Raw genomic sequence first — 72089 nt, 5'->3', positions numbered from 1 at the left:
CAAATCCACGGAATAGAGAATTCTAGAAAGAATTTCATGTTTTAAGGAATATGATCCTGAGTGTCAGGTTTAACCTCTTGCCATTTAGTAAAATAGTCTTTAAAAAGTTTTGGAAGAATTTCTGGACTAGTACCATAAAAATTCCACCATTTAATAAACCACATAAGAATATCATGGTTATCAACCATAAGTTTAATAAACCAAGTATGGCTTAAAGTTTCATTTCCATACAAAAATGCTTTATCAAAAGCTTGGATATAATCCCAATAATTGTATTTCATTTGAGTATTTTTCACTATAAGTGATTTTTCTGAAAAGGGAGATATACCCCAATCAGTCATGGACAATATCTTTCTAATAATAATTTTAGAGAACTTATAACTCTCTTTATTTGCATTATTTGTAAAATGTTGAACAATACATTCATTGGCTTTCAGGATTTCCTCATAGAAAAGTCGATGTTTATATGTTTCCTGGGTATAACTCATTCCTCCAAGATATCTTTTATGAAGGTACCAAGGATTATTTTCCCATTTTTCATCATATTTGCTTAACAAGAGTATTACTCTCTCTTCTTTATTGTTAAGAAGCATTTCTTCTTCTTTATTGGTAGTAGTTTGGACTACTGATGAATATGAAAATCCAGATTTATCCAGATTCTGTTGATTTTCTGCAAGTTCAGTATTACCAACTTCCATAGCGATAAGCTTTTTATTTCCATATTGAACAAGGATATTAGATCCTCACCCTCTTCCTCTGGAAGAGTTTCCTCTTCCTCTTCCTCTTCCTCTATAAGAGGAATCTCCTTTTTGTATTGGAAACATTGCATAGTAATCATTAGGCAATATGGATCATAAGTATTCTCTAGTTAGAAAATCAGGAAGATTATTATCTTCACCCTTTTTATAAATAATTTTAAAATCAAAAGGAGCTAAATGAGATTGCCATCTTGCAAACATTTGCTTTGACACGTCATGCTTGAAATCTTTTGTAAACATATATTTTGCTGTTTTGCAATCAGTTTTGATAATAAAAAGTTTATTGTATAAGTCATATTGAAATTTTAAAACACATTTAACAATAGCTAAAACTTCCTTAGCTATAGTAGCATAATTACACTGGGCTTTATTCCATTTTCCCGAGTAAAATCTGATAAATAATTCTTGCTTATTAGTAGGGTCATCTTGTTTTAATATTCCGCCATAGCCTTTTTCAGAGGCATCAGTTTCTACAATTTTCTCCCAATGGGAATTTGCTAAAGATAAACAAGGCAAAGATATAATCTTAGCTTTAATCTTTTGAACAGCTTTAGTATGATCATCTGTCCAAGGGGTTGCATTCTTTTTTAATCTATCATACAAAATAGCTGTATCTTCACCAATATTCTTATAGTAAGGAGAAATATAATTAAGACTTCCTAAAAATCTTTGTAAATGAGTTTTATTGGTTATCTCATCAGGAAATTTTGAACCAAATTCAATACTTCTATTAATAGGAATAATACTTCCTTTTTCTATATTGTGACCAAGAAATCTGACTTTAGTCTGAAAAGGCATCATTTTTAGTTTAGAAATTACTAACCCATTTCTGATAATAATTTTTTGGAAAATATCTAAATGCTTAAAATGCATTTCAATAGTTTTAGAAAATACAAAAATATCATCAATATAGACAATAATAAAGTCAGTATAGTCATTAAAAATTTCATTCATAATCTTTTGAAATTCAGAGGGGGCATTTTTTAACCCAAATGGCATAACATTCCATTCATATTGTCCAAAAGGAACATTAAAAGCTGTTTTATATCTGTCACTAGGATGAATTTGTATTTGCCAATATCCAGATTTTAAATCAAACTTGGAGAATATAACAGATTCATATAATCTATCTAATAAATCTTTTTTTATTAGGTATGGGATATCTAATCCATTTTAATACCTTATTTAAAGGTTTATAATTAATAACAAGTCTAGGGACTCCTCTTTCTTGCTCAGTATGTTTATTAACATAAAAAGCAGTACATGACCATGGTGATTTAGAAGCGGTAATTAATTTTTTCTCTAATAAAGAAGCTATTTCTTTTTGACATAAAGCTAAATATTCAGAGTTCATTTGACAGAGTCTTGCTTTGGTCGGAATATTCCTTTCATCAAAGCTTTCTTCATAAGGAAGAGTTACAACATGTTTTTTCCTATCCCAAAATGCAGAGAGATGATCACCACATATTGTAGTAGCAAAATTATTACTCAAAAGAGTAATTTTATTTTGTAATTTAGGATTCTGTAATTTTTCATTAAGGGTTAATATTGTAGCTTCTTGTTTTAAAAAATTCAATTGCTTTTCTTTATTTATCAGATGGTCATAAACATGTTGTAAAATCTTTGTAATAGGTTTTGTAACAATGCAAATTTGAAAGTAATTGGTTCTTTCTTATAAGTAGCAATAATTTTCTCTTTATCAACATGAGTTATGGGATAAAGATGATTAAGAAAAGGAGTTCCAAGTATAATTGGAGTAGTTAACTTATCTTTAACTAGTAAAAAAGATGAGGGAATACATTTATTAGCTACACAAATATAAGCCTTAGGAATTTTGAATTCAATATTAAGCTTTTCTCCTCCTGTATGCGAAAGAGTATGGGAAGTCTTTTGGAAATATGTAGTAGGTATTAACCCTTCTTGGATAACATTTAAATCAGCGCCACTGTCCACCAGAGCAATTAAATCATTCTTAAAATAAGTATTAATTTTTAAATTAACTTTTATATATCATTTTTGGCTTATGACCGATTCTATGGTCTGCAAAAATTCTTTCCTATTTTCTACATAAATTATTTGTTCTTCTGATGTATTCTTAGGATCAAAATTATTAAATTCCCCTTTGTTTTCTAACTGATTTTCTGGATTATTATTCAATTCTTTATTATGGTCCAAAACCTGTAACATTTCAAGATTAGATATTCTTATATCTTGTTGTTTTGCTTGTTCACTAAGATCTTTAATCTCTGTTTTTAGATCCATTTCTATAAGAACATCTTTGAGAGATGTAGGTTGGAGACTAGTTTTCCGTTGTTTTAATAATTTATAAACTTCATTCATAGTATAAGGTTCACTATTCTCTTGGTTTCTTGAAAAAGAAACTTGATTATTTGAACTACTAGGTTCTTCACTTAACGTATCTATAATCTTTGACCTTATCTCTGGATCTTTAATACGTTGAAACATTTTAACCCATTGATGGGATTCTAAAACATTAATTTGATTATCTTCAAATTGAGATATTAAAGTATAAAACTCATTTTCTTCTTTTATGCAGGGTTTATTCCTAGAACAAGGTTCACATTCTGAACTTGAAGATTTAGAAGAGTCGGATAAATATGAATCATTATCCATTATTTTTACTTCATTACTAGAGCTTGAGCGAGAACTTTCAAGTTCATTGTCTGTTACTAAAAACATTTTATACAACTTATCTTTAATACTATCGTCTATATCAAGACTGGAAATTTTTTTCTTAGTCCAGCAATTCTTTGCTATGTGACCAATTTTATTACATTTATAACATATAATTGGCTTCTCATATTTCTGAGTCTTCTTACTCGACTTTCTAAAAGCTTTCCTTTCAGCTTTTTTATTTAATTTTTCTTGTGAATATCTTTTCTTTTTTCTTTTATAAAAAGGATTCTCATTGGAATTTCTACTGGAATTTTGTTTATTTCTTTTCTTTTTAGATTAAATTGGTACATCCATACCAAATTGATTACAGAATTCACCTAATTGGTTCTTCTCAAGCAAATTTTGTCTCTTTAATTGTTGACTCAATTTAAGTTCATTACAAAGATTTAAACCTTCCTGAATACAAGTTCCTATTAAACTACCATAAGTATAATTATCATAAGGAATAGAAGTATAACCATTCCTAAGGTTATTTCTCCCTTTCAGCAAATAGATAAGGTAATCCATCAATTAATTTAGATTTCCAATGTTCACTAGATGCTTCAGGAAGTTCCATTACCCTACTGAGAAAAGTATCTTTATACCATCTAAAATCAGTAAGAGTTTTACATCTTAGATTCTGTAATAGAGTTCTAATATTTTCATTGTTATCAGAATATCTTCCTGTAAAATGTTCAACTATATTAACCACAAGTGTATAAACCGCATTCTCTTTTTGGGTATTATCAGGCATATCAATTTTAGTATTAAGAATCATTGTCTTAGCTTCATTGGAAAGACAATTATCCCACCAACCCTTTAGTTGGCCTGTAAATCCTGCTGTAGTCATTTTAGCAACAGTTACGTCACTATTACTAGCAATTTACACATGGTACTATACATCATAATTCTATGAATTTGATTATAAATCTGTTTGTCTGTAAATCCATCAATATTCCATTCATAAATATATTTTCCACTATAACTATTATTTAAATGATATTCTTGTTCCTCATGAAGAACATCCATAGGCGATGGCCTATTATAATAGTATAATCTTTGAGTAGGCTTATCTGCCCATCTTTTATCCATTTTATTTAGGTCATCTTGTATGATATCTCTATGATCATTCTCATTATCAGAAAGATTTTGAACAAAATTATCACTAAGAGTTTTCTTTAAGTTTTAATTCAACTTGTTTACTTAAATCTTCTTGCTCTTTAAAAGCTTTTTCCCAATTTAAAGGAGCCTTAGTTATAAAAATTTTTATTTCAAAAGGATTTTGTATATTCCCTTTTGAGGGGCCTGGGTTATTACAAGGTATAGTTTCTATTTTTTGTATCAATTTTATCTTTTAATGAAGTTAATGATCTATCTATATCAAAAACTTTTTTTTGTAAATAGTCTAAACTATCTATCTTCTCATGTAAAGAACCTAAATGTTCACTAACAATATGAAGAATAAGATTAGCAAAATTTTGTTGCTCAATTAATACATTTAAATGTGTAACCTTAAGAGCTGAAGTATTGTCTGAAGATTGCTACGTATTTGAAAGAGCTGTAAATTTATAAGAACCCATTTTAAATTCCTCTAATAGAATAATAATAATAATAATAATAAAAATAATAATAATAATAATAATAATAATAATAATAATAATGCCATACATATGGTAATTAGTAATTTCCTAATAAGTTCCTAAAGACGACCTTTTTACGAGTATAAAAACAAGGCATGACCTATATAATAGGTTTTATTCACGCATTTTACACATAAAGGGAGATCTAGGCATAAAGAAGAATAACTTAACTTTTATTATCGTCTCAAGCTAAGACCGTCTTATAATTTAATGTATTGATTTTATAACTATTATAACTCGTGTCTTAGACCATTGTATGACTAGCTAGCACCGTGACCTCAACCATAGACCACCAAGGAGTACTAGACCCAAGTTGGACCACCGTTGACTGACGAGAAGGAGGTGGTTTACTGGTGTTTTCGAGGGTGGTTTGAAGGGGATATGCAGTATGTGTTTATACAGATTTTAACCCTTTCCATGACTGGTTTGGACCCGGACCCGGGTTGGGACGATTTAAGGTGGTTAGTGAACACCGTGGGTGGCTGCAGGTGATCGAGGGGGTGGTTTATGCGGTGGTTTGACCGACTGTTGTGTTAGTTGTTGTTGTAGTTTGAAACCGTGTACATACAAGGGATTATAAACCCACACCTTGACTGAATTGACCGCGATCCTTGGCTGGTGGTTCGTGGTGGATGGGTTGGCTGATGTCGGTTGTTACTTGGTGGTTAAACCGAGTATATAAGTTGTAGTTGGTTTTGTTGTTGGCGTCGTGGAGTAGTAGCTAGGGCGTAGTTTGGGAAGTCATGTTTGGCCGTGGCTAGGCAGCTGGTGGTGGTGGCAGACGGCAGAGCTGGTGGTCAGTAGCGGTGGCTATCTGTGGTAGTAGTGGTGATCATAAGTGGTAGTAGTTTAAACGTTGGTATAAGTCGGGTTTTCGGTATTGGTGGTGTTTGTTGTTATTGTTGCTAGGCGTGAATAGGGCAGCCGTATAGGGTGTTGCTGCTGGTTGTTGGTGCGTGGCTGGGTGGTTGATGTAGTGGATGTTCACGGTGGCATCGGGCTGCTGGTGGTTGTCGTGTGTAATGGTGTAGAGGGGGACGTGTTTGGGGGTAGTAAAACACGGTTCAAATCGTGTTATGGGGGGATGTTTGACGAATGATGATCATGAGTGATAAGTAGGTTTGTAGTATGGACTTAGTTTAATAAAATTGTTAATGGTGGATTTAAGAGGACTAACTAATTAGTTTATTAATTATTAATAATACATATATTACTAGTTTACGTAATAATATAATTATTATAATTAATGAATAAGTAAGATACAAAATTAGTTCAATTGTTTATATTTCATGTAATTAGAATAATTAGTCATTATAATTATTACTTGTCTCAAGGTGACGGAGTTGTGAGAAGCTTTGTTAATCGGATTTCTATTTATTCGGATTGCGTTATTGGAATTTGCTGACGAGGTAGGATAACTACTCAACTTGTCTTACTAATTGATTGATAAGAATAATTGTGGAATTGTGTGGTTAATTGTCATTGGATGAATTATTATATGCGGTTTATATATCATTGGATTATGCGTTGGTTGTTGGTCTATTCATATCATATTCGTTGGATACCTCAGACTCGCTCTGGGATGATTATTATTAATATTATTGGCATGGCATTTGTATTGTATACCTCAGTTTTGTACTAGGATGATAGATACCTCAGTTTATACTGGGATGATTGATACCTCAACCTTGTGTTGGGATGATGGATACCCCGGGTCAGGGATTGGCGGGATGAACGGGTATTTCGGATGATGAGACCGGTTGTATTTGCATTATATATCATATCATGTCATCTTGTATTGTTGTTGGTTATTCCTACTCAACCTCGTGGTTGACAGTGTATTTGTGAACACTTGTGATGAACCGTAACTGGGGAGCATACTTGATAGGTACTTAAGATTAGCTGACTTGGGAACTTATGAGGATGCTCGAGGACTCAGCCAGTCTACCTAGAAGTCTAGATCGTATAGTTTATTAATCACTTTATTCATTTCCGCTGCGAGTTGTAATTAATTTTATATTGGTTTTAGTTTGGTTAATTTGTAATAAACATGTAATCGCCAAATTTTATCTAAAGTACTTTGGTTTGTTGTACTTTGTTATTCACTACCTCAGGAAATCGAGATGGTAACTGTCCTATTTATTTGAGAATGTCTTGCTAAAGGCTCCTAAATAAATGGGGGTGTTACAATGTGGTATCAGAGCAAAACAATCCTCAGGCCTAACCAATGAATTTAATAATGAATTTAGGAGGTGTCTAATAAAATGAACCCTGGTAGAAACTGGTAGGAGCCCTTTTGGCTTAGGGAAGGTACCCTTACTCCGAACCCCGACCCTTCCAGTTTTGAACCGGTTACCTTGAGAAATATTGAAGAGTGGAGTAATTTAAAATGAATATTGTTTGCTTTAAGATGAATTTTGTCTTTTATTGATGACCGTGGTTACGTGGACGTAACCTTAATTTTAAGGAGAGTGGAATGGATGAAATGAGGATTTGATGTTGAATTGCTTTTATCATAAGCATGAAAGTAATTGTGAATTGATATTGATTATGTGGTTGGATGTTATAGTAGTATCATGTCTAGCGATATACGGTTATGTGAATCCCGAAACCATGCTATTTACAATATTATGAAATGATTAAACTTGTGATAGGGATGCTTTAGAGTATATGCTAGTCGTGTGTGAAGTATGATGATCAACTTATGTTAATATAAGTAAAGGAGGGTGTTAATAAGGGTTTATGACCTAGTAAAAAGGAATGTAGAAGCTGAACCTTATTTGTCAGCTTTTACCCCTATTTGATTTAGTTGCCGTATGACCTATGTTTATCGTCTAAGGTCAAAAATGTTTGATGAGCTGAGTGATAACCCAGTGAGTTAGATTTTCAATGTTGTTGGTCTCATATTTAAAAGTTTTACAGTTTGGGAGAAATAAATATTTTAGTAGACAGTGGTTAGAATGTTCCTGTACAGTTTTGTTTTCGACAAACAATTTTGTAAAATTTCTCATTTAATATGTACTTCAGACTTTTGCCTTATTCTAACTCCAATGTTTAAAAGATTCATATATGTTTTCAAATTGATAAGTCACGTTGCAAGATAGTATTTTGACATTTAATAGTGATTTTTACAAGTTGACCCAAGTTTTTGACAAATTGTTGATCGGTTTCTGTTTGGACCAACTCGGTTGTAAAAAATCCTTATAAAATGGTTGTTTGAGATTTGAATTCGATTCTTTTTCTCATATTTCTAAAACTCCTTATATTTTTGATGTGTTCATTTGATATTTACTTTTACCCCTCATTTTAGCTCGGTTTTGATTGCATATCATACTTTAATTACTATATTTGTGAGCTAATCTTGTATTCTAGGTGTATTGTTTGTATTTGTTACACTTTGTAGGAATCTAAGCATTTGGAGGCTTTTTCCTATCACATTTGCAAGCACTAGAATATTTGGCTAAGTATGAAAGCTAAATGGAGCATGGAAGAAATTACAAGGCCAAGCATGAAGAAATGTGAAATGTAGAATGCTAATTAAATCACAAAATGAAGCCCACATTACAAGTCCACAAAATTATACATAAGATGCTCAACTTAGGATGCTCTTTGGAAGGTCTTAAGAAGCTAAATATCACATTTAACCGGAGGCTTAAAAATGGGATTAATGGCTCACATTGGATCCCCTTGGCAATTACTCAAGAATTGAAGGAAAATTAAGAGTGTGCTTAGGATGCCATTTTGGATTCCTTTGCAAATTTTACTCCTTTGTTCTTATATAAAGGGTGTTGATCAACACACATCTTCTACACACTTTTACACACCATTTTTCTTAGTATTTTCTACACTACTTTCTTGTTTTTAGTTTAGTTCTTAGTTTAGTTTAGATTAGATTTACTATAAACTATTTCCTTTAAGCATTTCAATTTATATTACAATTTCTATTTCAAGTTATATTCAAGTTATTTATAATTGCATTGTTCTTCAATTCCATTTCCATTTCCATTTCCATTTCAAGGTAATTCTATTCCTATTTTCATTATGTTTATCATTTCAATTGTCATTAGTTTAGTCTACATTTACATTATGTTAGAGTACTCTACCTTGTCTAGGGAATGAAGGGAGCCATGCATAAAAAGTATTTGTAACGTGATAACCTAGGATGTTATAATATTGTCTAATTATTTCTATCACATGTTTGCACCACCACGTTTAATATTTGTTTAAAGCCTTATTAATTGATTATGTTTGTTAATTCGTTCAATAAGTCGAGAGGCACGGAATCGGATTAGACTAAGCATGTGTAGTAGAACGACCTAGTCATAAACGAGAGTTTTTCTAAGACCCGGTCTATGGTTGACACTAATATCGAGAGGTGGGTGTCTCTAAGACTAAACCATTAACGATTCATCATCTCCTATGTTTATTTTAAGCATTTACATAATTTGCATGTGTGACCCGACCTCCCTAGACTATTTCTTTATCATTATTGTTTTCCTCCATTATCCAACCAACCAATCATACGATAACCGGCCTTGATAAAATTCACCCCATAACAACTAATTTACAACTCCCGTCTCTCTGTTGTCTCGACCCCTACGTACTACATTAATTTGTATCTAGGGTATTTATTTTTGCAAAGGTGTGCGATAGCCTATCAAATTTTGGCGCCGTTGTTGGGGAGACGGTTTTGTTTGTTATTAGTTGTTGAATTTTATCTTATTTTATTTTGTCTCGAGGAACAGTTGTTCCTTGGGATCTTCTCACGGTTTCTTTGTAGTTTTAGTGCCTATTTTGTAGGTAATAAAGTTTGGCCTTTCATAATGAATTACGAATTCGTCCCACAACTCCAAGATGAGACTTTTTCCTGACTATCTTGACCGATTCTACTACTTTTGCGATGGTCTCATCTCCCTTGCACATGTCCTTGATGGGGATTACTTGGGTCATTTCGTGCTTGGTGGCATGGATTCTGAGACCCGTGGATTGACTCTAAAGTTGAGTAATGGGAGTCTCTACTACATGATTGGGCCGGAACTTTAGAATTTCTTAAATTTCATGGCTTCCGAATGTTGGGAATTAGCACGCCAATTCCATTATTGGCGCATCGAAGAGGAGCTTAAAGTGTTACAGGCTCGTTTGGAAAAAAATTCTCAAGAGAAACCGAGACGACGTGAGCCTATCTTCTCTCATTTTGCTTTTCTACCTCCCTAATGTGAGTCTTTTCAATCTAATGATTTTGAATTATTGGATGATGATGATGATGGTCCGACTCTTTCTTTTAAAATTCCCCTTGATGTCACCCCAATGGAAAATTTAGAGACTGGTGTTGAAGAAAATGACCTTGTAGTAGATGAGACACTCATCATGGATGATGTTGGGACAGAATATAATGAAAAGGATGAGGTTTTACCCGAGACCTTAGACTCCTTTGAGAATCCTTTCGTGGTGGATGTAGTTGACTCTTTTGAGGTTGATGGAGGACTTAGCGATTTTCATTTAAAGGATAAGTGGGATAAACCCCCAATTTGTGATGAGTCCTACCACTTAGAGTTTTCATACCACCAATTTGAGACCGATTATGATTATAATTTATGCACTAACGGTTATTTTTATGGTCTTAAGCATGACGCTCCTTTTTTTTTGGTGGAATGTGAATATATTATAAATCTTAAATATGATAATTCGTTACAAATTGCCACACCAAACTAGATTTTACAAGTCATAGACTTCAAACTAATTCAGAAAAAAAACTAGTCATAAGTAGGTTCCCATGGTAGCTTGTGAGCCTTCAATGACCACGCTCTATCTTTACATCTTCTGCCAACATCCTGTTTAACATGCTTAAGGAAAACTGAGGGTGATATCAGTAACGCTTCTAGCCTGCACACATTTCTAGCATGCCATAGATGATACCAGGCCGCCACAATAACCGTGAACACAATCTGCTTCTTCATTAGAGATTTACATCTCCACTTAAGACACCAAGCAACGAGGCCAGGTGTAGGGAAGTCTATCTCAAGCCAACCACGAATGAGGTCCCAACAAAGTTGACTGAACTTACATTCATACATCAGATGCTGATGAGTCTCTAAATGGGACTGACAGAATAGGCAAGCACTATCAGTGATAACACCAAACCGTAACAGCCTATCCCTGGTCAGGAGCCTTTCTTGCACAGCCAGCCAACCAATGAAAGAATGTTTAGGAATGCTAGTTTGATTCCATATCAATGGATACCAATTAGCCTTGTTTTGCTGACCACACAACTATTGATACCCACTAGAGACAAAGTAAGTACCATTATTGTCTATCCATTTCCCACTGATGCATCCTGGTTTCATAACATCTGTTATCTGACAGATCTTGCGCCAAGTCCAGCTAGTGTTAGCAGATGGGGTGTACTCTTGCCAAGTCTTCCTCTTCATATAAACATGATCAACCCATTTAATCCACATAGGATCAGCTTTGGCTGCCAACCACCATGTATACTTACCTATCACAGCCTGATTCCAAATTCTTGCATTTATAATGTCCAGTCCACCATATTTGTTCTCATTACAAATCTGCTTCCAAGATACTGCATGAGTTTTCAAGTACTGGTCAGAGCCTGACCATAGGTAATTTCTGCAAACCCCTTCAATCCTATTGATAACAGTGAGAGGGATGATGAAAACTCTAGTCCAGAATGTATGCAGCTGAGTCAGAACAGCTCTAATGAGCACAAGCCTTCCTGCATAACTAAGCTTTTTTGCCCCCATCCTCTGATTCTGCTGACCACTCTCTCCACCAGCCTAGTGCAGTCACCTACTGCTATTCTCTTGTAAGAGATGGGAATACCCAGATAACGAAATGGGAACACTCCAACTCTAAAACAAGACAGCTGCAAAATGTAATCCACCTCCCCTTGAGCCATACCATTAAAATATATCTCATACTTGTCAGTATTCATAACAAGCCCAGATGCTGCAGAGAACGTGGCAAAGAATCTAAGAATAATAGAGATAGAGCCTCTGTCCCCTCTACAGAACATCAATAAATCATCAGCAAAACACAAATGGGTTAGTCTCAAAGCCCTACAAAGAGGATGATAATTAAACTCCAATTTACTGGTAACCTCATTAAGCACCCTACTAAGATACTCCGTTCCAATGGTAAAGAGAAGGGGAGACAAAGGATCTCCTTGTCTTAGCTCCCTCTTCCCCTGGAAATACCCAAAACTAGACCCATTGAGAGAAATGGTGAACCAAGGTGTAGTCACACACTCCATAATCCATTTTATCATCATATCAGGGAACTTCAAAGCATGAAGCATTTGCTCAATAAACCTCCACTCCACAGAATCATAAGCTTTCTTCAGATCTACCTTCATGATACACCTAGGAGAACAAGTTTTCCTCTTATAGAGCCTCACAAGATCATGGCAAATTAAGATATTACCCACAATATCCCTCCCCTTGATGAATGCACTTTGAGTTTAAGAAATAATAGTGGGTAGGACAAGAGCTAATCTATTACAAATCACCTTGGAGATAACCTTATAGACCACATTGCAGCAGGCAATGGGTCTAAAATCAGCAACAGACTCAGGCCTGACTTTCTTAGGTATCAGGGTAAGAGTGGTTGCATTAATCTGCTTCAACATTTTTCCAGATTTAAGAACTCCAAAACTGCATCAACCACATCAGTACCCACAATAGCCATGGCATCCTTATAAAATTGGGAAGTATACCCATCAGGCCCAGGCGCCTTGTTAGCAGGAATAACTTTTAAGGCAGCAAGGACCTCCTGACCAGAAATCTCCCTGGTCAGATCAATACTTTGTTCCTCAGAGATCACCCTCCCTGTCTGAACAGTAGGGAAGTGGACATCCTTAGTTCTCTTACTAGACCCCAGCAAATGCTTATAATAGTTGACAAAGGCAAGTTCAATATCCTCATTCTGGGTGTACTGATTTCCATTCAAATCATGAATAGAGAGAATTCTATTCTGCAATCTTCTTGCCTTGATGATACTGTGGAAATAAGAAGTGTTATCATCCCCTTCAGCCATCCACTGAGCCTTAGCTTTCTGATTAAGGAAGCTTCTCCTAGCCTCTTGCAATAAGTGGAAGCTAGCACAAGCTGCATGCTCCTCAGCCTGAACATCCAGATTCAAGGGATCCTCTTGAAGATTCTTTTGCATAGAGTACATATGCAGTTGGGCCACCTGGGTGGAAGTCTCAATGTTGTCAAATGCACTCCCATTTAGCCTTCTCAAAGGTATCTTAAGCATTTTTAACTTCTTTACCAGCTGAAATATCTTGTAACCCTCAACATTAGTATCCCAGACTTCCTGTACAGTTTGTAACAAATCTGGATCCTTCCCACACATGTTAAAATATTTGAAAGACCCATTCCTTCTAATACCACTAGCAGTCAAAGAGATAGTGCAAGGGCAATGATCAAACAGCCCTTCAGGATGAAACATAATAGTGACATCAGGGAATTGTTGAATCAACTCATCATTGCTCAACACCCTATCAATTCTACTAAACACCATATCACTTGGCTCATGCTTGTTATTCCAAGTAAAGAAGGCCCCTTGTGCAGGAACATCCACCAGTCCACATTCAGCCACACATTGTTGAAAATCTCTTATCTCATAATTTGTAACTTCAGACCCCAACCTTTCATTCATGGCCAAAACATTATTGAAGTCACCCATTACAATCCAAGGCCCACTAACAGCAGTGTGCATTGCAGCCAGGGACCCCCATAAAGGCACCCTATCAGGTACCCTATTGAACCCATAGACAACAGATAACCACCAGACATGCCCATTCTACAGAGATATAATTTTAGAGTGTATCACCTGAGCTTCACAACCTAAAATGTCTACACTGAAGATAGCAGAATCCCAAACAAGCCAGATTCTACCTCCCTCATGCACATTATTATTATGAACTACCTCCCACTGAGAACCAATACCTTGATGAACTTTATTTATAGAACCAGATCGAACCCTAGTTTCTAAAAGACCACATAACCCTAGATTATTTGTATGCATAAACCTCTTTATTTCAGCCTGCTTATTCATACTATTCATACCCCGTACATTCCAGAACCCTATGCTACCCATTTTCAATGTTAGTAGGGTCTCCTTCCATTCCCCCTCCAAGGACTTTAGTATAGTGAACTGACTGTTCCACCACCTCCATGAAAGTTCTCCCCCCCACTACCACTAATGCCCCCTTGCCTGGTCATTTTAGTAATAACCCTGGCAGGAGTAAAAGAATTAAAACATGATGCTCCTTCTCTTGTTGATGAGTGGAGTACGGTGGTTCTATTTGAAATCTCTCATGGGCAATTTGATAAGATTAATCATTTATTGCCTTTGATCTTTCATGCTTATATCTTATCACTTGCTTATATATGCTTTTGTATTGCCCATGCACAGGTATATGATCGGCTTCTAAGGGCTTTGACTTATTTTTTAAGGACGATGAAGGCCGCAACGTTCTAAAAATAGGAGTCTAGCAAGACTTAAAATTTGTGCTTCTTGGGAGGCAACCCAAGCTTTTATTTGCTTTTGTTTTTAAACTTCCACAATTTAATGTTTTTCGTAGAAATAGAAATAAAATTACTAGACTTTACGGTGTTTATTTTTGTGGTTTGTAGGTGAACAATGAAGAAAAGGAGTCTCGATGAGGTTATGCGCGCTTCCCCATGCACGAAACCCCGTTCGGGGTCGTACCTTTCAAAAACGGGACGGAATTAAGAATTACGGAGAAAAGTCAAAAGCGGAGTAAACTTGGTCAACCCCGATCGGGGTTGGCGGCCCTGATCGCGGACGCAACTTTTTCCGAAAAAAAATAAAATAAAATTTTTAAAGAAAGAGAAAAAATTGCCAAATCACTTGCAAACATTATTCTTTCATCAAACTTTCAATTTTTGGCCCTTTTCTTAAATTATTGATGAATGGAAGAGTCCCCCGTATACGTTTTAGCTTGGGGGAGGCTAGCTAGTCTAGTAAGTGTTCTTTACTTTGCATTTTAGTTTATTTTCTCGCAACCCATTAAATATGACCTTTTGTCCTTCTTTTTTATGTGCTTTGAGCCATTCTTATGGTTTAGTTGGGTGATTTACATGTTGGCACATTGAGGACAATGTTGTGTTTAGCTTGAGGGGAGATTGCATTTGCATTGTAGTGTAGTTTGCATGTAGAAATTTGAAAATTTTGAGAGAAATTTGTGTGTTTTTGCTTGCTTTTGGCCTACTTTCCCTCTTGCTTATCCTAATGATAACTTATAGCTAATGATTTACTCTTTTATGATGGGATAATTGCTACATGGAGATGTCTTGACATAGTAGGTGGGAGATGGAAAATGAACCGAATAGGCTTGATCTTGACTATTGGCGAGCTACAAAATTGGTAAGGTAGAACCTCCTTAGACCGACGCATCCATATCCGGTCTCTCTTAGGTGAGTGTAGGTGTCTCCTTATGATGTATGTTTCATCAAAACGCATAAGTATGGTCTTCATTTCATCTCTTTATAAGCATGCAATCATATGTTGTTATTTTGGAGCCATTCACATGATTAAATTTGCCTCTTTGAACCCCTTCACAAATTTGAACCCTAGCTACATATACACAATTGCCTACCATGTTTAATCTTTGTTTAAAGGCCTTATTGATTGATTAAGTTTGTTAATTTGTTCTATAAGTCGAGAGGCACGGAATCGGATTAGACTAAGCATGTGTAGTAGGACGACCTAGTCATAAACGAGAGTTTTTCTAAGACCCGGTCTATGGTTGACACTAATATCGAGAGGTGGGTGTCTCTAAGCCTAAACCATTAACGATTCATCAACTCCTGTGTTTAATTTAATCATTTATATAATTTACATGTGTGACCCGACCTCCCTAGACTATTTCTTTATCATTATTGTTTTCCTCCATTATCCAACCAACCAATCATACGATAACCGGCCTTGATAAAATTCACCCGATAACAACTAATTTACAACTCGTGTCTCTCTATGGATTTGATCCCTACGTACTAAATTAATTTGCGCGTAGGGTATTTATTTTTGCATAGGTGTGCGATAGCCTATCAATTTTCTAGAAAGCGTAAAATCTCAAAAAGAAATTTAACGGTTATTTAGTGGTGATTTTTGAAAGTTACAACTGAACTTTGATTTCTGAAAACGTGAGTTTACCAAAGTTTGTTGTTGTTGTTGCTAGCACTACAACAAATAAGACCTTCAATAACGGTCAGATAATCCAATTACCGTTATTAAATAAAAACACGGAACCGTTATTGCAACGACTGTTTTCTAAATATATACCACGGTTGTATACAAATACGCGACCGTTATATAACATCAATAACGGATCTATAATATCGTTATCACAACTCAAGAACCGTTATAAAACTGTTGTTAAATATGTTTATGGCAACGGGTATACTTTTAAGAAACCGTTATTAAATCTTAATAACGGTTTCAAACCCGTTGTCCTAGTTTACTATTGATAAAGGTTTAGTGGTTCCAAAACCGTTGTTAAATATTATATATGAACATAACGGTTCATTTTGTTATCTTATTTAATTAAATGGCAAAATTTAACAACGGTTTTACTGCGTGCAAAACTGTTGTTATATTTATCAATTGACAACGGTATGTAACCGTTATCTATTTTTATTGATGAAACTTTGACAACAGTTCTTCTTAAATAAACCGTTGTAAAAGTTTTGAACTCGACAACGGTTATCATTCGTTATCTTATATTTTTGGCTATTTGAATGGGAGGGAAAAGATGTCAACGGTTATTTATCTAAAAAAAACCGTTGTCAAATAATTGTTTGCAACGGGTTGTTTTAACCGTTATCGTTTTTTTTTTAAATGATTTTAGCTTGTAGTAGCAGCTGCTGAAATGCTATTTTTTCAGCAGCGTTTGTAGCAGCTGATGGAATGTTATTTTTTAGCTGCTGCTGAAAATAGCATTCCAACAGCTGTGCACTGCAAAAATTCAATCTTGCATCAAAATATTACACCTCGTGATCAATTAAACCCAGTTTCAAAACAGTACAAACAGGATGATCAAAAGCCAAAACACAAAGGCTCTATATACAAACACGTACATAAAACATGAGCAAACTATTGAGACTCCGCTAATGAAACAACATAACTTGCCCACATATTTCTCAACTGGTTTATGTCCTCTGGCGAATATTCTGGGGCTTTGTTGATTATTAGTGGAAACTAAAATTCAAAATATACATAATCAAAATAGATATAATACATGGAAGTATACAGAATTGAACTCAATTTACGTCAGAAATAATTTTTAAATCACACTAACCTGTATCGGAATGGTAAAAAGTTTTCCGTTGATAACCTCCCACATGGACTGACAAACGTAAAAGGCGCATTATTTGTCGTCTGGTGCTTTAGAGGACTATTATATAAATCACACACAAATCAGTTGAATTAGATAATCAACCACTCGCATAAACATTAATGAAATGATACGAGTAATTATTAAGAATACACTTACAAATGGCGTGATAAAATTGGGAACATTGTTGCTTTCATATTTCCAAAGTGGACATAAACATGCCATTATTATTTGCATATATATGACTCAAGTCATATAATAACAAATGACATTATTGAAGGTTGTAAACTTACTCAGTTATCATCCTTACACAACTGTCAGAGGGTTTGCCTTCGCGAGAGTCAATCCAGTACACTGTTTTTGTTTCTACTTGGATTGCCAGTAGCACCCAATGTGTTATACTCCACTGAACCGAAGACGTTATTCGGGTGGGATACCGCTTTGAAGAGGTCCATTGTTAGGCTTAAAATCTTACTAGTGCTTAAAGGGATTGAAAGTACTACACATATCAACAAAGTAACTTTCTTTTCTGGTTATCCATACAAAAGAACTCTACAGTTGATATGTTCATTTTATATACACTTTACCCCTCATTTTAGCTCGGGTTCTATTGATTATCATACTTTAATTAGTATATTTTTGAGCTAATCTTGTGTTCTAGGTGTATTATTGTGTTTGTTATGTTTTTGTAGGAATCTAAGCATTTGAAGGCTTTTTCCTATCATTTTGAGCACTAAGTTCACTAAGCTAAACAAGACCAAGTGTTAGACTAAGCATGGAGCATTGGAATGGGTTTTGCATGGAGAAATTATTGGATCAATATGTGTTTTGTAAATATTGCCAACAATCAAAGTCAAAGCCCAATGTTCAAGTCCAGGTCAAGGTGGAAAAACATAAGATTCCAACATGCTTAGGATACTTTTTGGGAGCTCTAAAGATGATAGATGAAGCATTTACCCGGGTGCATTAAGGGTCATTAATGACGTTCTTAGGATTCCTCAACAATTAAGTGGAGAATTAAGTGTAAAATACCCGGAAACACACAACCCCGATCGGGGCCACCCAACCCCGATCGGGGTTGCATCCCTCTTGATTGTTTACGTTTCCCCTTCCTCCCTATAAATAGGAGAGGTATTCCAAAGCTTTAGGCATCTCATTTTAACGTCCAAGTTTACTTACAATAGCCTTAATCATTATAATTTCTCTCATTAGTTTTCTCATTTTAGTTTACAAATTGTTAAGCATTCCATTAGTTAATCTTTCAACATTTTGTACTTCAAGTTATTGTTTAAGCATTTGATATTCAAGCATTTGGTTATTGTTATTTATTCTTCCATATAAGTTCTCTTCCCTTAAGGTATTTCTAATTCTAAGTTTGCAGTTTTACATTACTATTTTAGTTACCACATAGTTTATAATCAAGTATTTCATTTTATATTAGCATTGTTCCTTTCACATGTTATATCATCTAGTTTATATAAATCATACAACCATGTTTAACATTTCTTACAATTTAGTTTGCAATTTACATTTTAGTATGAGTAGCTAAATTTCCTAGTCTAAAGGCTAGGGGAGCCATGCAAAAATCAAGTATATAACATGATAAAATAGGTTAATAATAATATTTGTTCATATTGCTTCTATCACATGCTTGTGCCACAATGTTTAATATTTGTTTAAGGCCTTATTCAATTGATTAAGTTTGTTCATTCGTTCTATAAGTCGAGAGGCACGGAATTGAATTAGACTAAGCATGTATAGTAGGACGACCTAGTCATGGACGAGAGTTTCTCTAGGACCCGTTCTATGGTTGACACTAATACCGTAAGGTGGGTGTCTCTAAACCAAAGCAATTGACAATGTCATTAGTACCGAATTTATCATGATCATATGTTTACCCTTGCATGTGTGACCCGAACCCTTTAGACTCCCTTTTAATCATATAATTTATATCATAATTTCTATTAATCATCAAACAAATAAACCAAACCAAAAATCGAAGTCGACCTTGATAAAAATCCACCCATAGCAATTCACGACGTAATTCACGTTTCCTTGTATTTAAACCCCTATTACTACATTTATTTGTGTTTAGGGAATTTATCTTTGCATAGGTACACGACAAGCCTATCATATTTTGGCGCCGTTGCCGGAGAAGCGGTTTTATTGCCTTTTGAATTGTCGATTTTTATCTTGTTTTCCTTTGTCTTGGGGAACACTTGTTCCTTAAGACCATTACTTTGGCTCTAGCCTTGACCGCACCGCCATGTGAATCACCAATTGGGAAACTTTGGCTCTAGCCTTCTACCAAAAGTTTTTTCCATCGGAGAAAACTCAAACATTGAGGAGCCAAATCACCGGATTCCGTCAACAAGCTCTTGAGAGCTTATACGAGGCTTGGGAGAGGTACAAAGAGCTTCAAAGACAATGCCCACATCATGGGCTAGATTATTGGTTTTTAGCAATAACATTCTATAATGGATGTTGTGCCGAGTCCCGAAGAATTCTTGATTCCGCCAACAATGGGCGGTTTGATCAAATTGACACCGACCTTGCTCATGCCATGATCGAATCTATGTCAGTCCATGATGCTCAATATGTCAATTCCCTAGTTGTGCCATCCAAAGGTAAACAAGAATCTTCCAACAACTCCGTTTTGCTAGCTCAAATTGCCTTACTCCAACAACAATTGACGGAAAGAGATGCTAAAGATTCTATTCAACAACTCAATGTCATGTCCCAAATCGTTGTTTGTGATGGTTGCGGAGGTGCGGGTCATTATGCCGCTCATTGCCGAGCTCCTATTGAAGAGGTAAATGCTTTTCAAGCTTTTAGACAAAGTTCATATTCACCGGGTACATTTTCCAATACTTATAACCCGAATACAAAATTTCATCCGAACTTGTCTTACACTAGCAACAATGTGCTCAACCCTCAACCCCCACCACAAAAAAATGCCTATGTCCCTCAACAACAAAAGTATATCCCTCCACCGGGGTATCAAAATCAACAAAGGCCCCCACAAAACAATTACCAACAAAATCCACCACAAAATGTCCAACAAAACAATCAAGGAGGTGGTAAGCTAGAGGGTATGATAGTCCAAATGCAAAGGGAACTATTAGCTCAAATTCAAAAGAATGATCAAGCTCATAGTGCCACGGTCAAGATGTTGGAACAACAAGTGGCTCAATTAGCCGCTTCTAAATCTCAAAGGAAAAACGGTCAACTACCTCCTCAAGGTAACCCACCACACGAGACCGTCAATTCTATCTCCTTGAGAAGTAGTACAAATTATGATGGGTCATCCATGACTTTGGATGAAGAGGTGGTTGTTAAAAATGCCAAGCTCGGGGGAGATGACAAAAAAGAAGGCTAGTGAAGAGCCTCTTGTAGGGACCGTGTACCATTTCCCCATCGGTTGTTGATGCTAAAGAGGAAGAGCAAGCTTGATGCCAAGAATGTTGAGTCCCCTATGCCCAAAGAAAGCAATGAGGTGGTTGTTGAAGAAGTCTCTCCCAATGCTAAGGAGAGTGATGTCGTTTCAAGGAAGGTGAGTGTTCCCAATGACAATGAGAATGAGAAAGATGTGGAGGATGCTCCTCCAAATGAAGTTGTTCAAGTACCATTTCCCCATCGTCTAGCAAAGCACAAGGAGGAAGGTAAGTTTGCTAAATTTTTGGAAGTTTGTAAGAATTTGCAAGTCACCATCCCATTTATGGAATTTCTTACCAAAGTCCCTTCTTATGCAAAGTTTATGAAGGAAATTCTCTCAAAGAAGCGATCCTTCAATGAGGTTGAGACCATTGCTTTCACCGAAGAGTGTAGTGCACTCTTACAAAATAAGTCTCCCCCGAAACTTAAGGACCCCGGTAGCTATTCTATTCCTTGCACTATAGGCACATATACCAATGATAAGGCCCTTTACGACCTAGGTGCTAGTGTGAGTGTCATGCCCTATTCCCTTTGTGAAAAACTTAACATGGGTGCTTTAAAATGCACAAGTATCACATTGCAAATGGCGGACCGTTCTTTAAAGCGACCTTTAGGTGTCTTAGAAGATGTACCCGTCAAAGTTGGCAAGTTTTTCATACCCGTTGACTTCCTCATACTTGATATGGCCGAGGACTCACAAACCCCAATTATATTGGGTAGGCCATTTTTACGCACCGCGGGTGCGATGTGAAAAATGGGAGGTTGACGTTGGAGGTGGGTGATGACCGGGTCTCCTTTAGCAAAAACAACACCATTAGAAGCCCAATGTTACAAGAGTCTTGTTATTTATTTAGCACTGTGGACTCTTCTTATGCCTCTACTACGCTTGAATCCTTACTGATAGATCCGTTGGTGGACGATATGGGTGTTGTTTGCTTTGTAGGTGACGATGCTAAGGGCACTATTGCTAAGAGTGCCAAAAAGAAGAAAGGGAAATTTTATTTGAAAAATTTCAAATGGTTGCGGAATGCTAAAGGAGCTATGACATGGAGCTTGGTTGGTGGCAAGCTCAAGAACAAAACTTGAGTCAATTAGCTTCTTACGTCGTGCGGGACGTTAAACCAGCGCTTCTTGGGAGGCAACCCAAGCTTTTTATAGCTTTTATTTGTTTTTGTTTTTAATTTTCTGCAATTTATTGTTTTTCGTAGTTTAGAAATAAAATACTAGACTAGACGATGTTTCTTTTTGTGATTTTTAGGTGAAAATGAAGGAAGAAGAATTGGAAGAGAATCTGGCACGCAGCCCCAATGCAAGATCCCCGTTCGGGGACGTGGTTTTCGAGAAACGAGAAGGAATTAAAATCAAATACGGAAAAGAGTCAAAACCCGAGGAGGAGGTCAACCCCGATCGGGGTTGCCAGCCCCGATCGGGGTCATGATTCTGTGACTTCCTGGCCTTTGCTTTATACGGATTACAAGGAAACATCTCCATCCCCCGAGTTCATGCTAGCTTGGGGGAGGCTAGCAAGTTGAGTAAGTTTTTCATTGCTTTGCATTTTAGTTTAGATCTTGCAACCCATTAAACATAACCTCTAGTCCTTCTTGTTTTGTGCTTTGAGCCATTTTATGGATTGATTGGGTGATTTGATTAGTTGGCACATTGAGGACAATGTGATGTTTAGCTTGGGGGGAGATTGCATTTTCATATAGTGTAGTTTGCATGTAGTGTAGAAAATTTGAAAATTTTTGAGAGAAATTTTTGCTTTGTGCTTGCTTTTAGCCTACTTTCCCCTTTGCTTATCCTAGTATTGGCTTTTTACTAATGATTTATTCTTTAATGATGGGATATTAGCTACATGGGGATATCTTGACATAGTAGGTGGGAGATGGAGAATGAACCGAATCGGCTTGATCTTGACTTTTGGCAAGCTACAAAATTGGTAAGGTAGAACCTCCTTGAAGGCCATTTCATCTTTATTTGGTCTCACTTAGGTGAGTGTAGGTGTCTCCTTATAATGTGTGTTACATCAAAACGCACAAGTATGGTTCTCATGTCATCTCTTGGTTAGTATGCATTCATTTGTTATAGCATTTTGGAGCCATTCACATGATATTTTAGCCTTTTTGACCCCTTCACAAAATTTATCCTTAGCTACACCATTAAAATTGCCTACCCTTGTTGAGCTAGTAGCTTAGTTGGCTAGTGTTTGGGTGCTCATTGGGATATGTTTTATTGTTTGAAGTCATGTGAGCTTGATCTTAATGCTCAAAAAGGAAAAAATGAAAGAAAGAAAAAAGTGGAAAAAATGAGAATGAAGAAAGAAAAAATGAATGAATGAGAAAAAGCATGAAAAAAAAGTAAGCATTGAAAAAGAAAAAAAAAAGAGAAGAAGAAGAAAATATGTGCGAAATTCTCAAGCATTATTCATTTTATTTTGGAGAATTTTCTTATGGTTTGAATTGCAAAATTGGGTTAGAATTGGGATTGAGCATCCTTGCATTTTGGTAGTTGCTAGCTTGACTTAGCTCCACATTACCATAACTCTTTTGTTCCCCCTTCTTACGCATGTTTATTTGCCTTCTTCCTACCCATTTGGCTTCTTCATCATGCTTACATTTGATTGTCTTTGCTTGCTAGTTTTGACATATTTACCATATTAGATTGCGGGCACATTGTTATAAGTCGAGGATAGTTGAGTGTTCATTCACAAAATTGTCCTTTCACATATAAAAGAGTTTGAGTGCCCCGTGAGAGTCCATAAGTCAAAAGATCATGCAAGAGCTTAAAGGTTCATTCAAAGTTTTCTATGCTACGCCGTCGTGTAAATCTCATCCATGTCTTGCTTTATTCCTTGCCCATGTTGTTTCGGGTTTTTAAATCATTATGCTTAGCTTGTTTGGATATTGCAATAGATGGGATTTGGTTTCTTGCTTGAGGACAAGCAAGGGTTTAGCTTGGGGGAGTTTGATATGTTCATTTTATATACACTTTTACCCCTCATTTTAGCTCGGTTTCTATTGATTATCATACTTTAATTAGTATATTTTTGAGCTAATCTTGTGTTCTAGGTGTATTGTTGTGTTTGTTATGTTTTTGTAGGAATCTAAGCATTTGAAGCATTTTTCCTATCATTTTGTACACTAAGTTCACTAAGCTAAATAAAACCAAGTGTTGGACTACGCATGGAGCATTGGAATGGGTTTTGCATGGAGAAATTGATGGATCAATATGTGTTATGTAAATGTTGCCAACAATCAAAGTCAAAGCCCAATGTTCAAGTCCAAGTCAAGGTGGAAAACATAAGATTCCAACATGCTTAGGATACTTTTTGGGAGCTCTAAAGATGATAGATGAAGCATTTACCCGGGTGCATTAAGGGTCATTAATGACGTTCTTAGGATTCCTCATCAATTAAGTGGGGAATTAAGTGGAAAATACCCGGAAACACACGACCCCGATCGGGGCCACCCAACCCCGATCAGGGTTGCATCCCTCTTGATTGTTTACGTTTCCCCTTCCTCTCCTATAAATAGGAGAGGTATTCCAAAGTTTTAGGCATCTCATTTTTACGTCCAAGTTTACTTACAATAGCCTCAAGCATTATAATTTGTCTCATTAGTTTTCTCATTTTAGTTTACAAATTGTTAAGCATTCCATTAGTTAATCTTTCAACATTTTGTACTTCAAGTTATTGTTCAAGCATTTGATATTCAAGCATTTGGTTATTGTTATTTATTCTTCCATATAAGTTCTCTTCCCTTAAGGTATTTCTAATTCTAAGTTTGCAATTTTACATTACTATTTTAGTTACCACATAGTTTATAATCAAGTATTTCATTTTATATTAGCATTGTTCCTTTCACATGTTATATCATCTAATTTATATAAATCATACAACCATGTTTAACATTTCTTACAATTTAGTTTGCAATTTACATTTTAGTATGAGTAGCTAAATTTCCTAGTCTAAAGGCTAGGGGAGCCATGCAAAAATCAAGTATATAACATGATAAAATAGGTTAATAATAATATTTGTTCATATTGCTTCTATCACATGCTTGTGACACAATGTTTAATCTTTGTTTAATGCCTTATTCAATTGATTAAGTTTGTTCATTCGTTCACTAAGTCGAGAGGCACGGAATTGAATTAGACTAAGCATGTATAGTAGGACGACCTAGTCGTGGACGAGAGTTTCTCTAGGACCTGGTCTATGGTTGACACTAACCGTAAGGTGGGTGTCTCTAAACTTAAGCAATTGACAATGTTATTAGTACCGAATTTATCACGATCATATGTTTACCCTTGCATGTGTGACCCGAACCCTTTAGACTCCTTTTTAATCATATTATTTATATCATAATTTCTATTAATCATCAAACAAACAAACCAAACCAAAAATCGAAGTCGACCTTGATAAAAATCCACCCATAGCAATTCACGACGTAATTCCCGTTTCCTTGTGGTTCGACCCCTATTACTACATTTGTTTGTGTTTAGGGAATTTATCTTTGCATAGGTGCACGACAAGCCTATCAACAGTTAAGCGTGCTTGAGTGAGAGTAGTCTTAGGATGGATGACCTCCTGGGAAGGTTCCCGGGATGCGCATGAGTGTGGATAAAATGCGCTAAAAAGGACCCGTGTAGATCTGTGGGCCATGTACACAGCCTGGCGAGCTACTGTGAGTGACTGCTCCCGACCCTAGGTTTGGGTCGGGGTGTTACACAATGCTTCCTATTCAATTTGGGGCGTTGAACTGTTAGTTCATTTACACGCATGTAAGCATGTTAATAATAAATTTACAGAACCATGATTCATTACAATAATCACGTACTATACATACATATTCTCATTGTAGAGGGCAAGCCATAGTTATTTGGTCGACATCAACCGACGAGCGATACTATTGATTTGTTCTTCGTATGAAATTCTGTGCACAGAGAACGCCTTAGGACTCAAGAATCCGTAGGTGTGAATTGAGACCTTCCACTCAACGAACTAATTATTCAGGTACCTATTATGCCACATGGAACGAAGAAGGTTATTGCAATTGATAATTTAAACAAACATCATTATTCGTAAATGGAAATGACTAAATAGTTTTATTAATAAAACCTACTTCATCCAAATCAAAATGTGAACAACATTTAAATTGTCAAGGTCGACAAATTCCATCAGTTGCTTCGGGTCCAGTACGGCTATATCAGCTGCGCCTAGACCTGGCCCGACTCGAAAAGGCTGACCCGAGACCCGAAGTGACCTGAACTACATCACCCGAATGTGACCCGAAAACCCGAGTTGACCCGACCCGACTCGAACATAACCCGAGCTTTCTTGACCCGAACTGGCCTGACCCGAAAATGACCCAATCTGAAACCACCAAACCCGAAAATGACCCGACAAAATATAACTCTAATTGAACCAAAAAGACTTAAAATGACAATTTATCTATTATTCATTGACCCGAAAATGACCCGACCCGAAATAACCCGACCCGCTTGACCCGGAACTGACCCGACCAACAAACCCGAAACAGACCCGAAATCCGAAATGACCCATCCCGACCCGAGTTAACCGGAAATCAATGAGAAACTCGAACTAACCCGACCCGAATTGACCCGGCCCGTTGACCCGTTTTGCCAGGTCTAGTTGCGCCCATAATTTCCTCTTCAATGTTAATCATGACTACATCCCCTCTAGGTGACCTCTTTACAGCCAGTATGTGCAAAGCCTTCAACGAAGTAGTTTTCATTTTTTTCTTATATTCACATGATTCATAATAAGAATCATAAGCAGGCTTAACTGCAACAACTTTCGTACCTGGCTTATATTGTATGTCCTGTGGTTTTGTTTTTGGGGAAGACGTAGTCCTTTCGGTGACCTTGTCCGTTGACATAGTAATAATTGCTTTAGCTGGCATCATGGCTTTGCTTAACTTCTGCAAATGTAAAGATTAAAGTACTTACGATATGTTAATATTCGTACCCTAATATATTTAAAGAACAAGAAATAATTAACGTCTGCATATAGGTACCTCGGGGATGACAACATTGATGAGGTTGTCAGGCCATTGCACATAAGAGTTTAGGGCTTCTTCCAAATAAGTGACCTGCTCATTAGGAAATGGTACTTTTACTTCCCCATACTCATTGTTATATAATTGGGACACTTCCACTTTCCTGCATTTGTCACGAAGGGGTATACCATGAACCTTAACTTGTTGAAACTAGTCGTAATTGAACATATATCCCCTAGCAACAACAACTTTATATTTCCCCTGTAAATAGAACAGACGACAAGCCACCTTGCAATCACCCTTCACGACAGCTTTAATCAATTAGTACATATACATTCACTACCTTTAATAAATTTCATAAGTAAAAAACGTGTACTGAGATGAATAATTATAAGACATAACACTTGTCCATATAACATGTACTGATTTTCCAAATCATATAACACACTGTATATAAGATATAAACATTATTACCTCTTTTTCCTCCTCCTTCTTCTTCTCCTCCTCCTCCTCCTCCTCATCCGCTTCCTTTATGACTTCTTGAACCATATCCAACTCTTTTTCTGATTGCTTTTCCCCAGTTTCCAACATTCTCAGCATTAACCTGGCTATTTTCTGTAACTGTGTAGTAGAAATTAATGTCAGCATATATAGTTACAAATTATGTTTGTTCAAATACAATATCTATACGGCTACCTTCTTGGAATCATCACCACTCATAATCCTTCAAGTAGTTTTCACAAAATACTTAGTGATACCAACATGCGTCAATACCCCTCTCACATGACCTGGATGCTCTGCTTTGCCGATTGCCGTAGCAAGAATGCCATCACGTCCTTGAGGCTTCCATTTTCCTTCCTGTACCTCCTTCTCACAGATCCTCTACATACACATAAAACTATTAAGCAACTAAATTTTATATAAACTCAAAATTATATAACTCCGACCACCAGTTTGCCGTAGGAGTGACATATTAAGTCAAACTTACAATTTTCTCTTTGATGTCCTTATCATATTCAGTTTCCTTCCACCCAAGCGTCGTGACGACTGAATTTTCCAAGCTTTGCCTACAATTCATTCATCACATTGATATCCTCTCAAAATATGTATGATTACTATGAACATATATAACATCCGACTAAAACACCTAATAGTCTAGCTAATATTATAAGAATTACGTACTTACAATTTTTGTCTTAATCAATCTATAACCACCTCGGAAGCCGTAAAAGACGGTCTTTTTCTTTGAAATGTTCGCCTTGTTCCTCTCACTCATAGCCTTCATCAAATAAATTGTATCAAGAAACTTAAGCATGACCAAACACTAAACTAAGTATACTTCCATACTTATTATTATTAAGTTACCTTAAACTCGTCAGACTCCCTATAAGCGATATAGATATCCCAATGGTCCGGACTGATATACGGATACTTATTTTTTGGTGGTTTCTTGTTCATCTCCCTGGTTTCCTTGTTGAACAAGTGGTTCTCAGCAATCTTTAACTTCCAAGATCTGAGGGCTTCCCCTGTCTTTTTTTTAGGTACTTATCATACTTTTCGGGGACAACGTAAGCTAACTGCATATATGATGAGCATAGTTGGTATAAGTGTTTTGGTCAATACACATATCAAGTAGTAACGTAATTTCAGCTAAAGCATTTATTATTGTATATACATACCTTTATTCTGTTTATTAGCATGGTGTTCCGTATTTTACTCAATTCACTAATACGCGGCGTACCGAGAGGTACATACTGTCTTACACAACAGCCAATCCAACTCGCAAAATACCCGGCATTCTCACCATATGGCAGCTCCATATCTTTATCCCATTGTAAAGGATTAGGTATCTTTTAATTTATTGCTTCTAGGTAAACCCTGTGGCGCATTCGACCCGCAGTGTGTTGCAAATAATTCTCATCACCTGAGTCATCACCTGTGGCATTTCCATCGTTTCTTTTCCGCTTTTCGACCATATCTAAAGCAGAAATTAATAAACAAATAATAACAATGCATACTTATAATAACACACAAATCTCTAGAGAGGAGGGTTTATTACTTCTTTAAAGAGGAGAATCCGGATTGATCTGGCGGCGGTAATGGCGATGATGACGATGACTGCGATGACGATGGTGTAGGCTGGTGATTGAGGAGAAGATCGTTGTTTGAGGATATTATGTGTGGGGGGGGGGGAGCTCAAAGTATATATGTGTGAATAATACAACATTTTGAAGACCTTGTTTAATGGAAAGTAATAAACACGGTATTAGAAAAACCGTTGTATTTTGTTTCCAAACAGATAACGGTTTTGTTTGAAACCATAATTGATTAGTACTATCTACAACGGGTTAGAAATAACCGTTGTCTTAAATATTTTCATTTTGTTTGATTTTTCCCGCCAAGAAATAAAACATCATTAATATATACATAACAACTGTCTGAACCGTTATAACTGTACAACGGTTTAGGTAACCGTTTTATTTTATATTTCATTTTGTTTGATTTTACCGCCAAGAAATAAAGCATCATTTTTATATAGATAACAACGGCCTGAACCGTTATAACTTCACACGTCCTAAACAACGGCTTAGGTATAACCGTTGTATTTAATAACTCATTTTGTTTGATTTTACCGCCAAGAAATAAAGCATCATTTGGTACGATTTTTTCTAACCCGCCCACTGCAACAACAGAAAAAGTTTAAAACAATAGTTTGATAGATAACAGCAAGACAATAATTATACATGATGTAAGATATATTGTTTGGATTGTTGATATTTTAACGGCTGCCGGGAACGTTTTTTGGATTTGCTAGTCTCTTCATTAACCCAAATACCTTCATCATGATTATCTCGTGTATATATGTTTGGAATGTTAATATTTTCAATATCATTACCAAATTGCAATATAGCACTGTGACCAAGTTCTTCAAATTCGATGTCTTCATCATCTGGAATTCGGCGATGGCAAGATAGAACAACTGACAACTTCGTATCCATAGGATCGGTAACATAAAACACTTGTTTTGCTTGTGATGCTAATATAAAAGGATCGTCCTTGTTTCCAACCTTGTCAAAATTTACTAATGTGAATCCTAAATCATCCTTTCTAACACCGATGTTGTTGTCAACCCACTTGCACCGAAATAGAGGTATCTCAAAATTCATGTAGTCTAAAACCAATATCTCTTGAATAATTCCATAATATTGCATTGTGCCCAAAATATGATTTTTATCCTTTTAACTAGCAAAGCATATTGCCTCAGAATATACGCAAACTCCACTGTTTTGCATCCTGCTCACCTCATCTTGAATGTGGGTGTAGAAAGTGTACCCATTGATCGCATACCCACTATAAAAAGTTGCACGAGTATCAGGACCGAAAGCGAGATGTTGTAGGCTGGTTGAGCAATGATCAATTGGGTTGTTAACATCGTAAATAGTATCCTTAAAGCAGTCACTAAATTGCTTGTAATGCTCATTTGCAAACCACCTTTCGTTCTTATGAGGGTGTTTTCTCTTAAGGTAATGCTGGTGTTCCATACTGTAAGGCTGGACATGATCATCGTTAAAAAGAACGTATGTATGAGCTCTATGTCACATGTCAGATGACATATCCTTGGAAACACGACCCCTTACATGTTTTTCATTCATCCAGTTACTATGACGATTCGTAGGAGCTCCAATTAAATCATCCAAGTAGAGGTACGCGTAACAATACGAGAGAGCTTAATCAATAATTGCTCGCTCAGCAATACACCTCTCTGGACGATACCTATTAGATGTGTAATCCTTGTAAACTTTCATCAATCGTTCGAATGGGTACTGATATCTCAAATACACTGGCCCGAGATACAAAACCTCCCGAACTAGGTGGACAGTCAAATGAACCATGATAGTGAAAAATGAGGGAGAAAAATACATTTTAAACTGACAAAGACTGGTGACGAGGATGTCCTGCAAAGTTTTCGCTTCATCGGGATCAATGACTTTACTGTTGATTGGTTTGAAGAAATAACAAAATATAATTATAGCATGTCGAACCTTTGGAGGTAGAATGGAACGAACGGCCACAACTAGTAGTTGTTGCATCAATGTATGACAATCATGTGACTTTAAACCAGTAAGTTTTAGGTCCTACAACGAAACAAGGATTCTAATATTAGACGAATAGCCCTAAGGCACCTTAATACCATGTAAGAATTCGCAAAACTCTTTTTTCTCCTTCTTTGAAAGAGTATGAGCTGCAGGCGGCAAAAAAGTTCGATTTCCTTTTGTTTTAGCTGCTAGCTCGGGCCTAATACCCATCTCAACCATATCATCCCTAGCTGCCTTGTTGTCTTTTGCCCTACCCGGAACATTCAGCAGAGTATTTATTATATTATCACAAACATTCTTTTCAAGGTGCATAAAATCTAGGCAATGTCTAACCAGGAGGTCACGCCAGTATGGAAGTTTGGTAAAAAATATGGTTTTTTTTATAACCACGAGTAGACAACTTAGGTCCCTTCTTCCCATACGTTATCTCAATATCTTTTATTTTCTCATATACTTTATGACCATTCAAAATATGAGGACTCCCACGTTGCTTAGAACATCCATTAAACGTCTTGTGAAGCTTACGATAATGATGATAAGGGCATAACCATCGACGATTTCCCCTGTACACATGCTTGCAAGAATGCTTCAAATATTTTGATTCAACATCCCCCCCCCCCCCCCACACACACACACAATGGGCAAGCCTCTTTCCCATGTACAGTATGTTCAGAAATATCGTCGTACGCCGGAAAGTCAGTTATTGTACACAATAACATAGCACTCAGATTGAAACTTTCCTTCTTATAACCATCAAACACTGGTATCCCTCTTTCCCACAGAATCTTCAGATCATCTAAAAGTGGTTCCAAATACACATCTATGTCATTTCCAGGTTGTCGAGGGCCAGATATCAACAAAGACAACATCAGATACTTCCATTTCATGCAAACCCATGAGGGTAAATTATAGATGGCCAACAGAACTGGCAAAATACTGTGTTGGGTACTCATGTTTCCATGAGGGTTCATTCCATCTGTGGAGAGCACTAGACGCAAGTTCCTTGCTTCTTTGGCGAAGTCAAGATATTTAGCGTCAAACTCTTTCCACTGTTGACCATCCGCTGGGTGTCTTAACTTTCGATCTTCAATCCTTCTACTATTATGCCAAGTCAACATTCTTGCATCTTCTTCATTCAAATAAATCCTTATGAATCTTGGTATTATTCGAAAATACCACAATACCTTAGCTGGGATCCCTTCCTTAGTCTTATAACGCCATGCACAGCAGCGCAGACAATATGATAATTTCTCATAATCTTTACGGTACAATATACAGTCATTGGGACAAGCATGTATTTTCTCATATTCCATGCCCAATTCTCTAATCAATTTTTTAGCCTCATATGTCCGACTCGGAAGAACATTACCGTCAGGAAGCATGTCACATAACAAAGCTAGAAGATCCGTAAAACTCTTATCACTCCACTTAGTTGCCCCCTTCAAGTTATATAACTTTACCATCGTCCACCGCAGACAATTTGGTATGCTTCTTACAACCAGTAAATAAAGGTATTTCAGATTGACTCAACTTCTCAATTAAAGCATCAGCATTTATTTTCCCTTCACCGGTAGCTTCAAAATCATCGAATCCGTCATCTTCAGCAAACTTCTCACCTAAAACAACTTCAGGTGTAGTTGACCGATTGTTTACACACAAATCATATCCCCCATCCCCTATATCTAAACCAGCAGCTTCAGGTGTATGATTATTTACCCTCTATATCAGATTCCCCATCCTCATCCTCTAATTCTCCATGAAAAATCCAACGCCTATAATCTCTACTGAAACTATTCTTTTCTAAGTGTATTTTGACATCTAGGATAGGCAAAACCCTAATATTACCACATCTATTACAAGGGCAGGGGATTGATGAGTGGAGATGAAAATTTTCACTAACGAAATTGTAAAATTTAGCAATTCCATCATTATAAATGGGATCACCAATTTCACCATCAATCATCCAAGTACAACCCATATATAAGCCAGTAGCTATGAAAATGAGTTTACCTTTTTCAAGCTATAAAGATTAATGACGGCGACGACGACAAAGATGACTTGTTCACCATCGGTCATTCTATTATTAATACCTTTGGAATTTCATTTATTTTTAGAGTTGCATAATCTACGACGGTTTTTATAAGCATCGTTTTAATTGTGCATGCATGCATGGGTGAATAATGGTCAAACAACCAATAATAATAGGGCATGCATTGGTAAACTAAAATCATAAACTTTTCAGTTTTCACAGTGGATCTGTTTTTACAACTGTTTTAAAAAACACCATTGTTAAATTGTGTAATATGGCAATAGCTTTAAAATAAACGTTGTTGATATATGTAATATGATAACGGCTTAACAAAGAACTGTTAGCATTTTGTCTTATTATTATTATAACGGTTCCAATTCTTATTATCTTATTATGCCGTTTCCATTCTTTTTTATTATTATAAGTAGAAAGTTAGTCATTATAAAATTTTATTTGGTGGATTGTCTTTGAGTATAAGGAGTACCATACTCCCGGAGGACACAAATTTTTTTAGTGATATAGTCTCTGAATTCCAGAGGATGGGGCAACACAAAACGTAACAAATAACATAAAAATTAAATTTTAATTCAAATTACCACCATAATCAAAATACAACTCATAATGTCAGATAATAATTAAAGACTTAATTAGAATCTGATGAAGTATTAGGATAGTCTTCATGTCTAATTTCGGCTAGTTCAAGTCGTAGATCAACACTTCATCATCAGCGGGCAACGCAGGTGGAATGGCCTCTTTCTCCCATAACATAGGCACAGTGGCAGGAATGTGATGCCTCCCGTAATGTCTCAGCAGAAGATGATCAACATAGCTCGCATCCCATAGATAAGGGCCCTTTTGTCTAGTACCCGAATAGAAGTCCTCTTTTCCGCATCTTTCCCCGAAAATCTAGCCCCTAATTTTCTTCCCTGACGAAAACTATCATGGCAGTTGGCTTCGTCAAACTCGATAAAAGCAAAGCCTAAAAAACCTTGCTTGTTTGTAGGCACAGGGTATACTTTTTTTAACGGCAGTGAAACCGGAGTCACGAAGCATTTGCGTTAACCACCCAAAATTAGGGTTTAAACCTTTTCCATTCACATCATAACGAACCAGGAGATTATGGAGAATGCAAGTAAAAGGCTGTGCATAACGAGAACGTGATTGTAGCTCCGATATACCAGCCATATTTTTTTAGAGAGAAATTTAGAGAGAAATTAAAGAGTAAATGTTTGATAATTTAGATTTTGACCTAAAACATTATGAAGACATATTTATAGAATTATTTTGGTCAAATTGAATATTTATTAAAGTTCTGATAAAGTTTTGCATGCAGTGGTCAAACTGAGAAATCTAATCAAATAGTGACAACGGTTGAATTGAAAAACCGTTCTTTCATAATTGAAAATGATAACGATTACAAGAAACCCGTATCTATAACATAACAACGGGTACCACAAACCGTTGCTGATGCTAATTTAGTAACTGTTTTCGAGATGCCGTTTTCTTAAACTGGTAACGGTTGTCAAACAACCGTTGATAAGAGAGATTTTATAACGAGCTTTTGGAAACCGTTAAACGTTTTTGATAACGGTTTGTTAAGTAGTCGTTGTCACATTATAATAACAACGTTTTTCGTGGGAAATCGTTATTCTCATTATTGCGGTCTAGGTTTCCGCCAATATTTAGAAAACGGTAATCTAAGGGTCATTATTAAATGCATTAAACCGTTGTGATACGCTCCTTATTGATTGGCGTAGTGTAGGTGTGAATAGGGCAGTCGTGTAGGGTGTTGTTGCTGGTTATTGGTGCGTGGTTGGTGTAGTGGTGGTTCACGGTGGCGTCGGGCTGCTGGTGGTTGCCGTGTGTACTGGTGTAGAGAGGGACGTGTTTGGGGGTAGTAAAACACGGTTCAAATCATGTTATGGGGGGATGTTTGATGAATGATGATCATGAGTGATAAGTAGGTTTGTAGTATGGAATTAGTTTAATAAAATTGTTAATGGTGGATTTAAGAGGACTAATTAATTAGTTTATTATTTATTAATAATACATATATTTCTAACTTGCGTAATAATATAACTATTATAATTAATGAATAAGTAAGATACAAAATTAGTTCAATTGTTTATATTTCATGTAATTAGAATAATTAGTAATTATAATTATTACTTGTCTCAAGGTGACGGAGTTGTGAAAAGCTTTGTTAATCAGATTTCTAAATATTCGGATTGCGTTATTGGAATTTGTTGACGAGGTAGGATAACTACTCAACTTGTCTTACTAAGTGATTGATAAGAATAATTGTGAAATTGTGTGGTTAATTGCCATTGGATGAATTATCATATGTGGTTTATATATCATTGGATTATGCGTTGGTTGTTGGTCTATTCATATCATATTCGTTGGATACCTCAGACTCGCTCTGGGATGATTATTATTTTATTATTGGCGTGGCATTTGTATTGTATACCTCAGTTTTGTACTGGGATGATGGATACCTCAGTTTATACTGGGATGATAGATACCTCAATCTTGTGTTGGGATGATGGATACCTCGGGCCAGGGAAAGGCGAGATGAACGGGTGTTGAGCTCAGTTGGATTTGCATTATTTATCAAATCATTTCACCTTGTATTGTTGTTGGTTATTCCTAATCAACCTCGTGGTTGACAGTGTATTCGTGAACACCTGTGATGAACCGTAACTGGGGAGCAAACTTGATAGGTACTTAAGATTAGCTGACTTGGGAGCTTATGAGGATGCGTGAGGACTTGGCCAATCTACCTACAAGTCTTGATCATATAGTTTATTCATCACTTTATTCATTTCCGCTGCAAGTTGTAATTAATTTTATATTGATTTTAGTTTGGTTAATTTGTAATAAACATGTAATCGCCAAATTTTATCTAAAGTACATTGGTTTGTTGTACTTTGTTATTCACTACCTCGGGAAACCGAGATTGTAACAGTCCTATTTATTTGGGAATGTCTTGCTAAGGCTCCTAAATAAATGGGCGTGTTACAGGTGGCGTGCGTTTTTGCAGTTGAATATGTTAAACCACTTAGGTCTGAGCCGCCTGTTATCACGTTTATTATCTTTATGCAGGTGGGTGGTGCCGAAGGTTGAGTCTGACTCGTGGAATCCACCTTGTCCTATTGTCTACCCCCACGTCATAATAGGTGGCTCTGGTTTCCTAAATTATACTTGTGTAATACCCCTAAGAAAATTAGTTTTAAGAGATATATAATAACAATACTATAAAAGACTTTCTAGACTATACTCACATATTTTTCTATATAAACGAAAAAGACCTTACTCTAAAATTTGACTAAGAATATATGACTCGGGACTCTTTACGACATCTATTTTTACTAGTTTATTAGATGATTATGGAAAAAAAGGGGGAGATGCTAATTTGCTAACACGTATGTTGACTAAGGATTACTCACCTAGGCTAGTTACCCCAAATACTTTACACGTTTGATTACCTATCTATGATACCTCAAAACCTTTCCTTTTAGAGTAGTTATACGAAAGACGCATAGCGAGAAGCATTGAAAGAAAAGAAAATAGAACTTCCTATATATTGAGGGGATCGTGGTAGGCGCGCTAGAAGGGGGTTAATTCATTGTTTTTTTTTCGTGACTTAATAAGGTATGATTTTAGGACCCTTGGTCGATATAAGTATTTGTTTACCTTTGAAATAAGAGATTAGAAATAATCGGTTTATATTAGTTTTATTGTTAATTTCATCTTATGATAGTTATAATGCTCACATGTTATATTAGTTATCGTCTTTTGAATATATGACTGTGATAAGGTTGATGTTGTCATATTGCGTAATCGGCCAATTGTAGCATTCGGGATACGATTATTGATTTGAGATGACATTACTGAGGAAATCAAAACTGTGTACACACTGGGAGCGTTGGCTCCATATATAAAATGGGGCAACGTCGGTACCAGAGACGTTGGCCCCAGGGCGTTGGCCCATATTAAAAAGGGAGTGTTGGCTCCAGGGCGTTGGCCCATATTAAAAAGGGAGTGTTCGCTCCAAGGCATTGGGCCATGAGAAATACGTAATGTCTATCCTCTTCAGTAATTGTATACCAGCATTAGTGTCATATGAATATATCTTGTTGGTATGGTTGTCATATAATGTTTTTGGGATACCGGGTCGGTCTATGGCAGAGAATACTGTATTCTAGTAAGTTATTATATTGGGTCATACGGTAATAAGGAGAATTCTTTGAATAAAGGAAATGACATAAGGCCAGTGGAGGCAACTGGAGTCATACTCAGCCTGTGGTTGGCCGATTCCGTTACGTTCACGCTTTTTCAGGTACAGTATCGGGGAAGGCCAAGTGTGAGGAATTTCACCTAAAAGATAAGACCTATAAGATGTATAGTTTATAATTAATGAGTTTTACTTTTACTTTTAGAAGTGTATTTATTTTATTGTATAAGCCAAAAAATAATTCCGTTGTTGTCTATTTGTTAATAAAAAGAACTATTTTAAGCTGCCTGCTTGCTTTTCGGGGCGTTACAGATTGGTATCAGAGCCTCCCTGCAACCGCGTATAGCGGGGGAATAGATTATTGGGGCTAGTATAAAACTCGAAACCAATAAGCTAACTTTGAAACCTACTAAAAGTGAGAGTGGGGTAGTTATAGTATAGAAAGATTAGTTGTTTATTAAGTGATTTGTTTATAAATGAGACATTAAAAGTGTTTGTTTGTGTTTTATGTTCTCTTTGTGTGTAAAATGCATGAGTGAGTTATCTAATAGTTATAGCCTTTTTATTAGGGTAAGATGAGTTACTCAAGTTTCGAGACATTTTACCTATAGAATTTCTATTCTGTGTCTTTTCTCTCAGTTTGATTTGGTGTTATTGCCGTGATTTCAAAGTTTTAAGACTCAAACTATTTTTCATATTACAAAAGTTATAACTAGTTCGAGTTAGTTTTTAGTCTATTTTCAAAACTTAATTTTATGTTTGATTTTCAAAAAAAAAAAAAAAAAAAACATTTTATTGAGAATTTTAAAATAATTTTTTTTATTTTTATTTTGGTATTGAGCTGTTGTTTGGATGTTAGACTTGATATTGGAGACGTCTGATAACCGGTTAAGCGCCTATTAATGCATGATTTGACTTCGTCTTTGGTTTAGACCACTCGAATTCTTGTTCGCGAGGGGAATTCATGCGTTCCATTATATAAGACATACATTTTATTTTACCAATTCAAAAAATGTGATTCAAAGATTTTTGTTGAATCAATTCTTGCAACTCTCTAGCTTAAATTTTAAAAACCCGAAGTTTTTAACTTTTCTACTTCCCATTTTAAAGTTTCGGGACGAAACTTATTTTAAGGAGGGTAGAATGTAATACCTCGAAGAAAATTAGTTTTAAGAGATATATAATAACAAGACTATCAAAGAATTTCTAGACTATACTCACATATTTTTCTATATAAACGAAAAAAAACCTTACTTTAAAATTTGACTAAGAATATATGGACTCGGGACTCGTTACGACATCTATTTTTACTAGTTTATTAGATACTTATGGAGAAAAGGGGGGGGGGGGGGAGATGCTAATTTGCTAGCACGTATGTAGACTAAGGATTACTCACGTAGGCTAGTTACCCCAAAGACTTTATACGTTTGACTACCTGTCTATGATACCTCAAAACCTTTCCTTTTAGAGTAGTTATATGAAAGATGGATAGCGAGAAGTATTGAAAGAAAAGAAAATAGAACTTCCTATATATTAAGGAGATTGTAGTAGGCGCTAGAAGGGGGTTAATTCGTTGTTTTTTTTTGTGACTTAATAAGGTATGATTTTAGGACCCTTGGTCGATATAAGTATTTGTTTACCTTTGAAATAAGAGATTAGAAATAATCGGTTTATATTAATTTTATTTTTAATTTCATCTTATGATTGTTATACTGCTCACATGTTATATTAGTTATCGTCTTATGAATATATGACTGTGATAAGGTTGATGTTGTCATATTGCATAAATGGCCAATTGTAGCATACGGGATACGATTATTGATTTGAGATGACATTACTGAGGAAATCAAAACTGTGTACACAGTGCGAGCGTTGGCTCTATATATAAAAAGGGGCAACTTCGGTACCAGAGACGTTGGCTCCAGGGCGTTGGCCCATATTAAAAAGGGAGTGTTGGCTCTAGGGCGTTGGCCCATATTAAAAAGGGAGCGTTGGCCTATGAGAAATACGTAATGTCTATTCTCTTCAGTAATGGTATACCGGCATTAGTGTCATATGAATATGTCATGTTGGTATGGTAGTCATATAATGGTTTTGGGATACCGGGTTGGTCCATGACAGAGAATACTATATTCTGGTAAGTTATTGTATTGGGTCATACGGTAATAAGGAGAATTCTTTGAATAAGGGAATGACATAAGGCCGGTGGAGGCAACTGGAGTCATACTCAGCCTGTTGTTGGCTGATTCCGTTACGTTCACTCTTTTTCAGGTACAGTATCGAGGAAGGCCAAGTGTGAGGAAATTCATATAGAAGATAAAAAGAATAAGATGTATAATTCGTAAATAGAGTTATTAGTTTTTAGCTTTAATAGCCTATTTATATTTATTTTATTATAAGCCTCGTATTCTATGAAAAGAGAATACGGCGGTGACGCCCTTGTAATTTCGCTGCTGTCTATTGTTAATAAAGAGAGCTATTTTGAGCTACCTGCTTGCTTTTCGGGGCGTTACAACTTGTATTTAACCTCCCTCCGTAGGGTGTAGCAATCTTCCGTGGTATGCCTGATGCGACCATAATTAGAGCATATTTAGTCCTCGAATTAGCCTTGTTCCCATGCTTTTTAGTGCATATTTGGGTCATTTATTGTCTTTAGTTCTTTGTTTTGCATATTCTTTGAGGTTTTGTGTCCTTGGTAGGAAAGGAGTGCAAACCTTGCATTATCACAGCAAAATGAGACTAAATTGATTGAATTCAATGACCAAGTATCAAGGAGAGACAAGATTAGAAGGCCTTTGTACATATTATAGTAGATGGGCAATGATGAGAAAAGATCCTTGCATCCCCGAGGAAATCTCCAAAGATTTTATGAAGAAAAGGGAAGAAAAGAAGAAGAAAGCACGCTGCATGACAACCCGTGCGTCTTCCCTAGAAGACGCCCGTCCTCCACCTCGACAATCCGTGCGTCTTCCTTACAAGACGCCCGGGCAGCAACCCTAGAAGACGCCCGTCTTCTCCCAAGGACGCCCGGGCAGAAACACAGGAATCCGGCCGTCCCGAGCCTAAGACGCACGGATTCCAAGACATCGCAACTTCGTTTCTTCAAGCTTCAAGAAAGATGCCCATCCTTCAGAAAATACCGGCGTTTTCCTAAGTAGGGACTTAATCGTCATTTAAGCCCTTAGTTAACCCTAATTCCTACACCTAATCCCCACTATAACTACCTCATTAGTCTAATTGGAAGAGCATGTTCTTCTTATCAATTCTTAGAGTAGTTAATATCAATCAAATCTCTCTTTAGTTTTGTAATCAATAATTAATCAAGTTTTAATACAAGTTTTATTTCCTTAATCTCTCTTTTGTTCATCCTTTATTTTGGGTAATTGAAGATTATTTGGGTTATTATTGGGAGATTGACAACCTCTCAATCAAGCATCAAGTACTTCTTTTATTCTTTGCTTTATTATTGGAATCATTAGTAGGTATGTATAATTCTCTTAATCCCTTTTTAATTATTGTTAATTACTTTAATTTATTAATCATGTTTCACTTTGTTGGTATGATTGACAACCTTGCTAGCATGTTCAACATGATAATGAGTGAGTAGTCACCTAGCTAGGGTTAATGGGTAATTAGGGGAAACCAACATGGGGAATGATTCATGCTTAAATTAATATGCTTTCATGGTTTATTTGCTTGCTTGTTTTGATCTCAACTCATGCACATGTTATGTTTGATGAAATGCGAGCCTATGAATCCTTGCATTTTTTACCCATCACCTACCTTTTCAATGATACTTGTAAGACATAAACCAACTCGAGTCTCATTAGACCATGCATGTTGTTGAGTAGGGAAGACTAAGTCGACTTGTAGGTGTTGTACAATCTAATCGATTCGGCTCCGGAACCCAAACATTCCTAGGATTGTAAGATATAACCCAACTCAATCCATCACAACAATAATTGCTTGCTTATAATTTGAGAACATGTTTGTATGATCAATTCCCATGAATCTCCTATGACCCCATGACACCCTAGTACTTTTTATCAATTGTTTACAACCCTTTTAATTCATCTTGCTTGTTTACTTTCATTGCTATTTAGTTTAGTGACCTTCTACATCAACCCAAATTGTGACACCCTTAAGACACCACTAGTTTCAATAGAAATCTCATCTCAATTCCCGTCCCTTGGGATCCGACCTTTACTTGCCTCTTTACTAATTGTAGAGTTGTTTGTGAAGCTATAAATTGTGTTTTGGTCTAGGTGCTCCTAACGACAAGTTACCGAAAAGATATAGTTAGTGTCCGACCAAAAATGGCGCCGTTGCCGGGGACGGTGTTAACTTGATTTAGACTTTCATACATTGTTATTAGTTGTGTCTTTCTTTGCCTTGAGGAAGTAAAACTCCTCAAGGTTTGTTCTAATTATTTTCGAGTTGTTTGATATTTTGCATGTCTAGAAGGTCACAAGGTGACTTGTTACCTTTTGATCGTGAAATTGAAAGAACTTTGACAACCAATAGAAGACTTGCTAGGAGAAATTTTAGAGGTATTAGTGAGGTTGTAGATATTCAACCAACTATTGAGTTCATCAACCCTTTTGCAAGAGAAGGTGAGGAGAACCCAACACAAAATACAACACAAAATCAACCCACAATGCCTAAGTTTTCATCACATTCCGTACCCACCAAGGAGAACCTACCCAATGGTACTCCCACACCACAACATCTAACCGGAAATTTTATTGCCAAATCCGCATTTATCCAATTAGTCGAAAGGAGCCAATTTGGGGGGATGCCTAGTGAAGACCCTCACTCTCATATGGAGACCTTTTGTGACTATTGTGATGCGTTTTCTCAAACCGGTGTAACTTAAGACCAAATTCGATGGGTCTTATTTCTTTTTTCTCTAATTGGCACCGCGAAACAATGGTTGAAGGGCCTTGATAAGGCCACTCTCGGAATTGATTCTTGGAAGAAGTTGGCTCTAGCTTTCTACAAAAAATTCTACCCACCGGAAAAGACTAACATGCTAAGAGCTCAAATTACGGGTTTTAAGCAAAGGGATGAAGAATCTTTGTATGAAGCTTGGGAGCAGTTCAAAGGAATTTGTCGCTCATGTCCTCATCATGGACTTAGCAAGTGGTTCTTGGTACAACAATTTTGGAACGGTCTATATGAAGATTCAAGGAACATTCTCAACATGGGATCAAATGGAATGTTCACCGAAGTTGATGACAATCAAACTTGGAACAAAATTGAGGAAATGGCGGTCCATAACTCACAATATAGTAGACCTCGCAAGGCTACTAGAGGAGGAAAGCATGAAGTGGACTCCGTTACTCAATTGGGTGCTCAACTTAGTGCTCACATTGATACCATCAATTTGAAGTTTGAAAAAGCTATGGCTAGACTTGAAGAAGCCTCAAAATTTACCAAAGCATCATGTTAATGCCATGACGGCATCTTCATCAATCCCAAGTGGGATATGTGAGAATTGTGGAACTTTGGGACATGATCAAAGTGAATGTAGGGGAACAAATGAACAAGTGAATGCTTTCCAAGCATACAAGAGTGGTACCCCTTATTCCAACTATTACAATGAAAACACCAAATTCCATCCAAATCTCTCATACAAAAGCCAAAATGTTCAAAACCCTCAAACAACATACACCCCACCTCCCATGAGAAACAATAATCAAAGACCCTTTTACAACCAAAACCAAGGTTACCAAAATCAATCTCCATACAATCAACAAAATGACCAAGGTTTTGATGTTCAAAAAGCGGTCCTTCAAATGCAAAAGAATCAACAAGAATTTTTCACTCAAATGCAAAAAGATAGTCAAGCAAAGGAAACCACCATCAACAACATTCTAGCTCACACCAAAATATTGGAAACCCAATTGACTCAACTAGCATCTTCAAGCTCACAAAGACAAAAGGGGCAATTACCACCTCAAAGTAATCCCCCAAGACATGAAATGGTTAGTGACATTCACTTGAGAAGTGGTACAAGGTATGAAGCACCGAAGAAGCAAGTTGAGGGTGAAGTTGTGGAAGCTAGTGATAAGGAAGAAATTGTGCAAAACTCCAAGGATAGAGAATCATCAAAAGAAGAAATTTCAAAGAAAAATGAAGACAAAGTCAAGGAGAAGGAGCCCATTGTGATTAGACTTCCTTTTCCAAGTCGTCAAGCCAAGCCCAAATTTGATGACCAACTTGGAAAATTTATGGAAATTGTGAAGAATTTGGAAGTCTCAATTCCTTTCACGGAATTAATCAATCACGTGCCGGCCTATGCGAAATACTTGAAAGACATCCTCACAAAGAAGAAGTCGATCCAGAAGCTTGAGACTATCGCCTTCACTAAGGTGAGTAGTGCAATACTTCAAGGGAGTTCACCTCCAAAACTCAAGGATCCGGGAAGCTTCTCAATACCGTGTACCATTGGCGACACCACGATCAACAAAGCCTTTTGTGATCTAGGGGATAGTGTGAGTGTTATGCCGTACTCGGTGAGTAAAAGGTTGGGGATGGGAGAGATTAAATGCACCAATATTACACTCCAAATGGCCGATAGATCGACGAAGACACCATTAGGGATATGGGGAGATGTTCCCGTGTAAATTGGGAAGTTTTTCATCCCAGTGGACTTTGTCATTGTTGATATGGAAGAAGATTCCAACATTCCAATCATTCTAGGAAGACCTTTCTTACACACCGGGGGTGCGGTGATTGATGTAAAACATGGAGAGCTCACTCTAAAAGTGGGAGATGAGAGCATAACTTTCAATCTTGACAAGACTATGAGAGCTCCCCATTTACATGAGCCATGTTTTATGATCGATCATTATAGCCGGAAGGATGATAGGAAGAAGTCGGAACTCCAGAAAATTGAAGATGCTCCATTCAAAGAGCAAGTGAATTGTAACAAAGAGAGCTTGCAAAGCTCACCAAAATCAAGCAATGAAGAAGATGGACTCATTGGCCAAGAAAAGAAAATGGGAGAGTTGTCTCCATCAAATCAAGAGAGTTTTAATGATCAACTTAATGAAGTTTGTGGTCTTTGGGACGACGAATTTGAAGGGATTTTCAATCCCTACATTGGCAATGCTATCGATCAAGACCGACAACAAGGGCAGAGGTCTATCGAAGACCTTTATCACGACAATGAACAAGCTTTTGATTACTTTTTCAAGGTGTTGAGCAACATCAACAACACCTTGGACATGCCCCCTTGACATCTCATCAAGAATGAAATTTTGGTGGAGTCCTCCCTAAACCGCCATTTGTAAATATTTCTAACTCCCTAACTCGCATTTTAATTCTTAATTTGCATTTTTGTCATTTTTTGGATTTTTGTGCCTTGATCAAGATAATTATCATTTTTGAGAGAAGTGAGGGAGGGACTAATGATTTCAATTGATGTGTAGTGCTTTAGCTTAGTGTGGGGATAGCAATTGCCTAGGCTATCCATGCCTTAGTAGTGCCCCCACAATGAAGAACACGAGATTTTGAAGAAGGATGAAAAATGACAAGGGATAGGCTAACACACGGATGGAACTGAATCCGGGTAAAAGGGGAAGAATCCGAGCGTTTTCAAGAGAATCCGCCCGTCTTCAGACAACCCGAGCGTCTTGGTCCGAATCCGCCCGTCCTTCATGAGCTGAATTTTTGAAATTCTGGGACTGTTAGCAAATCCGGGCGTCCTGCATACAATCCGCCCGTCCTCAAAAAGACGCCCGTCCTGCAAGAGAAGACGCCCGTCTTTTTGGCTGAGGAAAACAAGAAAAATCCCTGGAAAGGAATCCGCCCGTCTTCTCTGAAAGACGCCCGTCCCGCATTTTCAAATCCGTGCGTCTTTGCTAGAATCCGCCCGTCTTTAGGCGAGAATTCCTGAAGCCCATCCAGACAGAATCCGGGCGTCCCGAAGGAAAGCCGCCCGTCTTCCCCCTGCATTTCAAATTTTTCGGGTTCATTATAAACCCCCTCCCACATTCATTTCTTCATTCCTTCATTCATAACACTACCCATAAACCCCAAAAACTCAAAACCCTCATCCTCTCCATCACAAAAACAAGATTTCCTCAACCACATTCATCAAAATCAAATCAAAACATCCTTTTAACAAAAATTAATCACTCCTTTTTCAACAAAAATCAAAACCAAGCACAAAATCTTCAACCTTTGAGTCGATTTTTGAATTTATAAAGGCAAAGCCTTTCATCTTGAAATTGATTTGGGTACACTTGGAAATTGAAGATTTTCACTCTTTTCTTGGTTCAAGCATCAATGGCAAGGACAAAAAGAGCAACAAAGGCACCAAAAGCAAAGGCACTCTCAACAAGACAAAAGAGTCTACAAGCAAAGAAAGCCTCATTGGCTATGGTGGTAGCTAGCTCAAACTTGGAAGTGCAACAAGAACAACCTCCCATGGAAGCAACAACATCTACTACTCCAGAAATTGCTCAACTTTCGAACTATCCGGAGGTAATTTTCATTTTCAAATCCCATAGGGACACTTTTGCCAAGTTTGCTAGAAAATCATTTCTATCCACCAAGTTTATTTGTGAAGATGCCTTAGATAAGTTGGGTGTCCTTGAGCAAACTAGAGCCTTCTTTAAAGCCATGGGGTTGGAGAAATTGTTTACAACAAAAGAATTGACATACCCCTCCCTTACCTTAGAATTCGTGAGTTCTTTGAAAGTTAATAAGGTAGAGACTATGGAAACCATCGAGTTCCGCCTAGCTAATGTTAGTAGGCGCATCTCCTTTGAGGAAATGAGTAAAGCTTTGGGTCTTAGTGATTCACCGAGTTATTTCAAGAATGTTGGCAAATATGACCCCGACCCTCTTTGGGAGGCAATTTCTGGAAGGAAATTTGAGAACTACCATGCTAGTCGCGCTCTATTAGTCCACCATCCGGGCATTAAGGTGTGGCATAAGGTCATAGTAAACACCATCATTTCAAGAAAAGACACCAACCACTTTACCAAACTCGATTTTGTTCTTCTTGAGTCGGCCTTGAACATTGGAAGGGAATTCACCAAGCCTTTCAACTCTCTAAGGCTTTTGGTGGATAGATGGCTAAATGTTGATTGTGGGAAGCAAGGCACTACCGTTATTGTGAATGGAGGTCTAGTCACTCTTTTGGCTAAATACTTTGATCCGAACTTCAACAAGGATAGCAAGTATGTGGCGAATAAGGGTGGTCATCTCATTGATATTGAAACTATGATAACCAAGTACAAGTGGGTCTCTCATAACCCTCTTGACACCAAGTATGGATGGCTCACTAGTGAGGCTAGATCTTTTACTTTGCCTTCGAAGATTTGTCGCTTAAGTGTCCACCGGATCAACTATCTCCTTCCCCATTCAAAAGAGTCTGAATACATTAGCCGACAACAAAAGTATAAAATTGAAATGCCCTCCTCTTCCATTGTCACACCACCCTATCCTTTCGAGTACCAAGAGTTCAAACCCGAAGGTGTTGAAGCAAGAAATGATTATATGACTCTTCTTATGCAAGAGATGCACAAGCAAGCCTTCAAGGATCGGAAAGATGCTTACTTAGCCCAATATCCACCCCTCCTTCACTTAGCTAGGCAAGGACTACTTGATCCTTCATGTCCTTTGCCTAGTTGGGCAGATAGGGAAGTCTTCTTTCCGAGTGCATCTAGGGTTGAGATTCCGGGTGACAATGAGGTTGTCGATGATGAAGATGTTGATGATAACATTGATTAAGAGTCTAGTGAAGAAGAAGAGGATGATGAACAAAGTAAACAAGAAAGTGAAGAGGGAAGTGGTGATGAGTCCACTTCTATTGAGGAAGATGATGATAGTGATGATATGATGGAAGATTAGCAAGCTTTGGAGGTTCCTACCCTCTTGAGGTTTGTCTATTTCTCTCTTTGTTTTATTTATTTATCTTGATCATTGTTGGAGTAGTCCTAGAAACATAGAGGACTAACACCTCGGCCACATTGAGGTGTTCTCATTTTATTGTTCCCACCTTTTGAAAATCCAAAATGACAAATTTAGTTTCATGCATTGCATCGTGTGTGCATGAACTACACCCAACCTTAGGACATTAACAATAATGTCTAACTCGGTTTGGGGAAGTACATACATACACAACAAGAGGTAATCTAAATTATCCTCTCCGTCATAAACAAAAACCCATGCATCATGTAGTATAGATTAGTGTAGCTTGCATTTAGTGTAGAATTCATGCATCATGCTTGCATGATTTCCCATCATTTTGGCCATTGAGGATAATGCCCATATTAGTGTGGGGATGGGGAATTCTAACTTAACTTTTATTCAAAAATCCAAAAAAATTGAAAAATTTCGAAAAAACCATAAAAATTTGAAAAATTGAAAAACCAAAAACAAGTTCATTTCCTTTGTAGTGTAGTCATGTATATATTGTATATATTGTGTTTGTTTTATCCTTGTTCACATTGATCGACTACGCCACATCCGAGACATGAGGATATTGAAGACCGCATGGTATGATCTTTCCAATCTCTTTTTTTCTCTTTTTGTTAATGACTATGTGGCTTTATTTTGATTGATGCGGTATAACAATGTGAACTTAGGACTTGCATTTAGTGTATATGTCATATTAGTTGGTAGAATCATTTGCATTAGGATGTATAAATGTTAGTTGCATCATGGCATGTAGTTTGCATGGTTAGAAAATTTTTGCCAAACCGTCTACTTGGGAAGCTTGACAAGTGTATATAGACCCTAGTATATGCTCTTTATTCTTAAGACTTTGCTTGTTAGAATACTTGTAAAACACCCTAGGATGTGTCATGCTAGTATCCTTTGACCCATGGATTAAGGCCTAGTCAAGAGTACCTTGTGGTGTGATAACTCCTTGGCTACCGTTTATTCCAAGGTGACCCTTGAAACCATGCATCCATCCATCCATCATCCATCTTCTACCACATTTTTTGTCAAGGAATGGGCACAAAAATTGTTCAAATTTGAGTTCAAGTATCGAAATTAAAAGTGAAAGAAAGTTTGCAAAAAAAAAAAATGCATCAAATGAAAAGAGGAGCAAAAATAGAACTCCTAAAGCTTCAAATATAAGCCACCCTCACTACATATGGGGTGACTTTGAAAATGTTCAAAAGAAATGCAAAGAGAAGTTGAAAGTTGTCAAGTGTTGAAATGCCAAAAATAAAAAAAGAAATGGCAAGAAAGTGTTCTCAAATGTTATATGCCACAAGAAATTGGGGGGAAAAACAACAACAAAAGCAAACTCCCAAAGTGAAACTCAAATGTCTATCGATCCCTTTATCCATCGTATCCATTCTTGTGCATGGTAGAGAAGGGACGACCCTTCTTCTTGTCTAGGCGAGAAGGGGAATTCCGCGATCCTCCAGTGTTTCTAACACCATAGGGAGTCTATTCTTGACAAAAGCATTTAACGATTGAGGACAAAGGTACCCTAGCTTGACACAATTTGGAGGTGATTTATTGGTATCCTTCTAGGCTTAGTAGTTTGAACAAATTGCATCTATGAAGGAGTGTGTACCCTTGAATTGCTTCCCTTGTAGATAATTTCCGCCACTTAGATGAGGAAAGTGGCTATTCTTTTGTAGATGCATCCATTATTTGATTTTATGTGCTTTAATGTTTGGATGTGTCGCCATTTTGGCAAGACCCACCTTGCCTTGCAAGAAGGCATCCTACCTCATGGTTGTCTTGTGTGAGTTGAAGGGGCGGAGTGAGACCCGCTAATTGTCTCATATCGGCTATGTTATTAGGTTAGTTTAAATAATGGTCCTAGTCTTTGTCACCTCTTTACTCGGGACGAGCAAAGGTTTGGTTTGGGGATATTTGAAGCGACCATAATTAGAGCATATTTAGTCCCCGAATTAGCCTTGTTCCCATGCTTTTTAGTGCATATTTGGGTCATTTATTGTCTTTAGTTCTTTGTTTTGCATATTCTTTGAGGTTTTGTGTCCTTGGTAGGAAAGGAGTGCAAACCTTGCATTATCACAGCAAAATGAGACTAAATTGATTGAATTCAATGACCAAGCATCAAGGAGAGACAAGATTAGAAGGCCTTTGTACATATTATAGTAGATGGGCAATGATGAGAAAAGATCCTTGCATCCCCGAGGAAATCCCCAAGGATTTTATGAAGAAAAGGGAAGAAAAGAAGAAGAAAGCACGCTGCATGACAACCAGTGCGTCTTCCCTAGAAGACGCCCGTCCTCCACCTCGACAATCCGTGCGTCTTCCTTACAAGACGCCCGGGCAGCAACCCCAGAAGATGCCCGTCTTCTCCCAAAGACGCCTGGGCAGAAACACAGGAATCCAGCCGTCCCGAGCCTAAGACGCACGGATTCCAAGACAGCGCAACTTCGTTTCTTCAAGCTTCAAGAAAGATGCCCATCCTTCAGAAAATACCGGCGTTTCCCTAAGTAGGGACTTAATCGTCATTTAAGCCCTTAGTTAACCCTAATTCCTACACCTAATCCCCACTATAAATACCCCATTAGTCTAATTGGAAGAGCATGTTCTTCTTATCAATTCTTAGAGTAGTTAATATCAATCAAATCTGTCTTTAGTTTTGTAATCAACAATTAATCAAGTTTTAATACAAGTTTTATTTCCTTAATCTCTCTTTTGTTCATCCTTTATTTTGGGTAATTGAAGATTATTTGGGTTATTGTTGGGAGATTGACAACCTCTCAATCAAGCATCAAGTACTTCTTTTATTCTTTGCTTTATTATTGGAATCATTAGTAGGTATAATTCTCTTAATCCCTTTTTAATTATTGTTAATTACTTTCATTTATTCATCATGTTTCACTTTGTTGGTATGATTGACAACCTTGCTAGCATGTTCAACATGATAATGAGTGAGTAGTCACCTAGCTAGGGTTAATGGGTAATTAGGGGAAACCAACATGGGGAATGATTCATGCTTAAATTAATATGCTTTCATGGTTTATTTGCTTGCTTGTTTTGATCTCAACTCATGCACATGTTATGTTTGATGAAATGCGAGCCTATGAATCCTTGCATTTTTTACCCATCACCTACCTTTTCAATGAGACTTATAAGACATAAACCAACTCGAGTCTCATTAGACCATGCATGTTGTTGAGTAGGGAAGACTAAGTCGACTTGTAGGTGTTGTACAATCTAATCGATTCGGCTCCGGGACCCAAACATTCCTAGGATTGTAAGATATAACCCAATAACTCAATCCATCACAACAATAATTGATTGCTTATAATTTGAGAACATGTTTGTATGATCAATTCCCATGAATCTCATATGACCCCATGACACCCTAGTGCTTTTTATCAATTGTTTACAACCCTTTTAATTCATCTTGCTTGTTTACTTTCATTGCTATTTAGTTTAGTGACCTTCTACATCAACCCAAATTGTGACACCCCTAAGACACCACTAGTTTCAATAGAAATCTCATCTCAATTCCCGTCCCTTGGGATCCGACCTTTACTTGCCTCTTTACTAATTGTAGAGTTGTTTGTGAAGCTATAAATTGTGTTTTGGTCTAGGTGCTCCTAACGAGAAGTTACCGAAAAGATATAGTTAGTGTCCGACCAATGCCCAATGTTAACTTGGAACTCACACTTCTTCTTGTTATCCTTTCTCCACTCCTGCTCTTCTGCTGATGGCCTGGGCCATTTCACCTTAACTCCTAGCTCCTTTATCGCCAGGAGAAGTCATGCCATTCCTGTTGTGAATCTGTACTCACTCAATCTAGGAAGTGACTGAGTATCTTGCATGTCCTCAACCTTATTCACTATCCTATTGTAATGTTTGGGTCTTTCCTCTTTCTTTTCTGATGCAGATTTCTTACTTGTCCTTTCCATACTTCGTAGGCTTCTTCTAGCTAGCACATTTTCTTCTAACCTCATGTTGTTGTTGCCTTGGCTTGAACATCTTCAAAGGTTCGGCAAGGATGCCTGGTCAATTCTTTGTACAGCTCTGAATCCTGATTGAGTCCCTGCCTGAATGCCACTACTGTTGTTGGCACATCACATTCCCGTATTGCTACCTTCTCTTTGTTAAACCTGATGAGGAAATTTCTGATCTTTTCGTCGAACCCTTGAACCACCCTATAGAGGTCGCTGGTATACTTCTCAGACTTCCTACTGCTGGCAAACTGTTGAGTGAACGTGTTTACCAAGTCAGCGAAGGTTGCTATGGACTTGTTTGGCAAACTAACGAACCATTGCATGGCTGCTCCAGACTGTCTTGATCCAAATCCTTTACACATGCAGGCTTCCTTCAGATGTCCAACTGATGATATCACCATCATCTCTTACTTATACTGGCTGACGTGATCAAAGGGGTCAGTTGTGCCATCATAAAGTGTCATCGTGGGGGCATTGCATCCCTTTGGCACGGTGTGGAATACCCAGTATCTGTTGAATCCCCAAGAAACACCCGATGATTATCGGACTACAACATGCTTAGGAATCGCTACGTTTGAGCGACAGTTTATATAATTGCGCGTCGGAAAACTCAAAAAATGATTTCGAAAATTAAAGCATTTTCAAAACATTTCAAAAATATATGGAGTGTTTTATGCACGGTGACGGGGTCGCAATGACACTAACTAGAGTCAAAATCGACACCGGACCAAAAACGGACTCGAAATTATAATCCCAACTCCAACAACGAGTCAAACTGAGTCAAAACACAAAAAACAAACCTCATACAATGCTTCCATGCTAATCATACCCGGTATACTTGATGGTAAAGTACAATCATATCCTACAAAACTAGGATAAAACAAACCACAAATTCAAATGCGTGATAGAGACAAGACAACTCGAAGACACGCGGACATGCTCGCGCCTCTTCAAGCAGCTTTTACAGCCACCTCTCCCAAAACGCACAACACCAGACAAATCCTCTATAAATACCCCTCAAATGCCACCATTTTAAAGTACGCGAGACTCCTCCCCTTCTTTTACCTCTTAACATTCTAGACCCCGACTTCTCAAGTCAATAATCGACACGTACTTTCGACCAACCGATTTAAAATATGAACCTTACACATTGTTTGGTACCGTCATCGTGCATTAAATCACTTACCTTAACACTTCGACCAACTACACCATCACTAAAGCAAAACAACACTCCATATTTTACAAAATCGGTTTTAAATCGAGTTTTCCGACTCACAAGCTTTTACACTTTTGTCGATTTCTCGTCAAGCAACATAGCATGTAAGTATGAGGCTATAATTAATCCTCTTATTTCATGTTCTTTTTATCTGTTTTCATGACTTTAACATGATAAAACATGCATAACATGATCAAAATACGGATTGATTGAGCCAAAACCGAGTTTTGACTGGAGACAGATGCTGGTAGTCATCACTGATGAGTCATAATTATATGCATATTTATGCCTTCCCTTAGCTACTTTTGATACGGTTTTCGTGCTAATTTATATTAATTACATGCCTTTTATGTTAGAATGTCGATACTTCCGCTATTTCGTGTTTAAATGCGGGAATGATGCATTAATGGAGCAAAGGAATGAAGTGAGCACCGCGGAGTGGGCATGAAGAAATACACGGAGCATGGCACGATAATCTAAAATAATAAAGGAAGAGAAGTGAAGAAGACAACACGAAGAAAAGAGCTGAAACAGGAAAGATCCTCGATCGAGCCCAAGCAAGCTCGATCAACTATGAGTGTACTCGATCGAGTACAAGTAGGCTCGATCGAGTACGCACTATTAGCGATTGCATGTTAAGTTAGATCTAAAAAGACATATTAGAATCAACCGATTATTTGACTTTCAACAATATAAATTGCTCAATCAATGAACTAAATCTCACCCTTGGATGACTACCTAGTGAACCCAATCCATAGAATCTTCAATATTATTCAATTTGTCTTTATTTACCTTGCAATTAGTTTAGAAATCAAACAAACAAAATCTCATAAAATTGTTACCTTTAAGACGAACTTAAACATAGATAAACTAGATTAATTAATTCGCCTCCCTGTGGATTCGACCCTTTCTTACTGCTAGCTACTAGTTAGTTGAGAATAGGATTTATTTTGATATGCCAACGACTAAAAATAACTTTATCAAATTTGGAGCCGTTGCCGGGGAGGCAACAATTTTTATGTTTGTTTTTGTTTATTTTTGTCTTTTGTCTCAAGGAGCATCAGTTCCTTGAGACAGTTAATATTTTCTTGTTGTTTTCATGTAATCCCAGGTCTGACAGGTCAGGGATTGTATCTTTTGATCCCGATCTAGAGAAGACTTTTCACTATAGACGAAAATTTCAAAGAGAAGTAAGTCAAGTGGAAGACTTGAGTACACTTGACTACGAGCGGTTTATTTTCGCAGAAGACTCGTCCATTGAAGAGGACACACTTACTTTTGCACCTGTTACTCCTACAACATTAAAGATGCCGACCTTGGCAAGTCATTCTGAAACAACCATTGGATTCCATTCCAAAAGGCTTTAAGCTCCCTACCACGAGTAAAGGGACCTTTGAGATCAAACCGTCTTATATAAGCCTGGTAGAGCAAAATTTATTTGGAGGAAAATCTTGAGAGGACCCCGCCAAGCACATGGAGAAATTTGTCACATATTGTTGTTCTATTCCTTTGACTGATGGGGTGACTCAAGATCAAGTCAAACAGACTCTTTTTCTTTTCTCTCTGAACGATGATGCAGCAGAATGGCTACGTGACTTGGATATGGAGACTGAATCAATCACTAACTGGGCTTCACTAGCTCTTGCATTCTACAACAGGTATTTTCCACCGCAGAAGACTAATGCCCTTAGAAGCCAGATTACGAGTTTTAAACAAGGTCTTACCGAAGACTTTAATGAGGCATGGGTTCGTTTCAAACGGCTAGTTCGATCCGTTCCTCATCATGGCTTCCAGATTTGGTTCCTTTGCAACCAGTTTTACAACGGGTTGTATGACGATCACAGAGCTTTGCTTGATTCCGCTGCAAATGTGAGATTCCGGGATAATACTAATTACGGTAATGCTTGGAAGTTGATTGATCAGATAGCTACTCACACTGTTGAGTATGGTAACCCCATAGGTAGTAAGAGAGGAAGTGGTTCAGACAACGTTATTGCAGCACACCTGGAGGCCTTAACGGCTCAAATAGCTGAATTAAAGACATCTCGGTCTTTGGGTAATCATCAAGAAATGGTTCATGCAGTGATTAATCAAGAAGTGTCCTGTGAGAGATGTGGGATCCATGGCCACACTACGGCCAAGTGTATGAGTACCATTGAACAAGTCCATGTTTTCCAGTCTTTCAAACAAGGTACTCCCTATTCTAACTTCTTCCCTGAAAGGAGTCAGAATGTATTTGCTCAAGCCCCGCAGCATAATGCCTATATCATTCCTCAAAATCATGGTAATCAACCACAAGGGAATTTTGTTAGGCAAAATCAAGGAGGGTTTTAACAGATACAACCTCCTCCTCAAGCTTCAAGTAATGAGATGGCCACTACAACGAAAACACGGCATAGTGACGGGCATACCGACGGAAAAAACAAACCGTCAGAAAACACGGGATACTGATAGAAATATGACGGAATTTCCGTCAATACCATTTCCTGACGGAGATCCTGGCAGCTATATTTGGCGCGTTGACTAAGTCAATGGCGCTAAATATATCTGACGAAATATCCGTCAGCATAATACTATTAGTGACGGAATTTCCGTCATTGGCATTCACACGCAGCAGTGCATTACAGCTGTTAGAATATTGGGACATCTGACGGAATATCCGTCAGTAAAATAAAAAAACTGACGGAAATTCCGTAAGATGTATTAGATTTTTGAATCCAGTGTGCATCACAACTGTCACAATAATTGACAAAATGATGGAATTTCCGTCAGTAATTTGTAAATACTAACGGAATTTCCGTCAGTTGGTCAATTATTATGACGTGTACAGTTATAAGCATTATTATTCTGATAAAGTAGGCCTCTGACGGAATTTCTGTCAGTTAAATAGAAATACTAACGGAATTTTCGTCAGGAATTCTATTTAACTTACCGAATTTCCGTCAGGAATTCTATTTATCTCAAACTCGGGGTCATTCCCTCGACACTTTACCAAATTTCGCCCAAATTAATTAAAATCGCCAACCCTAACCTTCTTAAAACCCGACACCACCACCACCCTCCTCCACTTCTGGCGCCACCACGACCACCACCAACACCACCACGCCATCGCCGTCACTATAAGGTAATTATCTTTAACTTTTCTTCCTCTCATCTTTCTCTATTTCCTTCTCCTTTTCTTGTTTTTAATGTTTTTTGTCCACAACCGCCTCTCCTTGCCGCCGCCGCCCCTCCTTGTCGCCCCCCTCCTTGCTGCCGCCGACCGCCGCCCCTACCGCCACCCTTGTTCTTTCTCATCCTTCCTTTTCATTTTTTTCTTTGTCAAGTTAATTAGGTATTTCTCCTTTTAAGTTTTTTTAATTAGCTTAATTGATTTAGAATATTAGTTATTGTTTTAATTGTTGTTGAATTATTGTTGGTGTTGATGCATGTTGACTTAGGATAGAAGCCAATTTTGTTTAAATGTATCTTGTTAAATTTTAATGTATGCATGTTGACTTACGATAGCTATGTAATTTTATTGTTAAAAATTTGAATTACTGTTAATAATTTTTTTAAAAATTAGAATTTTTTTTTTTTGCAGAAAGCTTAGGATCATATATATTAGATAAAAAGAGAGTAGAGTACAGATCCTATACATTCCTACAAGGAGACCAGTGTGGCCACCTGAAAAAGAAAGAAAACCAGAGCAAGCCCTAACATAAGAGCAAGCTGCTTACATAGCCATGTGAGTAAAAACAACCTCAGTACTACGAAACCGCAACAGTACCAAATATTTGATTCTGCTGATCAGGGAAGACGAAGGAGTAGCAGCATTCAGAAAAATGCGTTTATTCCTCTCAGCCCACAGCAAGTAAAGGGTGCAAAGAAGAGCACAGCGTCGAAGTTTCTTCAGCCAACTGACCCCCCTGTTATGACTCTTTAACCACGAAAGAATAGTGTCCAGTTTAGGGCAACTGGTACACTTAATCCAAATCGAAATTCTTTGTCCAAACCTCCGGGAATCGACGAGTTAAAGAATAGATGTGCACCTGTTTCAGCCTGCCTCTCACACAGGGTGCATCTATTCACCAAGACCAAACCCCGGGTGCACAGGTTGTCTATAGTAGGAAGCTTGTTCTGAGATGCAAGAAGTCCAATAATAGCATGCTTGGGGTAGACTACAGAATCCCAGATAGTCTTGTGGTAGCTGAAGGGAGTACCTTTACTTCTTATCAAATCATAAATCTTCTGCTTGTACCCATCCTCCAACAAAAGAGCTTCTGCCTGAGCCCTCTCCCCAACAAGCTGCAGCAAACTGTCTCTAGAGGAGATAACATTCCCCCAGAACCATGAGTACGCAGCTGTCATTTTAAAGTCCCAAATACTAATCCCTTTAAGCACATAAGCTTTAACCCAATTTACCCAGATGTTAGGAGAAGCAATGAGCAATTTGTGAAGCCACATCATTAGTTGCGTTTTGTTCCAGCTAAGGATTTCCTTGATGTCCACCCCTCCCTCAGTTCGAGGAAGGCAAAAGCTATTCCAACTCTTAAAAACTAGCCTGCGAGCCCCATCCTTAATGCCCCACAGAAAATCCTTACACATCTTATGGATTTTTTTCACAATTCCTTTGGGTAGCAAAACACTCGATCCCCAAAAGTTCTGAAGCCCAAAAATGACAGATTTTATGAGGGCAATTTTCCCAGCATAACTCAACATGTGATTTGCCCAGTGGCCAAGATTTCCCCTGATTTTATCCAAGAGAGGACTAAACATCCGTTGAGTAAGCCTTGAACAAAATAAGGGAATGCCCAAATATCGAACAGGGAGCTCACCCTCAGTATACCCAGTAGAGTTCAAAATGAGATGTTTAATGGAAGGAGCAACACCTCCAAAATACATACTAGACTTCATGGGATTTACTTGCAGTCCATAAAAATTAGAATTTTTGTTAATTAGATTATTGTTAAATTTTGTTAAATGTTAATTAGAATAGATATGAATTAGACTAGATATGTAAAATGAAAAATAAGTCATGTTAGTTTTTGTTAATTGAAAAAGTAGTCATTGTTGTATGTTTTTTTTTAATATTGTTAAAATTATTGTTCATATTGACCTAGTACCCGTTCAAAAACTACTCACTAGGCGTAATTTTTGAATAGTCTCCGTTTTGGGACTGTCTTTGTACGTTTTAAGTCATTTAGGTAATAAACATGTGCTTGTGATTTGTTAATGAGGAAAGAGTTTGGTGACAATTTCTTTAATGCTCTCTAAATCCATATGTGGAGTAATTATTTATTCTACATTGTGTATTTGGAGAACAGATGGAAATTGCTGCCGAATTTTTTTCCTCATTAATAAATCACAAGTACATGTTTGCTAGTGACTTGAAACGTACATTGATTGGTTTAGGTTGGAGTGATAAGGACCCAATTCAAAGAAATACAAATTATTTGTAGACAATTGTAACAATATTTATATTGGTTAAAATGTTAAATTATTGTGTATTATTCTTGATTGTGATTGTTGTTAGGTTATTATCTTTTTTAATGACATATATAAATGTGTAGATACATAATAATATGAAAAGATTAGAACGGCTGTGGATCTATGAAAGATTAGACGAAAAAAAAACCCAAGAAAGCATTTGCAGAGGGGGTGAAAGAGTTTATTAAATTCGCGGAAGAAAGTAGTGAGTACAAGAATTTAGGTGAAATGAGGTGTCCGTGTAAGAAATGCAAAAACCTAGGTTTTAAAAGGAAAGGAGATGTTCAAATTCATCTTTGGTCGTATGGTTTCGCCGATAATTTAAAAACTTTTAAATTACTAGCTAAAGATTAACACGCGGGTGCCAAAAACAAAATGAAACAAATACAATAATAGGCAGACTTAGGTTATTACAACCCAAGTCTAGAAAACGGGGAAAAGATATCCCATGAATAATCATATAAGGGGTTTCTAAACTAGAAACTAAGGTCCAAGGGTGTAGTTCTCGCTAGCCCACACGTCTTCCCCACGTAAGCATCTTCACCACCTGTCATTCATGTAAACATGAACGCCACAGTCAGTGGGGAGTAACTCAAGGTTCTCCCAGCCACAAAATGTCAAAACGAACATAACAAAGAACTCCGTTAGATAATTCATGTACTATACATACAAAAGATATGAACATCAAGTTTATATATATATATAAACACATCAATTAAATGAGATGGAATACGATAGATCAATATTAGCATAATGGAGATTCACTATTGATGTGAAATAATTAAATAATATAAAAGATAAGAATACGGGCATTTATGCAAAAGCACGCATTTCAAGGAATTACAACATATATATGAGATTAGAATCTGAATCATGTGAAGCAGTTAAGTAAGGGATCAACCAATGCAAAATACAAGAATAGAAATCGTAGCCATTATTTGGGAAAACCACTTAGCAACCATTGCACGGGACGTGGCTACTAATGTCACATTCATACTTATGGCTTGCATCTCACCATAAGAACGGATGGGATCATCAATCCCGACGATCATATCGCAACTAGAGGGCTTATAGCTCACCCCTAGTATCCGATAAAACCAAGACAAACAACACAAGACATAACTCTTACGTTGCAAGACAAATACCAATATCTATAACCAAGCAAGACCTTTACTACTCATATATAAATATATAATTCCTCTGGTAGGACGACAATGGTACTCCCAAGACTCAATCCTAGTCTAAATCTGGCCACACTCTCGGGGCAGAACGGTCCCCGATTCGACATGCGGCAGAACAGTCCGCATCAAAGACTCGATCGACAGAACGGAAGTCGAGAACCCACAATCGGCAGAACAGACCGAAAGAGGCAGAAAATATGAGCTAAACCCACAATCGGCAGAACAGTCCGAAAGAGGCGTAAAGACAAGTCAAACAAAATGTATAGCATAAAGGCATTGTCACCAGAATATGATATGAGGTAACCCGCAATCGGAAGAACAGTCCGAAAGGGGCGGGAAAAACATAAATCAACCATCTCCCGGCAGAACGGCACGAGAGCGGCGTAAACCAATACTTGGCAGAACGGCACAAGTAAGGTGTAAATGTAATCCAAGCATTTATGATAGTATCATGACATTTCTACAAGAGTACGACTCTTACAAGTAATTATTATAATCATCATTTCATACTTGTAAGATATAAAATAAACATTTTACAATTATACATGCCGGTTAATTAGAATATAATAAGCGATAATGGATAATTTACGTTATGCAACATACGAGGTGAAACGTGACTAACAATAAATGGGTCATTTATAATCCTATACCATTCTATAGGTTTGGCCCAATATCGAAAGTATGTGCAAGTCCGATTATAAAACCCCACAAGACATGGCCCATTAACATAGAATATAAACCGGTCCAATTGCAAGATGTACCAAACACGGCCCAATAATCTAACCTATAAATTGGTCCACTTATAAGGCACAACAACATGGCTGCCAACACAACTATCATAAAGGAAAAAGGAAAAGAAATAAAGGAAGGGGAAGAAGAAGACAAGGAGTACGAGTATATAAACTTTATCCCGTGACTACCCCAACCCAGCCAGGGTGTGGCCACATCGTTAGCCCACAGCCGGCCAACAGCCCAACCAAGCTATGTCCACTACCTATCCCCCATCACCCACCAGCTCAACCCGACTACATCCAACCGCACAACCAGCTCTCAAAACAGGAAGTAGAGCCGTCCTATACACGATATAAAAACAGGGCACCAACCGTCTAAAAACTGAGTTTTTCAAGCGGAAAAATATCGAGTATACATGCGACGATACTAGCATGAAGACACCAGCAAGAAACAGATCCGAGGGACCATTTTATCCGTCCCAAAACAGAGAACGCAAGTAGTAAGACAGAGGATGGAAACGGGGGAGAGCATTCAGCACAGGCGCGATTTCAGGCGAAAAACAAAACACAAATACGAGACGAAGAGAGTACGACTATACCAAGGGATAACACCATTAATTCCCTGCCATAAATGAGCCCAGAAAACCAGCAAGATAAGCATACGGTTATTCCATGTGACAACAAGCAACACTCGGGTTTCGAAAACGACAAAACCGTGACGATTAAGCCATGGGAACGACCAATAACCGACTAAACAGACCACAAGCTTAACACAATTAACTCCACACATGAGAAAACCCTAAAGGTTGAAACTTTACGATAAACACAGTAAAGACCGAGTAGAAAGGGGCGGGTTTTCCGACGTTTTGTCGAGTAACCTATCACCGTTACCTGTTTTTGATTTCTTAAAGTCCAAGGAATCGCCCTACGATGATCTTCACCCAAAAATGGCACAGAAAAGCTCTAAAACCGGATCCTTTGAAAGATGACCGAAATGCAACAGACGAAAGTTGGGCTCTTTTTTACATAGAAAGAAGGAGAATGAGGAGGGGAAGCTAATGGTACAAAAATAATGGAGTTTGGTTGAGAAATGGAGGAGAAATCTGTGGTTGAAGGTCTGTAAAAATGGCGTACGAACTTGCTGTTTTGTTGTTTTGAAAATGAAGAAGAAGGGGACGAAAGTGAGGGCAGGGGAAATGCATGGGGTGTGGGGTTTGCGGTTGGATAAACAACAACAATCATAACATTAAATAATAATAATATAAATAATGATAATATATAATAGTAATATATAAATATATGTAAAAGTAGAGTGTGGGTGAGTAGGTGTATGTGTTGTTGGTTTTTAGTTGGTCCGGATTAAGGTAGGTACAAAGTGAAATGTGACGGTCTAATGTTAGACGGAAATTAAGACGGAATTTATTATTATTATTGTCACTATTATTATTACCCGACTAAAAATATGTATACATATATTATAATATAAATCATGCCTTAAAGATATAATTTAAATCGTACGTATTTTTATATAAGCGAGCTTTTATATAATACGTTTATAAAAATCGTCTTTGACATAAATTTAATTAAATTGAATAATCCAAAAATATATAATAAAGTGGTTAAACGGTTTAATAAATTTTAAATGTCAAAATGGGAAATTCGCGGGTGTTACAATAATTACTTTGTATGGACATATCACGGTGAGAAACTACCTAGTAAAGCAAGTACAAATGCTAGTGAGAATCCTTACCGTGAGTTCGTGGAAAATGTATTGCGTGATACTGTTGACTAAATTTTGAAGGATCGACTCAATCCTGATGACCTTAACGATGAAGAAGTGTGTTATGAAACCCCGAACCCCCAAGTTGCTTCATTCTTTAAAATTTTAGAGCAAGCCGAACAGCCAGTGTATGAGGGAAGTGATATGAGTTTGTTGCAAGCGGCTGCTAGGTTGTTATCACTCAAGTGTGAGAACAACATATCTCTTAGATGCGCTAATGGTTTTATGTCGTTCGTTGGTGACCTAATTCCAAAGGAAAATCAAATGGCGCGCAATTTTAATGAGATTAAAAAAGTTCTCAAGGGACTTCAACTACTCCATGAGTAGAATGATGCATGTCTCAATGGATGCATGCTTTTCTGGGAGGAAAATTCTAATCTTGAAGAATGTACTGAAAGATCATAGATCCATATTAGACTCTCTAATAAAATTAATTTATCTCATAAATTATCATTTAGGTGATCTATGTAACATGCATGCTAATATGAAAGCATAAAAAGAAAGTATAAGGAAAAACAATTTCCTTACATTGAATTTGTGGTAAAAAGGGCACAAACTAGTTCACCTTACTAGCTTGTTCTTGAGCTTATTCCAAATGGATGATCCTCCTTAATAATCTTCAAAGAGAAGATCTCCTTCTTGTTGCACCCAAGAACTTACCCAAAAATAATAACAAGTATTGAACTAGAACTTGTTATATTGAACCCTTGATATTATTTATGATATTACTAACAAGTCTTAGTAATTATATATTTTTACTAACAAGCTTAGTAAAGATGAGTAATATTTTTAGAGAGATGTTGAAGAATTGTTCACATGCAAAGTATTAAGTGAAGAAGTGAGATAGAGTGGAAAAATGAACAATGGATGGAGTAAAAGGAAGGGAAAAGTGGCGGGTGAGATGGAGTGTGGTAGTGGACAATTTTGTCTTATATTTTTCATCTTACATCACATGCAAAATCTTATATAAGATAAATTATTGTAGTATACAAAAATAAGGTGAAATGATTATGTGAGTAATCATCCACTACTCTTATTTTACACGGTCCACTTGCCCATATACGGGTCCATGTTGGTTCTTATATTTGTCGCACAAATCCGTGTAATTTTATTTTAAACATCGTTTCATGTTTAAATACTTCCATAATTAATTCGTCCAATTCACTCCGTAAATATACGTGTACCGCTACACATATTATTTATGTACCAATATTAATCACATTAATCAATTAGTACAATTTTAGTGAATTAACAATTAATTAACTAAAACACGTCTCCCAAAACTTATTATTCAATTATCGCATAATTAAATAATAACTGCCGCTCCTCGAGTTCGCTACTCGAAATCTCTCTAAAAATAATCGACTAACTTTTTAGTCTACAAATCAAGGGACTAAATACATTGTATCTTATACAATTAATTAGTTGTCTATTGGGGTTCGTTCCTATAGGTGTGACCTAAAGGGGTCAGTTGATCACCGCCGTCTCACGACAATAACGTCAAACTCTAGTCAGCCAACCGTTATCGATTTACGTTAACCAACTGACGAGTATCAAATAATTAAATATCTGACGATATTCCATTAATGAAATTTATTATGTTAACGCACTATTGTGGAGGACACTAACTCCAACAATCTCCCACTTGTCCGACACAAGGTGTGCGCTACCAATTCTCTTGTCCGTTTGAATCTCCCAGTCAATGCAAGGTGTCTTTCAGGTCGTACTTGCACACGAACATATCGCGAGTGGTTTTCTCGATCGGGAGTGTGACTACCTGACCGGAAAAATCTCTCACAGATTACTTCCGAGCGTGGCCACACATTTGTAGTCATTAACTCCTCGAGTGGGCTTGAGATATAGTTACCCAACGTGGGTGGACAATTCCTGTATGCCATATCTATCCTATTGCACAATACAACTCACCATGACCTAGTAAATGCCCTTTTGGCCTCCTTTCACGGCACGACCTAGGACAAAAACCAAAGTCACTCGGAAACTGCACCTGCTCAGATAATAGTCTCCAGTCAAAAGAATCGACTCATTAGAACATCTTAGAGATCCACGCCACGACCAGGCGTCTATAATAGAACTTAGGGACTCTCTAAATGGTCACTATCCGGCAAAGTGTCACACACTCTGCCTATGTAATCGACCAGTCATCACATATGACCTTATGGTGTTGAACAACCATCAATCGACTTACAATCTAGTCACTCCGAGACGTCACCTCATTAAGTGACTAGGGACAAAATACAATGTTCATCTTATTCACTTGAATAGTGTTCAACATTGTCTCCACAACTTATTCAGATAAACAAGGTATTAAAATTTAGTCATACAAAATAAAAGATTCATAAAAGAATGAATGCGAAAATAATGAATGTGATTATCATATATATAAAATAAAAGATACACTATCCAATTATTACATATCCATAATCTAAAGAAAATCTGGTACTCGTCTCAATACCATAGCGACGACATGACCATCATGCTTAGCCTTTGATAAAGGCTTGGTTAAAGGATCAGCAATATTATCATCTGTCCCAACCTTACAAATGTCAATTTCCTTCCTTTCCACATAATCTCTAATTACATGGTATTTCCTTTCAATGTGTCTAGATTTGTTACTAGACTTAGGCTCTTTGGCTTGAAAAATAGCTCCACTGTTATCACAATATAGAGTGATAGGATCTTTGGCGGAATGGACTACTCCTAGTCCCTCCATGAATTGCCTAATCCAAACAGCTTCCTTCGCAGCCTCAGACACTGCAAGGTACTCGGCCTCTGTTGTAGAATCCGCAGTAACGCTTTGCTTGAAGCTCTTCCAGCAAACAGCTCCTACATATAGCATAAACACATAGCCGGATTAGGATTTCATGTCATCCCGATCGGTTTGGAAACTTGCGTCCGTGTAACCTCTTACACGCAACTTAGTTTCTCCTCCAAACACTAAGAACGAATCCTTAGTCCTTCTCAAGTACTTAAGAATGTTCTTTACGGCTATCCAGTGACTCTCACCAGGCTTGGCTTGATACCGACCTGTCATGCTCAAGGCATACTCAACGTCGGGACGAGTACAAATCATAGCATACATGATAGACCCAACAGCGGAAGCATAAGGGACTGTCTTCATGTGTTCAATTTCCATAGGGGGGGAGGGAGACTGTGACTTGCTCAAAGTAATCCCTTGGCCCATAGGTAGAAATCCTCTCTTGGAGTCTTTCATATTGAACCGGTTAAGAACTTTGTCAATATAAGCTTCTTAACTCAATGCTAGTATCCTCTTGGACCTATCCCTATAGATCCGGATACCTAAGATTCGTTGTGCCTCTCCCAAGTCCTTCATTTGGAAGTGTTTCCCTAGCCACTCCTTAACGGAAGTGAGTGATGGAACATCATTCCCAATGAGCAATATGTCATCCACATATAGGACAAGGAATGCAACCTTACTCCCACTAAACTTCATGTATAAACACGGTTCATCCACACTTCTAGTGAAACCATATTGTTTAATAACATGATCAAAGCGATGATTCCAACTCCTAGATGCTTGCTTAAGACCATTGATGGACTTTTTAAGCTTACACACCTTCTTAGGGTTAGATGTATCAACAAAACCTTCAGGTTGTATCATGTACACCTCTTCTTCTAGAATCCCATTCAAGAAGGCGGTTTTGACATCCATTTGCCAAATCTCATAATCATGAAATGCGGCAACCGCTAAGATTATCCTAATGGACCTAAGCATAGCGACTGGAGCGAAGGTTTTGTCATAGTGTAAACCATGAACTTGGGTGAAACCTTTTGCCACCAATCTAGCTTTGTAAACATCCACATGTTTATCCACGCCAAGCTTAATTTTATATATCCATTTACACTGAAGGGGTCGCACTCCCTCAAGTAAATCCACCAAGTCTCATACTTGGTTCTCGTACATGGAATCCATTTCGTACCGCATGGCTTTTAGCCAAAGCGAGGAGTCGGGACTAGATATGGCTGATTTGTGGGTAGTGGGTTCATCACTTTCAAAAAGTAACAAAACACCATCCTCTTCGATGTTACCAAGGTAGCGATCAGGTGGATTAGAAATCCTACTTGACTTTCTAGGAATAATTACCGTTTCATAGGAAGAGGGAATGTTATCCTCCACGTTCTCCTCTACCTCATTCTCGGTTTGTGGCTCTCGAACTTCTTCAAGTTCAAATTTTCTCCCACTCTGTCTCCTAGAAATAAATTCCATTTCTAGGAAAACAGCATCACGAGCCACAAACACTTTGTTCCCGTGTTTATTGTAGAAGTAATAGCCACGTGTTTCCCATGGATATCTTACAAAAAGACATTTGTCAGACCTGGGTGCAAGCTTATTGTCAGACTTGATCTTAACGTACGCTTCGCAACCCCAAATACGCATGTATGACAAATGAGGGAATTTCCCTGTCTATATCTCATATGGAGTCTTATCGGCCGCTTTAGTCGGGCTTCGATTTAGTGAAAATACTGCAGACAAGAGGGCAAAAACCCCAAAATGAACTAGGAAGCTCAGTTAGACTCATCATTGACCGAACCATATCAAGTAAAGTTCGATTTCTCCTTTCGGTCACACCATTTAATTGCGGTGTGCCAGGAGGAGTCCATTGTGATACTATACCACAATCTTTTAGGTGTGAATCAAATTCAATTTTTAAATACTCACCACCACGGTCGGACCTTAGGGTCTTTATCTTTTTATCCAATTGGTTCTCTATTTCTTTTTGGAACTCTTTGAACTTGTCAAAGGCTTCACTCTTGTTCTTCATTAAGTAGACATACCCATATCTACTTAAGTCATCAGTAAAAGTAATGAAGTAGTGAAAACCTCCTCTAGCGGTGATGGTTAATGGTCCACACACATCCGTATGTATGAGAGCCAAAACCTCACTAGCCCGTGTCCCTTTTCCCGCAAAAGGTGCACGAGTCATCTTGCCTAAAAGGCAAGACTCGCATGTACCATAAGATTCAAAACCAAATGGTTTGAGCACTTTTGATGAAGCAAGTCTCTTAATGTGTCTTTCGTTTATGTGGCCTAAACGATAATGCCAAAGGTAGGATTCGTTTGGATCACCCGTTTTGAGCTTTTTAGTATCCACATGATAAACGTCATTAACATCATTTAAAACATAAGTGCCTCCAATTGAAATGGCCTTGCCATAAACCACATCATTAAAAGAAAAAGTACAACACTGTCCTTAATCATAAAACAAAAGCCTTCCGCGTCTAACGCGGAAATGGAGATGATGTTCTTAGTTAAAGTTGGTACAAAATAACACTTATTTAAATACAACTCTAAATCACTAGCTAAAGTGAGCACATAGGTCCCCACGGAAACGGCGGCTACTCTAGCTCCATTGCCCATGCGAAGATCCACATCACCTTTTGCTAGTGCTTGCACGTCCCTTAAACCCTGCAAATGGTTACAAAGGTGAGAGCCACATCCAGTATCAAGTACCCAAGTGGAAGTACAAGCATAATTAACGTCCATCACATAGAGAGAGGAAATCATACCAATAGGCGTTACACGCCCTTCCTTGAGATCCTCCAAGTATTTGGGACAACTCCTCCTATAATACCCCTTCCCACTACAATGGAAAAATTCGGCCTCGGAGAGATTGACACTTTTTGCCTTGGGATTGCCATTCTCAACGGCCTTCCCCTTTCCCTTGTCATTTTTCTTTGACGATTTCTTGAATTGGGACTTTTCCTTCCCTTTTTCTTTCTTGACTCCAAGGGACATGTTATTTAACTTCATGGTTAAAACATCCCCTTTTTCACTCCCACTAGCCTCCATATCCCTCTCCGCTTGGGTGAGGAGTGCATGAATTTCATGGTAACTCTTATCCATGTCATTCATGTTGTAGTTTACCCTAAAGTGGGCAAACTTGACGGGGAGTGAGTGGAGGATACGATCCACCACAAGAGTCTTAGGAATCTTACACCCTAGACGCTCTAGGATGTCAACATATTCGACCATTTTGAGTACATGGGGACCAACCTTTTGGCCCCTCTCAATATTAGCTTCAAAGAATCGTGCCGCCGCATCGTATTGACGGAATTTTGGTGTTTGTGAAAACATAGTGATCATACGAGTGAAAATCTCGTACGCATTTAAAGAAATGCATGATAGCTTGAGCTTTGGGGATATTGACCATATCAACACATTCTTGATATCATTCAACATCCTCACATTGTCATCATAGGCGGTCCGCACCGCCGATGAAGCTCTTGCACCGGGCTCGATGGGAGGAGCATCGGTCAAGTAAGTGAGCACATTGTCGGACAACGCGGCACTTTTGATGTTGGATTCCCATTCAAGAAAGTTACTACCGTCATCTTTTAAAATACATTTGTCCATTACGGACCTTAGCCATAAATCTTTGCCTAGTGAAGTATTCGATGGAGTTGATGAAGTTGCCATTGCGAATTAAAATGCTACAACAAAAAGGAAAAATTAACATTCATTGTTTTAAAAATTACTTGTAAAAACATGTTTAGGAAGTTTTAGCATTTATATAATGACCTCCCACTAAATTATATAAATGATTCCAAGACCCAAATATTAAACAAAAATGAGCATCGCTTGGGCGAAACATCCCATAATTGCGTAAATTCGGTAAGTCACGTTGACTAATTCTACCTCTAGAACTCTTGGTCGACGAATTTCCTCAAATTCATCTACTAGCCCCGGAACACAAGACCGTGTTATATCCCGTTGAGTCCAACCAATTTTAGCGTGTGATAACTGTTTACCACCCTACTTACCCAAGGTAAAAAGAGAACACCCCGTTTGGGCGAGCGTGGCTCTAATGAACAAGAGATTCATAGGTGTTACTAATTGGTAAGGCTAATCTCAATTTTAGTTATGTGAGAGATCTTGTCAATTTAGTCATAAATTCCTTATAAGTGAATTAATTCGGTGAATGTAAATGACGTGAATTGACAACCGTGAAAATAAAATACATGTGAATGGCGATTTTGGCATGCGCGAAAATAAAACAAGCAAACATGTAAGCATATGAATAAATCATAGTATGGCCACCTAGTTAATAAAAACTAGTCTATTACATTTCGGAAACCAACTCCTTGGTCCCTTGCCTCTTCATTCCATAAGTGGCTCTTCCTTGTGGGATTTGGAACACCTTCCAGAAATAGACTCCGTCTCGTTGTAATAAATCTTTTGGAATCGCCGGTAAAAATAACTATTACAATTAAATTACATAGCTATTCCTATTATATATTAATAAATAAAATAAATAAAACTATTAATTAATTACAAACCGACGATACGAGATCGTATTTAATTACAAACAAATCGATATTCCCATTCATTTCGGGTAATAACGATTAAAATTAATTAGACCATACTAGGTACAACAAGATAAATACTTTAAATAAATGACAATCATTCAGTCAACTTAAATAAATATGCTTAAAATGCTGTAAAATGGTGCCAAAATCGCCCAATCTATCATTCGTTGGTATTCATCTCGGTTTTTGTGGATTTAATCGATTTTTAACATGTAAAAATCAATAATCAACTCTTAAATCTCATTTAAGTCCAAAATAATTGTCCAAATTGTTTTGAACCTCAGAATTAGTCTTCACTAATTTTATGATAAATAATTAGTTTGATTTGGTGATATTTTGCTAATTTAATCGATAACATCATAATATTTAAGTAAAAATCCAAAATAATTGAAAAATTACCCAAAAAAATGAAACAAAAATTTTTAATATTCTGGAACACTCCCAAGAACACCAAAATGTCATAAAAATTGCCCAAAAATTCCGGATAAATTTTATAAAGAAAAAGATCGATATTTATCGGTTTTTAACCACTAAAACCAATAAACATCAAAACAAAGTGAAAACACACATGAAAAATCACTTTTGATTTAAATAATATTATTAAATGTACATAAATTTATCATGGGTAGAATCAAATGTTTCAAAATTATGATTAATTAATTTAACTTTTATCGACTTTTATCTCATAAAATCAATAAACATGCAAAAAATTCGAACCAACCTTCACCTTTTTGCATGCAAATATTAGAAAACATGCATGAAATACCATAAAAAATCCATGCACCGAATCAACATTTAACTATATTTATTCAATTTTTAACTAAAATGCGATATTTTGACTCGGTTTTCTACCAAAAATCATTAAAAATAGCAAAATAACTTCAAAAATCCCCAAAAAATACCACAAACCTTTTGAGATCAGTAGGTATGCATGTCCCAAAAATTTCGTACTAAAACCTCTTCTAACACAATTTTTGAGTTTTTATAAATTATCTCATAATTCATTAAAATGCTTAAAATCAACATGCAAATTACAAACCTATGCTCTGATACCACTTGAAAGATCATAGATCCATATTAGACTCTCTAATAAAATTAATTTATCTCATAAATTGCCATTTAGGTGAACTATGTAACATGCATGCTAATATGAAAGCATAAAAAGAAAATATAAGGAAAAACAATTTCCTTACATTGAATTTGTGGTAAAAAGGGCACAAACTAGTTCACCTTACTAGCTTGTTCTTGAGCTTATTCCAAATGGATGATCCTCCTTAATAATCTTCAAAGAGAAGATCTCCTTCTTGTTGCACCCAAGAACATACCCAAAAATAATAACAAGTATTGAACTAGAACTTGTTAATATTGAACCCTTGATATTATTTATGATATTACTAACAAGTCTTAGTAATTATATATTTTTACTAACAAGCTTAGTAAAGATGAGTAATATTTTTAGAGAGATGTTGAAGAATTGTTCACATGCAAAGTATTAAGTGAAGAAGTGAGGTAGAGTGGAAAAATGAACAATGGATGGAGTAAAAGGAAGGGAAAAGTGGCGGGTGAGATGGAGTGTGGTAGTGGACAATTTTGTCTTATATTTTTCATCTTACATCACATGCAAAATCTTATATAAGATAAATTATGGTAGTATACAAAAATAAGGTGAAATGATTATGTGAGTAATTATCCACTACTCTTATTTTACACGGTCCACTTGCCCATATACGGGTCCATGTTGGTTCTTATATTTGTCGCACAAATCCATGTAATTTTATTTTAAACATCGTTTCATGTTTAAATACTTCCATAATTAATTCGTCCAATTCACTCCGTAAATATACGTGTACCGCTACACATATTATTTACGTACCAATATTAATCACATTAATCAATTAGTACAATTTTAGAGAATTAACAATTAATTAACTAAAACCCGTCTCCAAAAACTTATTATTCAATTATCGCATAATTAAATAATAATTGCCGCTCCTCGAGTTCGCAACTCGAAATCTCTCTAAAATAATCGACGAACTTTTTAGTCTACAAATCAAGGGACTAAATACATTGTATCTCATACAATTAATTAGTTATCTATTGGGGTTCGTTCCTATAGGTGTGACCGAAAGGGGTCAGTTGATCACCGCCGTCTCACGACAATAACGTCAAACTCTAGTCAGCCAACCGTTATCGATATACGTTAACCAACTGACGAGGATCAAATAATTAAATATCTGACGATATTCCATTAATGAAATTTATTATGTTAACGCACTATTGTGGAGGACACTAACTCCAACAATCTCCCACTTGTCCGACACAAGGTGTGCGCTACCAATTCTCATGTCCGTTTTAATCTCCCACTCAATGCAAGGTGTCTTTCAAGTCGCACTTGCACACGAACATATCGCGAGTGGTTTTCTCGATCGGGAGTGTGACTACCTGACCGGAAAAATCTTTCACAGATTACTTCCGAGCGGGGCCATGCATTTGTAGTCATTAACTCCTCGAGTGGGCTTGAGATATAGTTACCCAACGTGGGTGGACAATTCCTTTATGCCCTATCTATCCTATTGCACAATACAACTCACCATGACCTAGTAAATGCCCTTTTGGCCTCCTTTCACGGCACGACCTAGGACAAAAACCAAAGTCACTCGGAAACTGCACCTGCTCAGATAATAGTCTCCAGTCAAAAGAATCGACTCATTAGAATATCTTAGAGATCCCCGCCACGACCGGCGTCTATAATAGAACTTAGGGACTCTCTAAATGGTCACTGTCCGGCAAAGTGTCACACACTCTGCCTATGTAATCGACCAGTCATCACATATGACCTTATGGTGTTGAACAACCATCAATCGACTTACAATCTAGTCACTCCGAGACGTCACCTCATTAAGTGACTAGGGACAAAATACAATGTTAATCTTATTCACTTGAATAGTGTTCGACATTGTCTCCACAACTTATTCAGATAAACAAGGTATTAAAATTTAATCATACAAAATAAAAGATTCATAAAAGAATGAATGCGAAAACAATGAATGTGATTATTGGTACCGTCGTCAGGTACCAAAAATAAATACCTAAGTTACAACTAACAGAAGTCGGCGGCAAGTAGGGTCGATCTCCACAGGGAGGCAAAAATGAGATTTATCTGTCTAATTTTAGT

General features: G+C 37.1%; 1 protein-coding gene and 3 non-coding genes across 4 annotated transcripts; all 4 read right to left on the bottom strand.

The window, feature by feature from the left end:
• Positions 1–19793: 19793 nt before the first annotated feature.
• On the bottom strand, positions 19794–19901 carry LOC141615667 (small nucleolar RNA R71). Its single transcript, XR_012530075.1, has one exon. It is a non-coding gene; the product is annotated as a small nucleolar RNA R71 (small nucleolar RNA).
• A 22399-nt stretch (positions 19902–42300) lies between these two features.
• Positions 42301–42407, bottom strand: LOC141616566 (small nucleolar RNA R71). Its single transcript, XR_012530905.1, has one exon. It is a non-coding gene; the product is annotated as a small nucleolar RNA R71 (small nucleolar RNA).
• An 11682-nt stretch (positions 42408–54089) lies between these two features.
• Positions 54090–54196, bottom strand: LOC141615973 (small nucleolar RNA R71). The gene has a single exon (XR_012530356.1). It is a non-coding gene; the product is annotated as a small nucleolar RNA R71 (small nucleolar RNA).
• Positions 54197–56327: 2131 nt separating this feature from the next.
• Positions 56328–57290, bottom strand: LOC141614548 (uncharacterized). Its single transcript, XM_074433294.1, has one exon. The coding sequence runs from the start codon at positions 57288–57290 to the stop codon at positions 56328–56330; it is 963 nt and encodes a 320-aa protein (XP_074289395.1).
• Between the last annotated feature and the right edge of the window lie 14799 nt (positions 57291–72089).

Source organism: Silene latifolia, chromosome 11 (genome assembly GCF_048544455.1).
Source record: "Silene latifolia isolate original U9 population chromosome 11, ASM4854445v1, whole genome shotgun sequence".
Taxonomy (NCBI): domain Eukaryota; kingdom Viridiplantae; phylum Streptophyta; class Magnoliopsida; order Caryophyllales; family Caryophyllaceae; genus Silene; species Silene latifolia.
This window is presented reverse-complemented; position numbering and strand designations above follow the sequence as displayed.

Coding starts and splice junctions, on each gene's coding strand:
- LOC141614548 (XM_074433294.1), bottom strand. CDS start 57,290: ATGTATTTTGGAGGTGTTGCTCCTTCCATTAAACATCTCATTTTGAAC.